Source organism: Hevea brasiliensis, chromosome 1, assembly GCF_030052815.1.
Source record: "Hevea brasiliensis isolate MT/VB/25A 57/8 chromosome 1, ASM3005281v1, whole genome shotgun sequence".
In the NCBI taxonomy this organism is placed as follows: domain Eukaryota; kingdom Viridiplantae; phylum Streptophyta; class Magnoliopsida; order Malpighiales; family Euphorbiaceae; genus Hevea; species Hevea brasiliensis.
The window spans coordinates 109585585-109657673 of record NC_079493.1 but is presented as its reverse complement, the minus strand read 5'-3'; the positions used below and the strand labels follow the sequence as shown (position 1 = coordinate 109657673).

At 34.9% G+C, this 72089-nt stretch overlaps 4 protein-coding genes and 1 non-coding gene across 7 annotated transcripts; 2 read left to right on the top strand and 3 right to left on the bottom strand.

The window, feature by feature from the left end:
* The first annotated feature begins 19166 nt into the window (after window positions 1-19166).
* LOC110649177 (kinesin-like protein KIN-7E) lies at window positions 19167-27316 on the top strand. Its single transcript, XM_021803629.2, has 15 exons — window positions 19167-19402; window positions 19861-20079; window positions 20688-21131; window positions 21880-21969; window positions 22049-22149; window positions 22265-22378; window positions 22460-22541; window positions 22615-22682; window positions 22794-22859; window positions 22957-23081; window positions 23983-24319; window positions 24814-24918; window positions 25008-25901; window positions 26013-26332; window positions 26882-27316. Exons 3-15 carry the CDS (start codon window positions 20912-20914, stop codon window positions 27189-27191), a joined length of 2832 nt encoding a protein of 943 aa, XP_021659321.2. The 5' UTR covers window positions 19167-19402; window positions 19861-20079; window positions 20688-20911; the 3' UTR covers window positions 27192-27316.
* Window positions 27317-30441: 3125 nt separating this feature from the next.
* Window positions 30442-41830, top strand: LOC110649181 (NADH dehydrogenase [ubiquinone] 1 beta subcomplex subunit 9). Of its 3 annotated transcripts, XR_002493714.2 has the most exons (7): window positions 30503-30665; window positions 30772-30813; window positions 30936-31017; window positions 32483-32538; window positions 40676-40749; window positions 40997-41050; window positions 41640-41830. XR_002493714.2 is itself a non-coding variant. In XM_021803641.2 (6 exons), the coding sequence occupies exons 1-5, from the start codon at window positions 30537-30539 to the stop codon at window positions 40715-40717; spliced, it is 351 nt and encodes a 116-aa protein (XP_021659333.2). In that variant the 5' UTR covers window positions 30442-30536; the 3' UTR covers window positions 40718-40749; window positions 41640-41830. The 3 variants fall into 3 exon arrangements, 2 of the variants coding, with proteins under 2 accessions (XP_021659333.2, XP_021659335.2); XM_021803641.2 differs by lacking the exon at window positions 40997-41050 and having other exon boundaries at window positions 30442-30665; XM_021803643.2 differs by lacking the exons at window positions 32483-32538; window positions 40676-40749; window positions 40997-41050; window positions 41640-41830 and adding an exon at window positions 31766-32476 and having other exon boundaries at window positions 30500-30665.
* A 1346-nt stretch (window positions 41831-43176) lies between these two features.
* LOC110649178 (uncharacterized) lies at window positions 43177-57955 on the bottom strand. The gene is made up of 2 exons (XR_002493712.2): window positions 57496-57955; window positions 43177-43787 (listed from the first exon to the last, which is right to left on the bottom strand). It is a non-coding gene; the product is annotated as an uncharacterized LOC110649178 (transcript).
* Window positions 48359-50022, bottom strand: LOC131168710 (30S ribosomal protein S31, mitochondrial-like). Its single transcript, XM_058146923.1, has one exon. It carries the CDS (start codon window positions 48759-48761, stop codon window positions 48501-48503), a length of 261 nt encoding a protein of 86 aa, XP_058002906.1. The 5' UTR covers window positions 48762-50022; the 3' UTR covers window positions 48359-48500.
* A 5528-nt stretch (window positions 57956-63483) lies between the features above and the next one.
* LOC110649176 (arginine decarboxylase) lies at window positions 63484-66406 on the bottom strand. The gene has a single exon (XM_021803628.2). It carries the CDS (start codon window positions 65910-65912, stop codon window positions 63738-63740), a length of 2175 nt encoding a protein of 724 aa, XP_021659320.2. The 5' UTR covers window positions 65913-66406; the 3' UTR covers window positions 63484-63737.
* Window positions 66407-72089: the final 5683 nt, after the last annotated feature.

Below are 72089 nucleotides of genomic sequence, written 5' to 3'. Positions count from 1 at the left end.
CTGAGGTGCGAAGTTTTCTGGGTTTAGCTGGCTACTATAGGCATTTTGTGCAAGATTTTTCCAGGATAGCGGCTCCCTTAACTAAGTTGACTAGGAAGAACGTTCCATTCATTTGGACAGATGACTGTGAGAAGAGTTTTCAGACACTTAAGGAGTGTCTAACCACTGCCCCTGTGTTGACACTACCTATGAGTGGTGAAGGATACACCATGTACTGTGACGCTTCCAGAGTTGGCCTAGGGTGTGTTTTGATGCAGAATGGAAAAGTAGTGGCTTATGCTTCAAGGCAGCTGAAGAGGCATGAGCAGAACTACCCCACCCATGACTTGGAAATGGCGGCTGTAATCTTTGCACTAAAAATCTAGAGACACTACCTGTATGGTGAAGTGTGCGAGATATACACCGATCACAAGAGTTTGAAGTACATCTTCCAACAGAGGGACTTAAACTTGAGACAGAGGAGATGGATGGAGCTTCTGAAAGACTATGATTGCACCATCCAGTACCACCCTGGGAAGGCCAATGTAGTGGCAGATGCTTTGAGCAGAAAATCTTCTGGTAGTTCGGCGCACATCTCAGCAGAGAAGAGACCATTGATTCAAGAAGTACATGAGTTGATGGATCAAGGTTTAATCCTAGATCTTTCAGATGAGGGGGTATTGCTGGCTCATTTTTCAGTGAGGCCAGACTTGAGAGACAGAGTTAGAGTTTCCCAGCACAGAGACCAACAATTGATGAAGATCATAGAAAGAGTACAGTAAGGTGAAGGTGGTGAGTTTGGATTTGCTAATGATGGCGCCCTAGTGCAAGGTTCTAGGATATGTGTGCCCGATGTGAACAACCTCAGGAATGAAATCATACGAGAGGCACACTATACACTGTACAGTATCCACCCAGGTTCCACCAAGATGTACCATGATGTGAAAGATAGCTACTGGTGGAATGGCATGAAGAGAGACATAGCAGACTTTGTGTCCAAGTGCTTGACTTGTCAGAAGGTGAAGTTTGAATACTGAGACCGTGAAGCTACAAGAGCTCCCTATCCCAGAATGGAAGTGGGAAATGATCACTATGGATTTTGTGACTGGGTTGCCTCGTACCATGCGAGGATATGACTCAATATGGGTAATTGTAGACCGTCTAACCAAATCAGCTCACTTCTTGCCTGTAAAGACTACATACTCTGTGGCACAGTATGCCCGGCTCTACATTCGAGAAATAGTCAGATTGCATGGAGTTTCGACTTCCATAATATCTGACAGAGGGCCCCAGTTCACTTCTCGGTTTTGGAGAAAGTTGTAGGAGGCACTTGGCACACAGTTGAACTTCAAGATGCCTTTCCACCCTCGCATGACTGACAAATTGAAGGACAATCCAAACACTGGAAGACATGCTTCGCATGAGTGTTTTGGATTTTGGAGGACAATGGGATGAGCACTAGCTTTGGTGGAGTTTGCCTACACAATAGCTTATCACTCCAAAGATAGGGATGGCACCCTATGAGGCACTATATGGAAGAAAGTGTAGGTCTCCTCTGTGTTGGACGGAAATGGGAGAAGCGAAGGTGCACGATGTAGACCTAGTGCAGTACACTTAGAGGTAGTTCCTTTAATCAGGGAACGACTGAAAACAACTTTCAGTAGGCAGAAGAGTTATGCAGACCCCAGGCGGAGGGATGTGGAGTTTGCAGTGGGTGACTATGTATTCCTGAAGGTTTCTCCAATGAAGGGAGTCATGAGATTTGGAAAGAAGGGCAAGTTGGCACCTCGGTATATCGGACCTTTTGAGGTTACGGATAGAGTTGGAGCAGTTGCCTACCGGTTGGAGCTACCACCCAACCTTTCTCACGTTCATCCCGTATTTCACATCTCCATGCTCAGGAAATACATTCCAGATCCTTCTCATGTACTACAGCCAGATGTAATAGAGCTAAAAGAGAATTTGACATTTGAGGAACAACCTGTAGCCATAGTGGATTACCAAGTGAAACAGCTAAGATCCAAACAGATCCCTATGATTAAGGTTTTGTGGAGGAGTCAGTTGGTGAAAGATTGCACTTGGGAGTCAGAACGGGACATGCGTAGCAAATACCCTTATCTGTTCAATGTATAATCATGTGCTTTATTCTGCCTTGTGTAAAATTCGAGGACGAATTTTCTGTAAGGGGGGAAGAATGTAACACCCCAAAATTTTAGATTTTATTATTTTATGAGTATTTTTGGTATTTTAATTTTATTTAAATTTTAAGAAATTATTTGGAGATTTTTCGGATTTTAAAAATCGGGTTCGATTTTCAGAAAATATAAACTTTGATGATTTTTAAAAATTAATTTAAAGACCACGTGGCAAAACTAAAAATATATTTAGAGTCTATGTATTTTTCTGAGTTTTCTGGAATTTTTTCGGAATTTTTGGAATTCGTTTTCGGTCCCGAGGCATAGTAAAAATTCAAAATTTTGTATCTTGAATCGGACTGGCCGAATCGAACCGGACCGGATCGGACCGATCGAATCGAGCCGTCCTTTTCCTTTTTCTTCTTTCCTTCCCCGTGCGCGTCGACCTCTCTTCCTTCTCTCTCTCTTTTCTCTCTACTCGCCCCGCCGCCACGCCACCACCTCGCCACCCAGTTGACCGGCGCGCCTCGGCCACGCCGCTCCAAACGGAAAAGCGCGCGAACTCCCTCCTCACAAGCGTTTCGACTTCCCCGGCCAAAATTCGACCGATCCGACCATCAATCGGATCGGGTCTTGTGTCTAAAATCATCTACTCGACGAGAGCTTTCCATAGACACCAAGAACACCGAAATCCATTGAGCGATTTGTCCAATTTTTTCCCGGGAAGTTTTAGCCCATTTTGACTTTCGGGCTAGATTTCTCACAAACCGTGAATCCCACGAGAAAACCGAGAGTACCAGAGCGCTCCACTCGTCGAGAGCTTCGCGGCGACATAAATTTCAAAATTTTTCGACACCGTTTTTTAGTGGGTCCCACGGAACTTCGCAGTGTCTTTTCGAGCATTAAATGAGCTTAGAAAATTCTGAAAAATTTATGTACTAACCCCCATGTTGTGGGCTTCGTGTAGGTATCCTCAATTCGCGGAAATTCGGCGCTTGACCGTTCGCAAATTTCGGGCGATGCACTGCTAGGAAAAGTCTCCGAATTGGACCAAGGTTTTGGCTACCCCCCCATTGTCAGACGTCCCGAGCGCGTTCCCGAAGTCAGAATCGGCAAAGGTAAATCCGAACCTTGTTTTTTCGTAATTTTCTAGTGCTTAACTAGGATTAAAAATCCATAAAATATTCGTGATAGCTCAGAAAATTATGATTCTTTTTGCAATAGCCTAGTAATATTGCTAAGGACCGCGGGGCAAAGTTTTAGAATTTTTAGAGCTTGTTTGGGCAGTTTTTGCAAAAATGATTAATTGTAAGTACTAAATTGAAATTTTACATATTGTGATGGATGACTGATTTGATGGGCCCAGGAGGGGCTGTGTGATATGATTGAGCTGTGGATATATGGATTGTGAATATAGAAGTGCGTTTTGAGCCATTTTGCAGGTTGGGTAGGTCCTAGGTATAGAGGAGACTCACTGGATTTTCTGCACGACTTAGACGATTGGTCTTTTCCTTGTTGTATGGAGTCAAATTTATTAAATGATTGTAATAAAATTGTCAGTGAGCCGATGCCTTTCTTCTTCCGCCTACCTCAGTGACCACCGTCAAGTCTGTGAGTAAAATATTAATTTTAATTGTAATTTCACTATTATTATATGTTCAAGCATGCCCATGCATCACTTATATGCATATATCTATGTAGATAAACTTTAGGCACGATTTATGTTGCATTCATAACTGTTAAAGTGCCATGGATGTTGTTGTGGTAATTTGAGCAGCAGGCGCGGCCGTGGCGTATGTGGTGATGTGGTGTGGACTATGGATAGGACGGGTAGACACGCTTGAGATCTTCGGGACCCGGTCCTTCGGTAGACACGCTTGAGTTCTTCATTGGGACCCCGATTTGGTTATTAAGTGGAAGTCCGAAATGAGTTCTTCACGCACGCTTGGAATTAAGAGAGTCAGATAGGATCAGCTCCCATATATATATGATTGATATTGCTGGGTGCGTGAGTGCCCCAAATTACCTTTTTACTGTTATGATGTGAAAATGTTGTCGATGTTGCATTTCACTCTACAGGGTGCATTAGTTTTAGATAGTTATAGAGATTATGGTTAAAATTGATATTTTACTCTCTGAGTCGAACGCTCACTCCTGTTCAATATTTTTTTTCAAGCTACAGGAGGATTTTATTGTGGTTAACCTGCTTTTCTTCTTCGCAGGTTGTTATTCAATATTTGTGTAAGTTTATTTACTCCTAGATTTTTCGCATGTGTTAAAAATATTTAAATGATTCGGGTCTGTAATATAATTGTTATGTGGACCTGTAAAAATATTCTATGCATGATTGATGGATTGGATGAGAGAGCTGAGCTCCCATTTATTTTTATGATGATGAGTATGTGGAGGGTGAGCTGAGCTCCCCAATTGATGTTATATTTTATTTACAGGTCGGGTGAGTCAAAAACTCCCCGTTGAAAGGTCCACTTTATGGCCGGACTCCGTCCGGTTGATTTCTTGAAATTGGGCCCAAATGGACCTTAGAGTTGGGTTAAGTGAATAGTTAGGCTTACTACGGGCCTCGGGGGCTTTAGGCTGGCCCAGGTCCTAGTGCTGGTCCGGCCCATAGGTTGGGCCGTGACAGGTCACCGGAATAGTGAAATATACCAGCCTATACAAATAAGGGTGTTACACTTCGGGGGTAGTCACGGCTTGAGTTCTTCGCTGGGAACCCGATTTGGTTTATTAAGCGAAAGTCCGACTTGAGTTCTTCGCTGGCACATGTTGGATTTAAGAGAGCTGTATAAGGGATTAGCTCTCATATATTATGATTGATATTACTGGGTGTGTGAGTGCTCCAAATTACCTTTTTACTGTTATGATGTGAAAATATTACTGATGTTGCATTTCACTCTACATGGTGCATTAGCTTTAGATAGTTATAGAGATTATGGTTAAAATTGATATTTTACTCTCTGAGTCAAACGCTTACTCCTGTTCAATATTTTTCCAGGCCACAGGAGGATATTTTTGAGGTTAACCTGCTTTTCTCCCTCGCAAGTCATTTATTAATGTTTGTATAAACCTGTTAACTCTTAGAATTTCTGAATGTGTTAGAAGTATTTATTTGATTTGAGTCTGTAATATAAATTGTCAATTTGGACCTATAAACTTATTATTTTATGCATGTGTGTTGGGCTGGATGAGGGAGCTGAGCTCCCATTTATTTTATGTTGTTATGAATATGTGGAGGGTGAGCTGAGCTCCCCAATTGATATATATTGTGTTTACAGGTCGGGTGAGTCAAAAACTCCCCGTTGAAAAGTCCATTTTATGATCGGACTATGTCTAGTTAAATTCTTGAAATTGGGCCCAAATGGGTCTTAGAGTTAGGTTAAGGAATAGTTAGGCTTACTACGGGCCTCGGAGGCTTTAGGCTTACCCAGGTCCTAGTGCCGGTCCGACCCATAGGTTGGATCGTGACAAATAAGGCTTTAATGGGCTAGCTTTATTCACGTGATCTTCTGATTCAGCCTCTCTTGAAAGCTTGGAACTCCTTTTCTTTTTTTTTTTTTAATGGCATATTAATTTTTTTTGGGCCATTCTCCGTCCATTCTCAGTAGTTCTTAAATCATAATCATAATTTGCATAAGCTTATATTTCATTTTGTAAAAGAAAAGCTGAAGAAAGCTTTTTCAAAATAATTTTATGGCAAAAATTTTGAAAACAAATAATTTGCTGAAAATAGTTTGTTACGTTCTCTCATATTATTTTGAGATAAAATATTTGACATATATATAAGATTTGAATAATTTTTTTTAATTAATTTTTAAAGCGTAATTAGATTGAATTCATTTTCTCTGCATGATTATCATAATTTATCTAAATTGATTTGCAATAATAAATCTCTCAAATTTAATATATATGAAGTTATCGTTGAGTTATACACACTATTAGGTGATGATATATTATTTTTTTTGTATTATTTACAATTTGTTAAATAAAAAATTTTAATTAAATAATATAAAAATATTTTTAAAATTATGAGATTTTAACTTTAAATATTAATTAAAATTAAATAAAAAAATAAATTAACATGAGAGGATAGAATTAAAAAACTTTTATAATAATAAAAATAAAATAATAATAACAATAATAGTCTAATTAAAAATATTTTAGCTCTTATACTTTCTTTGGGTGAATGGTATTGGACCATAATGGCAAGGCATAAGTGGTGCTATGGTTTAGAAATTGAAGAATATGCAACTGATCTGAAGGTTTCTTAGCATTGGTATAAAAATAAAAATAAATAAAAATTCGAATAGTTTAAAAAAATTTTTAAATTAAAAAAAATTGAATTCTTTTATTTTAAATATAAAAATTAATCAAAAAAATTAATTATATTAAATTTTTACAAAATTCTATATTCCAAATTAATGGAGAAATCCTCCCTCTTTTGAAAGGAATGGAATTCTCATTCCCATGGAAAATAAAATAAAATTTAATCAAAGATAAAAAAAAAATTGATGCATGGCATAAAATTTTAAAATAAATAATTTTTTAGTGTACATTGCACGTTGTTTATTTTTATTATATGTACTCATTGTAACACCCCAAAAATTTTAAATTTATTATTTTATGAGTGATATTGATATTTTAATTTTATTTAAATTTTAAGAAATTATTTGAGAATTTTTGAATTTAAAAAATCGGGTTCAATTTTCCGAAAATATAAACTTTGATGATTTTAAAAAATTAATTTAAAGACCACGTGGCAAAACTAAAAATATATTTGGAGTCTACCAATTTTTTTGAGTTTTCTGGAATTTTTTCAAAATTTTTGGACCTCATTTTCGGTCCCAAGGCAGAGTAAAAATTCAAAATTTTGTATTCTGAATCGAACCGAACCGAATCGGACCTATCGAATCGGACCGGCCTTTCTTCTTCCTTTTTCTTCCTCTCCCGCGCGCGTTTTTCTTCTTCTTCTTCTTCTCTCCCGTTTTCTCTCTCCTCCCTCCTCCCGTCGCCATGCCGCCACCTCCCCTGCCACCCCAGCCCACCGGCGCCTGTCCCCAATCGCCCCAGCTCGACGGCGGCCGCCTGGAACGCCGGAAAAAGGCGCCCGAAGTGACGCGACGTGCGCCCGCGACCCTTTGACTTCCCGGTCGAAATCCAGCCGGTCCGGCCACCAATCGGACCGGATCTTATGTCTAAATCCATCTACTCGTCGAGAGCTTTCCATAAACATCAAGAACACCGAAATCCAAAATGCGATTTGTCCAATTTTTGGCCGGGAAGTTTTAGCCCATTTTGATTTTTGGGCTAGATTTTTCGCAAACCGTGAACCCCACGAGAAAACCGAGAGTACCAGAGCGCTCCACTCATCGAGAGCTTCGTGGCGATATAAATTTCAAATTTTTTCGACACCGTTTTTCGGTGGGTCCCACGGAACTTCGTAGTGTTTTTCCTAGCATTAAATGAGCTTAGAAAATTCCGTAAAATTTATGTACTAACCCCCATGTTGTGGGCTTCGTGTAGGTATCCTCAATTCGCGGAAATTCGACAGTTGACCGGGTCTGCAAATTTTGGGCCAGACAGACCCGTTACCGGAAAAGTCTCCAAATTAGACCAAGGTTTTGGCTACCCCCCCATTGTCAGACGTCCCGAGCACGTTCCCGAAGTCGGAATCGGCAAAGGTAAACCCGAATCTTGTTTTTTCGTAATTTTCTAGTGCTTAACTAGGATTAAAAATCCATAAAATATTCGTGGTAGCTCAGAAAATTATGATTCTTTTTGCAATAGCCTAGTAATATTGCTAAGGACCGCGGGGCAAAGTTTTAGAATTTTTAGAGCTTATTTGGGCAGTTTTTGCAAAAATGATTAATTGTAAGGACTAAATTGAAATTTTACATATTGTGATGGATGACTGATTTGATGGGCCTAGGAGGGGCTGTGTGATGTGATTGAGTTGTGGATATATGGATTGTGAATATAGAAGTGTGTTTTGAGCCCTTTTTGCAGGTTGGATAGGTCCTAGGTATAGGGGAGACTCTGCCGGATTTTCGACACGACTTATGACGTATTTGGTCTTTTCATGATTTGTATTGAGTCAATTGTGTTAAAAAAATTGTAATGTAATTGTCAGGTGAGTCGGGACAGCCTTCTTCCTCCGCCCAGCCGCCACAGTGATCGCTGTCAAGTCTATGAGTAAAATATTAATTTTAATTGTAATTTCGATATTATTATATGTTTAAGCATGCCCATGCATCACTTATATGTATATAATATGTAGTTAAACTCTAGGAGCGTTTTATGTTGCATTCACAACTGTTAAAGTGCCATGGATATTGTTGTGGTAATTTGGAGCAGTGTGCGTGCGTTGGCGTGCGTGTGATGTGTGTGTGGACTATGGATAGGATAGGTAGACACTGCTTGAGATCTTCGCTGGGACCCGGTCCTTCGGGGTAGACACGGCTTGAGTTCTTCACTGGGACCCCGATTTGGTTATTAAGTGGAAGTCCGAGCTGAGTTCTTCGCTGGCACAGGTTGAATTTAAGAGAGCTGTATAGGGGATCAGCTCCCATATATTATGATTAATATTACTGGGTGCGTGAGTGCTCCAGATTACCTTTTTGCTGTTATTATGTGAATTTATTACTGATGTTGCATTTCACTTTACAGGATGCATTAGTTTTAGATAGTTATAGAGATTATGGTTAAAATTGATATTTTACTCTCTGAGTCGAACGCTCACTCCTGTTCAATATTTTTTCAGGCTACAGGAGGATTTTATTGTGGTTAACCTGCTTTTCTCCTTCGCAGGTTGTCTATTAATATTTGTGTAATTTTATTAACTCCTAGAATTTCCGCATGTGTTAGAAGTATTTATTGAATTGGGTCTGTAATATAATTGTTATTTTGGACCTGTAAACTTATTATTTATTCATGTTGATGGACTGGATGAGGGAGCTGAGCTCCCATTTATTTTTATGTTGATGTGAGTATGTGGAGGGTGAGCTGAGCTCCCCAATTGATTATTTATGGTGTTTACAGGTTGGGTGAGTTAAAAACTCTCTGTTGAAAGGTCCATTTTATAGCTGGACTCTGTCCGGTTGATTTCTTGAAATTGGGCCCAAATGGGCCTTAGAGTTGGGTTAAGGAATAGTTAGGCTTACTACGGGCCTCGGGGGCTTCAGGCTGGCCAAGGTCCTAGTGCCGGTCCGGCCCATAGGTTGGGTCGTGACAATTGTGGTATCAGACTTTAGGCTCCAGATTCATAAGGAAAATTTGTCTAAGTGTTGGGAAGAGTCTAGTAGGAGTCACATACGGAAAATAGGGTCCACATTCGTCTTGAATTGTCATCTTTGCTTCTAGTTTCTGCTTTATATATTGTGTGTAAACATGAGTCCATAGAGCTATGTAATGTGCAGTTTTGAATTTTGTGGGCTAATGCTACTGAATTTCAGGAAAATGCATAGAAGCAAGAGAGCTGCCACTGCACCAGAACCAGATGTGCCTAACGAGGTGTCAGCACAGGATGAGGTGCCTGCCCCGAGGAGGCGGGGTAGGAGGCCTAGAGCTGCTCAAGTAGAAGAGCAGCTGCCACCAGTTCAGGATCAGTCGTTTATGGCACAGGGTCCCATGGACCCCATGGCAGCTACTCTAGCTGGGTTGCAGAGAACCATTGACATGATGGCGCAGTATATAGTCCACCCTCTACAGCAGCAGTAGTCCACCGCACCAAGAGGGAAACCTTACAAACAGATAATAAATTTCAAGAAATTGGTGCCCGGTACTTATGATGTGTCAAATGATGTATATCGGTTTTTGGATTCCTGTAGACAGGCAGGAATAGAGCTGCAGTTGACTGACATAAGACTTATAGAGTGTATGCAGCATGTCATGGGGCCTATGCCTAGACAATGGATGAATGACTACATATTACCTCGGATGGAGGGTTTATCGTGGACTCAGTTTATAGAACTGTTCATCAACCGGTTTGTACCAGAAAGTTTCAGAGACTAAAAGTAGTGGGCCTTTGAGGCCTTAAGATAGAATGGCAGGTCTATAAATGAGTATGCTACAGAATTTATGGAATTGAGCAGGTATGCCCCTACAGCAGTAGCTACAGAAACTATGAAGGTGAAGAGGTTCTTAAAGGGGCTTAACAGGAGGTATACAAACCTGGCCATAATGTCTGATCAGTCTTTTGACGTGATAGTTGATCGAGCCAGACAGATAGAGATTAGTTATGCTGTGGATGATAGCGGAAGGGCAAAGAAAAACAGAGCAGAGGGTTCTTCAGGTGTTCCCCACATAGCTACTACAGATAGTGGTGGCCAAACTAATTACAGAGGAAGAAGCAGAAATAAGAGGAGTGGTTTTAGACACAAATCCCGAGGGTTCAGACCAGGGTACAGATCCAGGCGGTGGTCACGGTTCGAGTCTGGCGGCTGGTGCAGTTCAGGATCCTCCTTGGCACGTTGTGCACAGTGTGGAAGAGGACATTCAGGACCTTGTATGATGGGTTCAGGAGTATGCTTCAGGTGTGGCCAACCAGGTCACTTTGCTAGGGAATGCCCCGTGTTCAGCGAGCCACAGATGGGGTCACAAGGTTCTGTTGCAAATGTTCCTCGACAGTTGTATCCTGGTGCTTCCAGCATGGCAGGCAGTCAGTTCAGTGGCCAATAGGGCCGAGGACAATAGGGATGTGGATTTGGAGGCAGATCAGGAGGTAGAAGTCAGTATTAGGGTTCTACCAATCAGGGTAGGGGTCAAGCTCGGGTTTTCACCCTGACCCACTAGGATGCTCAGGCTTCCAATGCAGTTGTGGCAGGTATTCTTCTAGTCTGTTCCTATGAGGCTCATGTTCTGATAGATCCGAGTGCTACGCACTCATTTATCTCCCCTGTGTATGCCATGAGGTTGGGTAGAAATCCTACAACTTTAGAATATCCTTTGTCTGTAGCTACCCCACTTAGTGACAACATAGATGTAGATATGGTTTTTCCGAGTAGCCCAGTAGTAGTGGATGGAAAGATCCTCCCAGCAGACTTGGTTCCTCTACCAGTAATAGATTTTGATGTAATCTTGGGGATGGATTAGTTGGCAACTCATTATGCCACTTTAGACTGCAGGAACAAAAAGTTATATTTCCACATACCTGGTGTGGAAGAGTTTAGCTTTGACGGTGACAGGAGCGTGGCTCCATATAATTTGGTGTCAGCAATTAGTGCTAGCAAAATGTTGAGGTGTGGATGTCAAGGGTATTTGGCATTGGTGAGAGATACATCTGTAGAAGGTGTCAGCATGGAAAATGTTCCTGTTGTCAGAGAATTTATGGATGTCTTCCCTAAGGAGCTTCCAGGGTTGCCACCAGAAAGGGAAATAGAGTTCTGCATTGATGTTGTTCAGGGTACAAATCCCATATCCATGCCACCTTACAGGATGGCACCAGCAGAATTGAAAGAGCTAAAGGAGCAACTACAGGAGCTTTTGGACAAGGGTTTTATACGTCTGAGCACTTCACCTTGGGGCGCTCCTGTTCTATTCATGAGAAAGAAAGATGGGTCATTGAGGTTGTGTATTGACTACAGACAGCTGAACAAGGTGACTGTGAAGAACAAGTATCCACTTCCTCGGATCGATGATTTGTTTGATCAGCTCCAAGGGGCTAGATCTTTTCCAAGATAGACCTGCGATCAGGCTACCATCAGTTGAGAATCAGGAATGAGGACGTGTCCAAAACGGCATTCAGGACAAGATATGGTCATTATGAGTTCTTGGTGATGTTTTTTAGACTCACTAATGCACCAGCAGCCTTCATGGACTTGATGATAGGGTGTTCAAGCCGTTTTTGGATCGTTTTGTCATCGTATTCATAGATGACATTTTGGTATACTCTCGGACCGAGGAGGAACACGTGTGGCACTTGAGGATGGTGTTGCAGACTTTGAGGGAGCACCAGCTGTATGCCAAATTTTCAAAATGTGAATTTTGGCTAGAAGGCTTCTCATTCTTGGGACACGTGGTTTCTAGTGAAGGTATTCAAGTGGATCCTAGAAACTTGAAGCTGTAACTGATTGGCTTAGGCCTACAACAGTCACTGAGGTGCGAAGTTTTCTGGGTCTGGCTGGCTACTATAGGCGATTTGTGTAAGATTTTTCCAGGATAGCGGCTCCCCTAACTAAGTTAACACGGAAGAATGTTTCATTCATTTGGACAGATGACTGTGAGAAGATTTTCCAGACACTTAAGGAGTGTCTAACCACCGCCCCTATGTTGACACTACCAATGAGTGGTGAAGGATACACCGTGTATTGTGACGCCTCCAGAGTTGGCTTAGGTTGTGTTTTGATGCAGAATGGAAAGGTAGTGGCTTATGCTTCAAGGCAGCTGAAGAGGCATGAGCATAACTACTCCACCTATGACTTGGAAATGGCGGCTGTAATCTTTGCACTAAAAATCTGGAGACACTTTCTGTATGGTGAAGTGTACGAGATATACACCGACCACAAGAGTTTGAAGTACATCTTCCAACAGAGGGATTTAAACTTGAGACAGAGGAGATGGATGGAGCTTCTAAAGGACTATGATTGCACCATCCAATACCACCCTGGGAAGGCCAATGTAGCAGCAGATGCTTTGAGCAGAAAATCTTCTAGCAGTTTGGCACACATTTCAGTAGAGAAAAGACCGTTGATTCAGGAAGTACATGAGTTGATGAATCAAGGTTTAATCCTAGATCTTTCAGATGAGGGGGTATTGTTGGCACATTTTTCAGTGAGGCTAGACTTGCGAGATAGGGTTAGAGTTTCCCAGCATAGAGACCAATAATTGATGAAGATCATAGAAAGAGTACAACAGGGTGAAGGTGGTGAGTTTGGATTTACCAATGATGGCACCCTTATGCAAGGTTCTAGAATATGTGTGCCCGATGTAGACAACCTCAGAAATGAAATCACGCAAGAGGCACACTATACCCTGTACAGTGTCTACCCAGGTTCCACCAAGATGTACCATGATGTGAAAGATAGCTATTGGTGGAATGGCATGAAGAGAGACATAGCAGATTTTGTGTCCAAGTGCTTGACTTGTCAGAAGGTGAAGTTTGAACACCAGAGACCGTCAGGGAAGCTGCAAGAGCTCCCTATCCCATAATGGAAGTGGGAAATGATTACTATGGATTTTGTGACTGGGTTGCCTCGTACCACGCAAGGATATGATTCGATATGGGTAATTATGGACCGCCTAACCAAATCAGCTCACTTCTTGCCTGTGAAGACTACATATTCTGTTGCACAGTACGCCCGACTCTATATTCGAGAAATCATCAGATTGCATGGAGTTCCGGCTTCCATAATATCTGACAGAGGGCCCCAGTTCACTTCTCGGTTTTGAAGGAAGTTGCAGGAGGCACTTGACACACAGTTGAACTTTAGTACTGCTTTCCACCCTCAGACAGACGGACAGTCCGAAAGGACAATCCAAACACTGGAAGACATGCTTCACATGAGTGTTTTGGATTTTGGAGGTCAATGGGATGATCAGCTAGCTTTTGTGGAGTTTGCCTACAACAACAGTTACCATTCCAGCATAGGGATGGCACCCTATGAGGCACTATATGGAAGAAAGTGTAGGTCTCCTCTGTGTTGGATGGAAATGGGAGAAGCGAAGGTGCATGACGTAGACCTAGTGCAGTACACTTCAGAGGTAGTTCCTTTAATCAGGGAACGATTGAAAACAGCTTTCAGTAGGCAGAAGAGTTATGCAGACCCCAGACGGAGGGATGTGGAGTTTGTAATAGGCGACTATGTATTCCTGAAGGTTTCTCCAATGAAGGGAGTCATGAGATTTGGAAAAAAAGGGCAAGTTGGCACCTCGGTATATGGACCTTTTGAGGTTACTGATAGAGTTGGAGCAGTTGCCTACCGGTTGGAGCTACCACCCAACCTTTCTCATGTTCATCCTGTGTTTCACATCTCCATGCTCAGGAAATACATTCCAGATCCTTCTCATGTACTACAGTCGGATGTAATAGAGCTAAAAGAGAACTTGACATTTGAGGAGCAACCTGTAGCCATAGTGGACTACCAATTGAGACAGCTAAGATCAAAACAGATTCCTATGGTTAAGGTTTTATGGAAGAGTCAGTCAGTGGAAGAGTGCACCTGGGAGTCAGAACGGGACATGCGTAGCAAGTACCCTTATCTGTTCAATGTGTAATCATGTACTTTATTCTGCTTTGTGTAAAATTCGAGGACGAATTTTCTGTAAGGGGGGAAGAATGTAACACCCCAAAAATTTTAAATTTATTATTTTATGAGTGATATTGATATTTTAATTTTATTTAAATTTTAGGAAATTATTTGAGATTTTTTGGATTTTAAAAATTGGGTTCGATTTTTCAAAAATATAAACTTTGATGATTTTAAAAAATTAATTTAAAGACCACGTGGCAAAACTAAAAATATATTTGGAGTCTACGAATTTTTCTAAGTTTTCTGAAATTTTTTCAGAATTTTTGGACCTCGTTTTTGGTCTCAAGGCAGAGTAAAAATTCAAAATTTTATATTCTGAATCGGACCGATGGAATCGAACCGGACTGGATCGGACCGGTCGAATCGGACCGACCTTTCTTCTTCCTTTTTCTTCCTCTCCCGCTTGCGTTTTTCTTCTTCTCCTTCTCTCCCGTTTTCTCTCTCCTCCTTCCTCCCATTCTTTGCCACCTCCCCTGCCACCCGGCCACGGCGCCATCCCAGCCCCGGCGCCGACCGCCACCTGGAATGCCTAAAAAAGGTGCTCGAAGTGAAGCGACGGGCGCGCAACCCTTCGACTTCTTAGCCGAAATCCAGCCGATCCGACCACCAATCGGACCGGGTCTTGTATCTAAATCCATCTACTCGTCGAGAGCTTTCTATAGACACCAAGAACAACGAAATTCATCTAGCGGTTTGTCCAATTTTTGCCCGAGAAGTTTTAGCCCATTTTAACTTTTGGGCTAGATTTCTCGCAAACCGTGAACCCCATGAGAAAACCGAGAGTACCAGAGCACTCCACTCATCGAGAGCTTCGCGGCGATATAAATTTCAAATTTTTCCGACATCATTTTTCGGTGGGTCTCACGGAACTTCGTAGTGTTTTTCCGAGCATAAAATGAGCTTAGAAAATTCCATAAAATTTATGTACTAACCCCCGTGTTGTGGGCTTCGTGTAGGTATCCTCAATTCAAGGAAATTCGACAGTTATCTGGGTCTGTGAATTTCCGACCAGACAGACCCGCTACCGGAAAAGTCTCCGAATTGGATCGAGGTTTTGGCTACCCCACCATTGTCAGACATCCCGAGCACGTTCCCGAAGTCAAAATCGGCAAAGGTAAACCCGAACCTTATTTTTTCGTAATTTTCTAGTGCTTAAATAGGATTAAAAAATTCATAAAATATTCGTGGTAGCTCAGAAAATTATGATTCTTTTTGCAATAGCCTAGTAATATTGCTAAGGACCGCGGGGCAAAGTTTTAGAATTTTTAGAGCTCATTTGGGCAGTTTTTGCAAAAATGATCAATTATAATGACTAAATTGAAATTTTACATATTGTGATGGATGACTGATTTGATGGGCCCAGGAGGGGCTGTGTGATGTGATTGAGTTGTGGATATATGGATTGTGAATATAGAAGTGTGTTTTGAGCCTTTTTCGCAGGTGGGTTAGGTCCTAGGTATAGGGGAGACTCTGCCGGATTTTCAGCACGACTTAGGACGTATTTGATCTTTTCATGATTTGTATTGAGTCAATTGTGTTAAAAAAATTGTAATGTAATTGTCAGGTGAGCCGGGACAGCCTTCTTCCTCTGCCCAGCCGCCACAGTGATCGCTGTCAAGTCTGTGAGTAAAATATTAATTTTAATTGTAATTTCGATATTATTATATGTTCAAGCATGCCCATGCATCACTTATATGTATATAATTATGTAGTTAAACTCTAGGTACGTTTTATGTTGCATTCACAACTGTTAAAGTGCCATGGATGTTGTTGTGGTAATTTGAAGCAGTGTGCGTGCGTTGGCGTGCGTGTGATGTGGTGTGGACTATGGATAGGACGGGTAGACACGGCTTGAGATCTTCGCTGGGACCCGGTCCTTTGGGGTAGACACGGCTTGAGTTCTTCACTGGGACCCCGATTTGGTTATTAAGTGGAAGTCTGATCTGAGTTCTTCGCTGGCACATGTTGGATTTAAGAGAGCTGTATAGGAGATCAGCTCCCATATATTATGACTGATATTACTGGGTGCGTGAGTGCTCCAGATTACCTTTTTGCTGTTATGATGTGAATTTATTGCTGATGTTGCATTTCACTTTACAGGATGCATTAGTTTTAGATAGTTATAGAGATTATGGTTAAAATTGATATTTTACTCTCTGAGTCGAACGCTCACTCCTGTTCAATATTTTTTCAGGCTACAGGAGGATTTTATTGTGGTTAACCTGCTTTTCTCCTTCGCAGGTTGTCTATTAATATTTGTGTAATTTTATTAACTCATAGAATTTCCGCATGTGTTAGAAGTATTTATTGAATTGGGTCTGTAATATAAATTGTTTATTTTGGACCTGTAAACTTATTATTTATGCATGTTGATGGACTAGATGAGGGAGCTAAGCTCCCATTTATTTTTATGTTGATGTGAGTATGTGGAGGGTGAGCTGAGCTCCCCAATTGATTATTTATGGTGTTTACAGGTCGGGTGAGTCAAAAACTTCCCGTTGAAAGGTCCATTTTATGGCCGGACTCTGTCCGGTTAATTTCTTGAAATTGGGCCCAAATGGGCCTTAGAGTTGGGTTAAGGAATAGTTAGGCTTACTACGGGCCTCGGGGGTTTTAGGCTGGCCCATGTCCTAGTGCCGGTCCGGCCCATAGGTTGGGTCGTGACACTCATAATTTATTTTTTTATATGTAATTTTTTATTAATTTTTCATACATAATATAGTGTTATGATAATGTATTAATTTTCAGAAACTAATTAAATTTAGTATTTTATTATCATAATAACTTTAAAATTAATTTAAATAATAAGAAATATAATTATAAATGATTTAAATTATTAAGGATAGTTTTGACAATCTTATTATTCTTCCATTTTCACTTGTGTATATAGAGAAAAACAAGCGGGAAGCCCGCACTTGCGCTGCAGTTTTATTTTATTTTATTTATTTTATTTTTTATGTTAAGATAGTTAATGAAAATTTCATTAAAAATTTATTTAACTATATTTTTTAATAATGTAAAATATTATATTTATATCTTATAAATAAAATTTTTATCTATCAATAATTATTAAAATTATTTAATTAATTTAAATGAAATAAAATTTTAATTTTTAACTATATTGTTTTTGAATATATAGTTTTAGATAAAATAAATAATAGTAATATTAGTTAAAAAGGTAAATTAATTAATCCATCTAAAGTAAAGCATAATACTGTTCTTAAACTTTCCCGTTCTAATTCAGAAAATTCAATTAATTAGAAAAATATAATAATATATTAAAAATTGCAAAATATATCATGTGAAAATTAAAAAAATAAAAAAATAAAATAAAAAATAAAAAAAAACTTATTTTTAAAAATAAAATAAAAGTTTTTTTAAAAAAATAAAGACATTAAAAATAAGAATCTTAATTGGCAGATGATCACAATATTATTATTAGAACAATAAATTATATTTTATTATAAATAAAATTATTTTAATAAAATAAAGGGGAGCATACAGAGAAAAAAAAAAGAGAAAGTGAAAGAAGCAAATTAGAGGGGCAAGAGGGTCCTTTTACTGTGCTTAGTAATAGTACTGAGTAATATAATAATATTCTTTACTATCTTATATTTTTGCTACTTTTAACTATTAAAAACTTTATTGCTGTCGATACTATAAAAATAAAGGACTAATAGCGTTAAGTATCACTGATACAGTATATTGACATCAGCAGAACGTGACATATTTCGGGGAGTATTCGATTTAAATCGAATCGAATTGAATCAAATTAAATTATAAAAATTAAATTATATATTTTAGTAATTGAATCGAATTAAAATAAATAAAAAATTGAATCAAATAAATTTTTTTTATTTTGATTCTGTTTAGTTCAAACTGATCAGTTTTGATTTTTAATTAATTTTTAAATTTAAATTTGATTTTTAAGTTATTTGATTTAATTTTAATTTTGATTTGAACTCAATAAATATTAATCAATGAAATTAAATAATTTATATATATATGATTAAATATAATTTATAAATTTTTCATAAAAATAAATCAATTCAAAAATAGATTCGATTCAATTTGATTTAATTTGAATATATAAAATTACTATTCAATTCGGTTCAATTTAATCGATTTTTTTTTTAAAATCGAAACGAATCGAAATAACTAAAATTTTTATAATATAAAATCAATCGAATCAATTAAATTTTAAAATCAAACTGATTAAACTGAATTAACTCGATTCGATACAATATTTTTATTCAAACTAAAATCTGCTCACCAACATATCAATATGATATTCACATAATCTGTTGATGTTAGTAAGAATTAACTATAAAAAATAAAATAAAATAAAATATTTTCAAAAAATTTTAAAATTCATCGAAGTAATAAAAAACAATACTCTTTATGAAAATAAAAATCAACTAATTTCATAATTTAAGATGTAAATTTCATATACTTGAGGGAGTATAAATATCGGATATAACAATAAGTCTCAATATTTTGTTCAGTGTACACATACCAATTAATTGGAAGGATGAGTACCCCACCGAATTTAATAATCCAATCATAACCGTTCATCTGAAGCTCAAAAGATCAACAGTGGGTCCACCCAATCAAAGCACTAATCATCTTCCGCACCCAATCACAGCTCCCACGTGGCGCGACGAAAGCAAACTGTACCTCTAATGCACGTGACTTCCCTTCCACCTGTCCCAGCCAAAAGGAAAGGAAGGGCAAAACCGTAAATACTGAAAGAAAAAAAAAAAAAGAAGAGAAACTTCGTCAACGTTGACGCTGCATCAGATTTGCTCACCACTACACTACGCTCCTCCTAGAGAGAGAAAAAAAAAAAAAAGAGCGAGAGAGAGAGAGACAAACACAGGGAGGACGAAAGAAAAGAACAGCTCGGTTAGAACTAGACGCTCCTCTCTCTCTCTCTCTCTCTCTCTCTCTCTCTCTCTCTCTCTCTGTCTGTTTCACTTTGAATTTAGTTTCTTATGAAGTCTGGTAGGGAGAGAGAGATAGATCGTGGTGGGTGAAATCTCGCCGGTTTTTACTGTTCCATCGGTTTTTCTTTCTTTTTATTTTATTTTTCCGGTTGTTACCTTTTGCCTTTACTCACATTATCTTCTTTGTATAATTTTCTGAGTTTTATTCGGCGCGTAAAGTAATATTTTTCTCTCCATTTCTCTTCAAAGCCACATTTACAGTTCAGCTTCATTTCAAGCTTTCTCCGCTTAGTTTTAATTTTTTTTTCTTTTTCCCAAGGAAAACAAATTTAAAGTGATTCGGAGAAATAGTTTATTTTAGAATTAATTATTAAAAAAAGTTACTGAATAAACTAGCAGTTGATTTATTTATTTTTTTCCCAAAAATGTAGCAACGGCTAAATGCATGGAATTCGGGATTTAACCGACGAACATTATTATTCAATGCTATTTTTAGTAATAATTATTATTTTTTAATTTTGGCTTTTTAATGAGTTGCAGAGCTCGAGATTTGAGGAAGAAAGAGTGTGGTTGAGGTATATATCCCTTTCAGGCGCTTTCAGTTCAGATCAGAGTGAAACTTCAGAGAGAAAACTGAAAAACGACAGCGTTTTAATCGGAGGAAGGAAAATACTGTCTGTAGTATCTTATCTCAGGTGTATTGCTCAACTGTGCTCACTAACTGTCTCGTGAGTCGTGACACTGACCCCGTATTTGGAGGTATTTTTCTATCAGTTATACATGAGTACGTATGCGTTTATGTTTTGAGAGAGACAGAGAGAGGGAGGTGGGTAGAATGGGACACATGTCCTAGCGAAGTCACAAGCTTCATGTGTCCAACGGAAAGCTTAAATGGGATTTTTCTTGCTTGGTTTTCAAGCATGGTAGTAGGTCGCCACCACAACCAGAAGTTTTCTGTTATGACATTGCAATTGATAATTGTTGAAGGAAGAAGAAGAAATGTGATATGGGGTTTGATTTAATAAAGCTCGGACAAAAGATTAACAGAGGACTTTCCAATCATAACTACCCATGATTAAACATATTTTTTGTTGGTGCCTATTTTTGGGTTATAAGGAATTTTGGATTGTAATTTATTACCCACAATTTGTGTCTCTCTCCGTTGCAGTTTCGAGTCTATATCTTAATAACTGTCACTGGCTTTCCTTTTATTTATTTCGTTTTTGGGGAAGAATTATTTTTGGGTGTTGGTTAACAATGATGATGAGCTTGTTGTTGTTGTTGATATGACCCATAATTAGCATGTCCATTGGCTACTTATCTTTTGTGTTAGTTGGATGATACCCTTGATTAACTTCTTGTTGCAGATACTGTCGGAGTAGCGAATTAGCGATGGACCTACTATCTTTAAGCCAAATTCAACAACCTTGCTTATAACATCTAACCTGTCTTATATTTTAGGAAAGCAAGAGGAAGTGCGAATATTTTGACTTCCGCATTTTGATTTTCCTTTCTCAGAATTTGAAATTATGACCTTATTTTTCGTTTAATTGTTGGTGGGGTTGAAAAGTCCAAACGTGGAGTGTGAGAAATGGGGTCGATTGGAGGGGCTGAGCTACCAAAGATCGAGAAGATGCAAACAGCAAGTGCCCGTGAAGAGAAGATTCTTGTTTTGGTGAGGTTGAGGCCCTTGAATGAGAAGGAGATTGTGGCAAATGAAGTTGCTGACTGGGAATGCATCAATGATACCACCATCTTGTACCGGAATACCCTTCGCGAAGGCTCTACATTTCCATCTGCCTATACTTTTGGTAAGGACGTGCTTCTTGAATCTTGTTTAGTGTAAAAGTTGAAATCATGCTGCCAATGAGGATTGGGTCTTAACTTGGTGAAATTATCTAGCAAAATACCCCAAGCAATTCTCTATATGTGGTGAAAATGTGCTAGGTTCGTATTGGTTGATTGAACTTTTATGTGGCTTTTGAATGTCATTGTGACCATCATATGTAGTTATTTTAACTATCATGCATTCTGGATGCAATATGCCTGGTTTGCTGTTCTGATTCGTATATTTCTATAATACTTTGCTTATACAAACCTAGGATGCTCAGAGAAGGGAAATCCAATTTATGTGTGATTTGTACGCATAGTCAATGAACAAAATGGCAACTGGTGGCCCATTTGCTACTCTGCAACTTTAGTTAATGTGTTACGTTTTGAATATATTCATGCTTTCCCTAATTTAACCCAGAGTAACTCACAAATAGTTGCCAACTGTTTGCTTCCTGCCACTTTAGGACAAACAGATGCAGTCTGCTGTCGGATGCCACAGCACCATGAACCAACAGGACCACTTGCATTTACCTTGTGCAAATAGCATCATTTCTTACAAGTTTGATCTCTTATGTATGCATTAAAATATAGCTCTAGCTACTGGCTTAACTTTCAAACTTTGGAATAAGTCACTGGACTGAGAAATCATAACCAGCTTTTCAAATGCTTTTTTTTTTTTTCCGATAAATTACTTCCTCCTTTTCTTTGCTCATGTTCTGGGAATAGATAGAGTATTTCGGGGTGACTGCTCCACAAGGCAAGTGTATGAGGAAGGAGCCCAGGAAGTTGCTCTTTCAGTTGTTAGTGGTATTAACTGTAAGTATAACATGAGTGTCATGTTGTCTGTCACACTAATTACCAAGAATGTATATTCACCTCCTTTTCTTTTTTCCAGCAAGTATTTTTGCGTATGGGCAGACAAGCAGTGGAAAGACATACACCATGATGGGGATAACTGAGTATACAGTGGCAGATATATTTGACTATATACATAGGGTAACATAAGTTTCTAATTTAGTTTGTTTTTATTCCCTGCTCAGTTTTCCAATCATAAGTCTTGTTTGTAAATATAGGTAATGCTGAAATTCTTGCCATAATGTTACTTTTGCAGCATAAAGAGAGAGCATTTGTTTTGAAGTTCTCAGCAATTGAGATATACAATGAAGCTATTAGAGATCTCCTTAGTACAGATTCTACTCCACTTAGATTGCTAGATGATCCAGAGGTGAATGTCTTTCTCCCCCTCTCCTCTTCTTTTTTTTAGCAAATAAGTTGACAAATTTGTCTATTTTTCTTGTTTTATTAGAAAGGGACAGTTGTTGAGAAAGTTACAGAGGAAACACTAAAGAACTGGAGCCATCTAAAGGAGCTCCTTTCTGTTTGTGAAGGTAAAACGTTGTGCAAAGTTCTGCCATTATTGGATGATATTGTGTATGTAATTATTTTGTTGCATTCTTGCAGCTCAAAGACAGATTGGGGAGACCGTCCTGAATGAGAAAAGCTCCAGATCTCATCAAATTCTTAGATTGGTATGCCAGCCCCTCTCCACTTCTGTTGTAGCATTTACTTGCTTGCCGGTATGTAAATTGCTTGATTGGGTGGAGTTGTTGATGGTAGCCCTTCTCTTGATTATTCTTCAGACAATTGAAAGTTCTGCTCGTGAATTCATAGGCAAAGAAAATTCTACCACTCTTTCAGCAACTGTGGTATGGATCATGTCTTGGCTGATTATCATTTACAAAATTAATAGAGAATGATATTTTGATAAAAGTAGGGAATTCATTGATTTTTTTTTTTGTGCAGAATTTTGTTGATTTGGCGGGAAGTGAGCGCGCATCTCAGTCATTATCCTCTGGGGCAAGATTGAAAGAAGGATGCCACATAAACCGAAGTTTGTTGACTCTGGGAACTGTTATTCGCAAGCTAAGGTTGACTGTTTCTTCCTTCCTTTTGGTGTAGCTTTTTAAATTGCACTTGGTCCCTGCCATTTTTATAATCTATGATGTGTAGTATGATGTGGTAGTTTACTTGGCTTTGCTGCATTTAGATTTTTCAATCACAGCTGATACTTTCTCAGGATCAGAAGGCAGTTGCTCCCAGTATTGTATTGAATATTTTATTTCGTTGAAATTGAACAACTTAGAATTTCATTAAATGCCTAATATTGGGCCTGAAAGTTTTTTGGGTTAGTTGGGCATGGTCTGTTATAAATAGTATAAAGTCAACATAAGTTAGAAAATTGTGCGGGGAAAATTGTGCAAAGTTAGGTGCAAGGAAAGGGTTACCTGTGAATGAGGACAAGTTGGAACCATTTGAGGCACCAGCAAACCACAATACCCAGAACCCGGTTCTAGCTTAGCAATTGTACCTATCATAGCACAACAATATTAGCACATCATTAGCTTGTGATTATGATATTGAAATTTTATGTTCGAGAGAATGTGGCATCTCACATCCATGGGATATCTATATGGGCAAGTTGACCAGGATGTTTCACAACTTGATTGCATATCACTTATTACAATGCAAAATTTTGCAGTGTGATGCATATCATCAACACAATTGTGCACGCACACACAGGCACACTCTACCAAGTTGATATTTGTTAGAACTATTCTGCCAAGTTATAGAAAAGGGCAGTGCTTAAAACAATTTATTTACTACTTCCTACGCTGACAAATGAAGAGGAGCAGCTTTCCTCTATCACCTCCCTGCATATTTCTTTGCTGCTGTCTATTTTCTCTCTCTAGTTAGTGGATAATTGAAACATTATCAAATATGAGGATTGCATTATTTTCTCTCATCAACTTGGTGTTATAATGGATGCAGCAAGGGGAGACATGGGCACATCAATTATAGAGATTCTAAGCTTACAAGGTTACTGCAGCCTGCTTTGGGTGGCAATGCTAGAACAGCCATTATCTGCACACTAAGCCCTGCACGTAGTCATGTTGAACAAACTAGAAACACTCTTTTGTTTGCTTGTTGTGCAAAAGAAGTTACTACCAAAGCACAGGTCAATGTAGTCATGTCAGATAAGGCGCTGGTTAAGCAGTTGCAAAGAGAGTTGGCTAGATTGGAGAGTGAGTTGAAAAGTCCTGCCCCTGCTTCATCAACCAGTGATTATGCAGCATTGCTTAGAAAGAAAGATACTCAAATACAAAAGGTAACAATTTGCCTTTGAAACTCGTGCAAATACTTGTACTCATGTTGGTACTTTATTTATGGAGCTTATGGATGGGTTTGTATCCAAAGTAGGTGTTCCTAGCACATTTGTAGTTATGTCATGTCTACCGACATATGTACTTGCACTTCTAGATAAACCCAACCATGGAGCTAACATTGTACAGCCTGACTATAACTAATTAAATTGGCAACATCAATCATGGATTTTCAGTGAAGAGTGGGGAAACCTACAGTTTTCATAGACATGTATGATGTTTTTTCTTCCATCTATCCTGTAATTTGCTGAGCGTATGAATCACTAGCCTTTTCATCATTTCTTATCCTGCTGTGTGATTTAAGCTTTTGGCTTGCTGGAAATGCCTAATGATATAATAAGATGTGTGCGTGTGTATGTGTGTTCTTTTTCCCATAAAAAAAAAAAAAAGCAAATATAATGGATTGGCTTAATTGATTACATGAGTTTCTATCATGCAGATGGATAAACAGATTCGAGAGTTGACAAAGCAACGGGATCTTGCTGAATCCCGGGTTGAGGATTTGCTGCAAATGATCGAACAGGATCAAAATTCAAGAAATGGGGTACAGTTACCGCCTAGAAATTTTAGAGTCTGATTAATGTTGATAATGCTGGTTCAACTGTTAACTCTTGCTTTATTTTGGCAATTCAGGCTGTGGTTGGTCCTCATCCTAATCAGCAAGCAGGGCATTCATGGGAAGATGAATATGAAGACAGTGGGAGCAACATGGCGGAGCCCTACCACCTTCAGGACAACACTGATGACCATTCTGTGTCTGATGGCACTTCTTCATTGATGTCAATTGGAAAGAATATTGTTAGATCCAATTCATGTCAGAGTCTGGAGGATACTGCTGTTGGACCTGCAGAAGATTTTGATGACTACTGCAAGGAAGTTCAATGTATTGAAATGGATGAGACAGCAAGAGAGAACAAGTTTGAACCTCATTCCATATCAACTGGTGAAAATGAAGCAACATTAGCTTTGACAATGTTTGGGGCATCAGGGCTGCAAATATCAACTCCAACAAGTGGACATAGAGAAGTGAGTCGCATGCAAAATGGTTTCACTTATGATATGTTGGAGCAGAGACTGCATCATGTACAAAGGACCATAGATGCTCTTGTCAGTCATGAACCTGATGGGACATCTCCACCAACCTTGGCAACTGATATGTCAAGTTCTAGAAGCATGAAGTTAACAAGGAGCTGGAGTTGTAGAGAGAATCTTATGACTGGCTCTTCTCCCTACCTTGGGAAGGCAGAACAAATTGAGAGCACCCCACCAAATGGTTTTGACAAAAGCTTTTCTGGGAGGCCGGACAGTATTCAGAGGAAGTTTCCTCCACTAAATTATGGTGCTGATGCTGCAAGGTTATCAAGAAATGATTCTCAGTCTTCTCTTGATAGTGCCTACACAGATGACTTCAGGTCACAAAGCATCAAAACTTCTGCAGATGGGGATATACCTAGCATCCAAACTTTTGTTGAAGGACTGCAGGAGATGGCCAAGCAGGAGTATGAGAAGCACCTAGTTGATGGTCAGGTGAGAGTTTTTATTTGCTTTCCCTCCTATTTCCTTGTAAGAAGTTGCATCATTTTGGGTCAATCAAACTAAATATTTCTTTCCTGGCATCACTGGATTTCCACACGCTAGGTACAGGGGACAGACCGAACTGCTCATAAATTTGAAAAGAACGCAAAAGATGTTGGATTGGATCCCATATGTGAAGCACTAGAAACTTCTAATGATTGGCCACTGGAATTTGAGAGGAACCGGAGAGAGATATTTGAACTTTGGCATACTTGCAATGTTTCCTTGGTTCATAGAACTTACTTTTTCCTGCTCTTTAAAGGTGATCCAACAGATTCCATATACATTGAGGTGGAGCTTAGGAGACTTTCCTTCCTCAAGGAAACACTTTCTCGAGGAAATCATTCTGTGGGAGCTGGTTGGACATTAACATTAGCAACAAGGTTCTCCTCTCTCTCTCTTCTGTAAATGCATGTTCTTTTCATTTATCTTGCAGACTCTGAAAACCTGTTTTCGTATAATGCATTCATCCATGTAAATCTCCTACATTGTCTGCTGACAAGCCTAGATGACCAACAAGGAGGGGGAAAAAGTAAGAGAGCAAAAAGGGGGAAAAGAAGAGGCAAAATTCACTTCTGTCATTTATGAAGCTGAATTCAAATATGTCTTCATTGGATTATTTATTTTTCTTTTTAGTTCTTCCATGTTTGCTGCTTTTTTTTTCCCTATGCCACAGTTACAAATGACCTGAATAATTTGTTGTTAGTTTCAATATTTGGTTACAAGAGGCTGAGCTGTGATACGAGTAACATTGGAAGGGTTACTGTCAAGATTTCAAATGGTTTCAAAAATCATTTACTGGACCCAATTGAAAAGCTTTCAAGTTGCTTAGTAGATTAAATCCCTTTTTTGCTACATAGATTTGTTGAGCAAGCATATTTTCTTCTAAGTTTGTGTCCAATTAATCTTCACTCACCTAGTATCTTAATCAGGGGAGACAGCATCAAGGCCCTTCACAAGGAGAGAGGAATGCTAAGCAAGCTGATGCAGAAGAGGTTATCAGAAGTAGAGAGAAAGAGAATCTACCAGAAGTGGGGTATAGGGTTGAACTCGAAACGTAGGAGGCTACAGTTGGCGAACCGCTTGTGGAGCAACACAAAGGATATTAACCACATCATGGAGAGTGCTGCAATAGTTGCAAGGCTCGTAAGATTTGTAGAACAGGGGCAAGCTCTCAAGGAGATGTTTGGGCTTAGCTTCACACCCCCAAACACGAGGAGGAGGTCCTTGGGGTGGACATAGTACAGCAAATCAACTCTTTTATGCAACCAGAGCAGTGATTTGTTGAAATCGATAGGCCATATGGCATTCTTACACGTTAGCTTGTGCCACGTATAAAGTTGAACTCGGTTTTGCCATTTTCTCTATGTATTGCTCTTGATTTGTTTTGTTCTTATATTTTTTTTTTTTAATTTTTAATAAAAATCATCAACATGTGTCATTTTTTGAGCTTCAATAGCTTCAGTTAAATTCTAACAACCTAAGAATCATATATTATACTCAATTTACACAAAACTACTACTACTACAGAAAGTTAATTTTATAATTCTAAGAATGTTTTTCAGGGAGTTTTTACTATAGTTTTATTTTTAACAAAATAAAAATTACTTTGTTAGTAACTATCATTGTTAGTAATTTTGTTAGTACAACTCAACTCAACTCAACTCAACTAAGCCTTTATCCCAAAAATTTGGGGTCGGCTATATGGATTCGCTTTTTCCACTCTGAACGATTTTGGGTTAAATCCTCAGAAATGTGTAATGCTTCTAAGTCATGCTGTACTACTCTCCTCCAAGTCAATTTAGATCTACCCCTTTTTTTCTTTCTATCCTCTAGCCTAATGTGCTCTACTTGTCTAACTGGAGCCTCCTTATGTCTACGCTTCACATGACCAAACCACCTCAATCTCCCTTCTCTCAACTTATCTTCAATTGGCACCACTCCTACCTTTTCTCTAATACTTTCATTACGGACTTTATCTAGTCTAGTATGGCCACTCATCCACCTTAACATTCTCATCTGTGCATCTCTTATCTTAAATGCATACGACTCTTTGCCCAACACTCACTACCATATAGCATTAAAATTTTCCTTTAATTTATTGGGAATCTTACGATCACATAAAACTCCGTGCACGTCTCCACTTCAACCATCCCGCTTTAATCCTATGACTAACATCCTCCTCACATCCCCATCTACTTGAAGGATGAGCCTAGATATTTAAAGTGATTACTTTGGGACAGTGCCACTCCATTCAAACTAACTCTTTCCCTATCACCGCTTTGGCCTTCATTGAACTTGCAATGCATGTATTCTGTCTTCGTTCTACTTAACTTAAAACCCTTTGACTCTAGAGTACTTCTCCAAAGTTCTAGCTTCCTATTGACTCCTTCTCGTGTCTCATCTATCGTAACAATATCATCCGCAAACATCATGCACCAAGGAATACTCTCTTGTATATGTTTAGTCAGTTCATCTAAAACTAATGTAAAAAGGTAAGGGCTTATGGTGATCCTTGGTGTAATCCAATTGAGATCGGAAAATCTCTTGTGTCCCCTCCCAATGCGCACAATAGTAGTTGCTCCTTCATACATATCTTTCAATACTTGTATATACCTAATAGATACCCTCTTTTGTTCTAACGCATTCCATAAGACCTCTCTTGGAACACTATCATAAGCCTTCTCCAAATCAATAAAACCATGTGTAGATCTTTCTTCCCATCTCTATATTTCTCCATCAAGCTTCTAATGAGAAAGATCGCTCCATAGTTGAACGACTGGGCATGAAACCAAATTGATTGAGAGAGATAGAAGTATCATGACGTAGTCGATGCTCCACAACTCTCTCCCACAACTTCATAGTATGGCTCATGAGTTTAATTCCTATAGTTTGAGCAACTCTGTATGTCTCCCTTATTTTTAAAAATAGGTACTAAAATACTCTTCCTCCATTCATCGTGCATTTTCTTTGAGTTTAGAATCTTATTAAATAATTTAGTTAACCATGCCACTCCCATATCTCCCAAATACTTCCACACTTCAATTGGTATTTCATCTGTCCACAGCTTTACCTACTTTCATTCTCTTAAGTGCTTCCTTTACTTCTAAAGATCTAATCCTTCTAGTATAATTTACATTCTTTTCTATTGTTCTATTATCTATATTCACGCTATTTCCATTTTGACTATTATTAAAGAGATCATTAAAATAATTTCTCCATCTTTCTTTAATGTCCTCATCTTTCACCAACACTTTTCCTTCTTTATCCTTAATGCACCTAACTTGATTGAGATCTTGACATTTCCTTTCTCTACTCCTTGCTAATCTATAAATATCTTTCTCCCCTTCTTTAGTTCCAAGTTTCTCATATAACTTTTCAAAGGCTCTTGCTTGGCTAATCGCTTTTTGCCTCTTTTCTTTGCTATCTTTTCATATGCCTCATTATTATCACATTTAGGTAATTTCTTATACCATTCCCTTTTTCTCTTCACTGCCTTTTGTACTTCCTCATTCCACCACCATCTCTCTTTTGAGGGTGGTCCATGTCCTTTAGACTCCCCAAGTACTATAGTTTTAGTAGCTTGTATCATGTACAAAGTTGAACTTGGTTTTGCCATTTTCTTTATATACGTTGCTCCTGGTTTGTTTTATTCTTGTATTTTCATTTTCTTTATTTTTAATGAAGATCATCAACATGTACTATTTTATGAGTTTCAATAGTTTTAGTTGAATTCAAATGACCTAGAAATCATGTATTATATCCAGTTTACACAAAACTATTCTATAAAGTTAATTTTACATTTCTAAAAACATATTTCAGAGAGATTTTACTATAGTTTTATTTTTAACAAAATAAAAATTACTTTTTTAGTAACTATCATTGTTAGTATCTTTGTTAGTAATAAAATAAAAATTATTATAGTTTTAGTAGCTTGTATCATGTACAAAGTTGAACTTGGTTTTGCCATTTTCTTCATGTACAAAGTTGCTCCTGGTTTATTTTGTTCTTGTATTTTCATTTTCTTTATTTTTAATAAAGATTGTCAATAAGTATTATTTTCTAAATTTCAACGACCTATGAATTATATATTATACCCAATTTACACAAAACTACTCCAGAAAATTAATTTTACAATTCTAAAAACGTTTTTTCAGGAAGTTTTTACTATAGTTTTATTTTTAACAAGATAAAAAATTTTTTGTAAGTAACTATCATTGCATGAATTGATAAGGTCTAATTTAATGATAAATAAATAAAAAACCAAATTACAAACAAAGTAAATTAAAAATAACATAATCATAGGAGTCGCCCACTGAGTTATTGCACACGTGTGTATCAGATAAAGTCGATAGGAAGGGAAAAGTTTCTTTTATTAGAAAGTGGCTGTAGAAATGGTAACGTTTTGGTCAAAAGATGCAGAGTGCACTTTTTCAACTGAGAACGACATCGTTCGTCTCCACTGATAAAATAATTAATCGACTTAAACGACGCCGCTTCTGCTTTGCTCCCACTGTGCGGTTGCATTTCCTTTTCTCAAAGAAAGCAGCGAGAAGAGTCTGGGGAGAGAGAGAGGGAGAGAGAGAGATGAGCGTGTCAACAGCGGCGTACTTTGCGAGGAGAGCAGCACAGAAGGAGAGAGTTCAGATCCTCTACCGCCGAGCCCTCAGAGACACTCTCAATTGGGCCGTCCACCGTCACCTCTTCTATCAGGATGTACATTTCCCTAATCTCAACATCTCCTTCCAATCAGATCTCACTCTAGTTTAGTTCACACTTGCTGTAATTAACCCTAACTCTTTCGTTATCTTATCTCCTCCAGGCCTCCAACCTCCGCGAGAAGTTCGACGCCAACAACCATGTGGTTCGTTCTCTTTATTTCTGTAAACTTATTGTTTTTATTCATCGGAGGCAGTTTCGGTAAGAATATGCAGTGATTATCTGCTTTTTTTTTTTTTTTTTTTTTTTTTTTGTGGAGGGGTTCAGGAGGATCTGGACGCAATTGATAGAATGATTGCAGAAGGTGAGGCACGGTATAATAAGTGGCGGCACCCTGATCCTTACATCGGTAAGTAATTTAATGGTCGAATTGTGCTTTTGGTTCTTTTTCTGGACTGCATTTTGATTCTTGGTTTTATTGGTGATATTTGCAATTATTTGTAGGTCAGTTGTTTATAAATTCTAATTACGTGTAGCTAAAGATTGTTTTGGTAGACGATGATTGCCTCTTGGATCCTTTTTATAAAGTTAAAATGTGAAAGAAATAAGAATTTAAGAGCGGAATGCCACAAGATGATGATGGTTGAATACATTTTAAGCTTGCTTCTCAGCACAATTTATTTGGTTTCATGAAGCCTGTCTTTCTGCACAAATTTATTTATATATATCTCACCCGTTCATTGAGGATTTGTTTTATGCGCATTCAGCTTTCTCTTAGAAAAGCTTATTTTATCTTTGGAAAGGTCTTGGAATGAGAGAATTGCTTTGCATGCTATAGCTTATTGTGAAGAAGTTGAGAATGCTTTGCTTCAGGTAGATAGTGGATATTTGTCCCCCAATTGGATGATAGCTCAATTGACTGCAGCACCATTCTTTTATGGGGTTTCTTCTTCTAATTATGTTTACAGTTTGATTCTTTTCTGATGAAAGAATGGTTTCGTAGATTAGCAAAGCTTTATATCTTGTATTTTTATGGTCTTGAGTAAATATTGAACTGTTGAAGCCATGAAGATATCCCAAAAATAGCATAATGGGAAAGCAGGTTATGCTAGGGTACTTCCTTGACTTTGTTGCTTCTATTTTGGATGGTTTTCTAGGATTCAGTTGGAGTTTGGCCAGTTTTCTTTCCCATTGCCCCTTGCCATTATCAGGTTTTCAAGCAAGCAAGAATCAGATAAGTTGAAGAAAATTATTCTGTGTCTTCCCTAATAACTTTTCAAGTTTTTCCTCCCTATCAGTGTTGGCAACTGGGCATGGGGAGGTGTTTTCTGGAATGACATTAATTGACTCTTTTTGGTACTACACGTCTACACCAAAATAATAAGGACAGCATCACGGATTACCCAAATATGTCTTTGTTTCTCTATGCTCATTGTTAAAAATTGTTTCAGTTTAGCCATATTGCTCTTAGCAAGGGTCATTGTCTGGTTAAATTGTAAGATCTTTTATGAGGTTGTTGGTGTGAGGCCTCAAAGCAGTCACTTCTTGGAGCAAAATTTTGAAAGGTTCTTTTCAGAAAATTAACCATGTAGCAAACTTACGTTAAAATAAGATGCACAGAGAGAGAGAAACAAGACACTTGGATTTACATGGTTTGGCATTGTGCACTAAAGGGCGCCAAGGAGTTCAAACTGTGTACAAAGAGGAATTATTTGCATGAAAGGGAATCAACAAAATTTATATATTTTTTTCTTCTTATTGTAGTGCACATAATTGGCCTGTATGTTTCAGAGAATATGCAGCTTTATTGTGGCAATTTCCCAGTTTTATAGCTTTTAATGAGTTGTCTAACTGCTGATCTCATTTTTGTACAGTTCCTTGGGCTCCTGGCGGTAGCAAGTTTACTCGAAACCCTACTCCACCTGCCGGGGTAATTGATTAAAATTCACTGATCTTCTGTACACAGTCATAATATTATTTCCATTTCACTTGTTCATTCTCTTCTCTTTCTGCATCTCTTAGGATGATGTTGCGCCGTTGTAATCAATCCCTTTTACATGCGTGTGTGTTTATGGAAGTTAAATTTGTAGACTGACTATTGCTTTTGCAACTTTGCCTAATTAGTTTGTACTTAGCCGATCTCAAGTCCGGAGAAAAGGAGGGTTGCAGTAGGTGACAACAAATGTAAAAATTTTGTTATACCTCATGATATGGATTCTTATGATATAAATGTTGGAGTGTCCTCTACTTACGACGCGCTACATCGGAGTCTGGGTGTATTGAGAAATATGTAAGGATGTAGGACGTTCACCTAAAGCGACGCTCTATGCTAGCGCCCTGGTGTGGTATTAAATAAGTAATGGTTCTCACATCATGGACGGGTGTGGGTAAAGAAGTTAGTCCATAGAACAGATAGTGGAACAGAACACAAGATAGGCATAGAGAACAATAGAAGATGTCATAATAGGAGATCAATTAGGAAGGAACAGGATATGAGGAGAATCAGGGTTAGTACTCGAAATGTTGGATCACTTACAGGAAAATTAATGGAGCTTGTGGATACCTTGGAAAGGAGAAGAGTGAATATTGCTTGCATTTAGGAGACTAAATGGGTAGGAGAGAAAAGCAATGGAGTGGGTAATTTAGGATACAAACTGTGATTTACGGGAAAGGAGAGAAATAAGAATGGAGTGGGCATGATCATAGACAGGACATTGGAAGATGTCGTAATAGTTATGAAAAGAGTAGGAGGTAAAATTATACTAGTAAAGCTAGTACTAGAAGGAGAAACAATAAAAGTAGTTGGTGCTTATGCCCCCACAAATAGGACTAGATAGTAAGAGTAAACAAAAGTTTTGGGAAGATATGGATGATCTAATGCAAAGCATACCGAATGAAGAGAATGTTCTCATTGGTGGAGATTTGAACGGATATGTAGGAAGTGATAGGCAATGTTATAAGAATGTTCATGGAGTTTTTTGTTTTGATTTTGGTAGCCGAAATGAGGGGAAAAGCATCATGGATTTTGCCATGATGTACGACCTAAAACTAGCAAATACCTACTTTATAAAAAGAGAGTCACATTTAGTGACTTTCAAAGTGGACAACATAGAAGCCAAATTGACTTTCTCTTAACCAGAAAGACAAATAGTGCTTTATGCAAGGATTGCAAGGTTATTTCAGGAGAGGCTTTAACAATTTGACATCGGTTAGTGGTCTTGGATGTCAAGTTTAGGAATAATTCAAGTAAGGATAGAAGAAATATTGTAGCTCGAACAAAGTGGTGGGAGTTCAAAGGAGTGAAGCAAGTGAAGTTCGAAAATGAGCTTTCTCGAGTCCGAAGCATGGAAGCTGGATGTGGAGGCCAATGGTATGTGAATAAAGATGGCATCAAAGATTAGAGAAGTAGCTAGAACAGTACTTGGAGAGTCTAGAGGACATGAACCACCCTCAAAAGAGAGATGTAGTGAAATGAGGAAATACAAAAGGCAGTGAAGAGAAAGAGGGAATGATATAAGAATTTACCTAAGTGTGATAATAATGAGGCTTATGAACAGCACAAGATAGCAAAGAAAGAGGTAAAAAAGGTTGTTAGTTAAGCAAGAGCGCAAGTCTTTGAAAAGTTATATGAGAAATTTAGAACTAAAGAATGAGAGAAATATATTTATAGATTAGCAAGAAGGAGAGAAAAGAAATGCCAAGATCTCAATTAAGTTAGGTACATTAAGGATAAAGATGGAAAAGTGTTGGTGAAAGATGAGGATATTAAAGAAAAAATGGAGAAATTATTTTGATGATTTCTTTAATAATAGTCAAAGTGGTAATAGCGTGAATATAGACTACAGAGTAATAGAAAGTATGTGAAGTACATTAGAAAGATTAGATCTTCAGAAGTAAATGAAACACTTAAGAGAATGAAAATGGGTAAAGCCTGTGAACCCGATGGAATACCAATTAAAGTATGTAAGTGTTTAGGAGATGTGGAGTGGCATCGTTAACTAAATTGTTTAATAAAATTCTAAACTCAAAGAAAATGCCTGATGAATGGAGGAATATTTTAGTACCTATTTTTAAAAATAAGGGAGACATACAGAGTTGCTTAAACTATAGGGGAATTAAACTCATGAGTCATACTATAAAGTTGTGGGAGAGAGTTGTGGAACATTGACTACGTCATGACACTTCTATCTCTCCCAATCAATTTGCCTTCATGCCCGATCGCTCAACTATGGAAGTGGTCTTTCTCATTATAAGCTTGACGGAGAAATATAGAGATGTGAAGAAAGGTCTACATTTGATTTTTATCGATTTGGAGAAGGCTTATGATAGTGTTCCAAAAGATGTCTTATGGAGAGTGTTAGAACAAAAGAGGGTATCTATTAGGTTTATACAAGTATTGAAAGATATGTATGAAGGAGCAATTACTATTGTGCGCATAGTAGGAGGGGACACGAGATTTTCCTATCTCAATTTGATTACACTAAGGTTTAGCTGTGAGCCCTTATTTTTTTACGTTAGTTTTAGATGATTTGACGAAACATATACAAGAGAGTATTCCTTGATGCTTGATGTTTGCGAATGATATAGTTCTGATAGATGAGATGTGAGAAGGAGTCAATAGAAAGCTAAAGTTTTAGAGATGAACTCTAGAGTCAAAGAACTTTAAGTTAAGTAGAACGAAGACAGAATACATGTATTACAAGTTCAGTGAAGACCGAACAGGTGATAAAGAAGGAGTTAGTTTGGATGGAGTGATATTGATCCAAAGTAATCACTTTAAATATCTCGGCTCAATCCTTTAAGTAAATGGGGGATGTGAGGAGGATGTTAGTTATAGGATTAAAGCCAGATGGTTGAAGTGGAGACGTGCCACGGGAGTTTTATGTGATCGCTAAATTCCCAATAAGTTGAAAGGAAAATTTTATTGTACGGCCATACGACCGGCTATGTTATATGGTAGTAAGTGTTGGGCAATGAAGTAGCTGTATGTGTCTAAGATGAGAGCTACAGAGGTGAGAATGTTAAGGTGTATGAGTAGCCATCATAGTTATCAAAGGCTCAAGGCGCACCGAGGCGCCAAGGTGTCTTGGAGCCTAAAAAATAAAAAATATATATTAAAAATAAAAAAAATTATAATTATGCTATCACACCTCAAGTAACATAAAACTATATAATAATAACTAACAAATATGCAAGTAATAATTAGTTTATAATCCAAAAGAGATAAAAATAAACTACTAAAAATTAAAGTTTAATAAACTAGTAAACTACTAAATGTTCAATCCCCATCAATAGAAATATCAAAATCCTCTTCATCTTCTTCATCTTCTTCATCATCTTCATTATCCTCCTCATACTCATCTTCCAAATTAACATCTTCATCATCATCATTTTCTTCCTCGTCTTCAAGAAGTGAAGAAGTAGTGGATGATACTTTTCTTTTGTGATGTAGATGCAACATTTTTCCCTTTGCTTAATCTAGTGTCGTAGGCATTCTCTAACCATAGTCCATGTCAAATCATCATCTTCAAAAACAAGTTCATCTCTATCAATCTCTTCCTCCATTTGACCCATCAACCATTCATTACTATCATCAATGTCTTTCAATGAGATGGGGTCAATGCGGTCACGTGCATCATATCTACGCTTTAATGACCGATTGTACTTGACAAACACCAAATCATTCAAGCGATTTTGAGCTAGTCTATTTCTTTTGTGAATCGCAAAATATAACAATTTTAATAAGTATAATTTTTGAAAGAACAAATGAAAGGTATAATTCTAAAGGGAGATGTTTTGTCACTTACATGCTCAAAGATGCTCCAATTACGCTCACAACCAGATGCACTACAAGTGAGGCTAAGCACTTTAACAGCAAAATTTCTCAAATTTGGAGTTGTTGCTCCATAAGTTAGCCACCATGTAGCTAATGAAAAAATAATGCATATTAATTATTATTCAAAAATATTGCAATATGAGATTACATGCTTATGGATTAAATTATATTAGGAGATACTTTCTTTCGATTCCTAATTGCCATATCCATCTCAAAGATACCTTCACATTTTGATAAAAGGCAATTGTGCCATTATTTTGTCTTGCTCTTCTTTGCTTGGAATCAACCTTGCTACAACTTGGAATAAACGGTAACAACCTCAACATCTTCATTAATTTTCTCATTTGAATAAAAAATTCAGGATTCAAATAATATCTGCAAAGGTCGATGGAGTTGGCTTTCCCATCGTTTATCAATAATCTCAAAAATTGTCTTGTATTTTTCTTCATTTTCATCAAATGACTTTGCAATTGCTTCTTTAGCCCTATCCATCGCCTCATAAATATATCCCATTGCAGGCATTTTCTCACCATCAACTAATCTAAGCACACGAACTAATGGACCAAATATCTTTAAGATATAAACAATATTAGTCCAAAAAGTAGGCATCATGACAATACTGTATACTTTTTTCTTTTGCCCACTTACTTTTGGTCCTTTCCTCTGAGGTAAACATCTTTCTCAAATTCGCCTTGTTCTTACGTTATCGTTGAAGGGTGAAAATCTTGTGACAGCTGGCCTAATTAGCTCTCTTTCACAACATGTTCACCACAAATGTAAATATATCCATTCAATGTCTTTTAATTGTGTTATGAATTTTGGGAATTTTTCCAATATCTTCTAGCATCAAATCTAGGCAATGAGCAGCACAAGGAGTCCAATACAAATGAGGGCACTTTATTTCTAACAACTTCCCTAAAAACAAAACAAATATGGTAGCAATTAGCATAAATATTAAATACATTATTTACTTACAATTAAATTAAACTATCTAATAATAGTAAGAATAAAAACTCTTAATTACCTGCAAGCACACAATTGCTAGCATTATCTGTCACAACTTGAACTACATTAGCCTCTCCAACACGCTCTACAAATCTATTAATCATACATCTTATCACCGCTTTTTGAGTACTCTGAAGCATCAACAGATTCCATGAAAACAGTTCCCTTTGGAGAATTCACCAAGAAATTAATCAAAGTCCTTTGTTTCTTATCAGTCCAACCATCTGCCATTATAGAACAACCATACTTTGCCCATTCTTCTTCATAGGACTTCAATGAATTCTTCACCTCAGCAACTTCTTCATTCAATAAGGGAACCCGCACCTCATGAAAACTAGGTGCTTTCATACCAATCCCAAATTGTCCAATAGACTCCACCATAACTTGAAAACTTGGATAATTGACAGCATTAAAAGGAATTGCCGCATCATACATCCATCGAGCTATATCCTTACATGCTTTTTTTCTCAATTCCTTTTTACATGCCTCATTAATAGTGGTTTGCTTCAGCTTTGAATTTTTTCTATCCTGTACCGCCTTTGCAGCACTTTTGGCAAAATATAAATCTATTGGACCCTTTGTCCTTGCCTTCTTTTGAACCTTACTATTTCCTTTTGAGCCTCTAAGAATTGTCCCAACATCATCTTCATCTTCGTCATCTCCAAGAATTTCAACATCCTCATAATCAGGCAATTTATCTAAGGTCTTTGCTGAAGCCTTTTGCTGCATATACTCTTGTAGCTCTTCACGCACATGTGTTGGACACTTCTTACACATTGTAGCATTTCGAAATCCTCCAACTAAATGCTGTTTAGCTCGAAATATCCCTCCTTTTGTAACTTTGCTACAAAAGTTACAAGCAACATCATTTCTATTGTTTGGATTCACCAAGTGGACATATTTCCATGCAGGATCTTTGTTGCTATTGTCAGTTTTAGCAGCGGTAGATGCCTCCGATTCCATCTTTGCAAAAATAAAATAAAAAGATAAGAAAATTAATAATTTAACAAGTAACAACAAGCCAACAATAATATACATACATACCAATTTATAGTACCATAATCCAATTATAATAATAGAAATTAACAATTTATGATAACACAAACTCAATTACAATATTTCTAATAATTTCTAAGAAGACCTAATAACAATTAGCAAAAAGAAAATAAAGTCATAATTCATAAAACATTTTTAATCCAATAATAAAACTAAAAGCTAATAAAAGTCATTGAATTAGCATATTATTAGCATCTCAAGTTGTCAAGTCTCAAGTCTCAACATATTTTCACATATTCACAATAAATAATATGTCAAAATCACAAATTTATAGTAAAAAGAAAAGGAAAAGAAAAATATTGCAGGGTAAGGATTGGCAGCCAAAAAAAAAAAAAGATGCAGAAGAAGAATGTAGTGCAGAAACAGTGCAGGAAAGAGAGAGAGAGAGCATGGCAGCCAAAAAAAAAATGCAGAAAAGCAGAAACAATGCACTGATGCAGGAGGGAGAGAGAGAGCATGGCAGTCCAAAAAAAAAAAAAAAAGAGAAGAAGTGCAGTGCAGAAACACTACAGCAGGGAGAGAGAGAGAGAGAGAGAGAGAGAGAGAGAGAGAGAGCATGGCAGTCCAAAAAAAAAAAAAAGAGAGCAGAAACAGAAAGTGCAATGCAGAAGAGAGAGCATGGCAGTCCAAAAAAAAAAAAAAGGAAACAGAAAGTGCAGTGCAGAAGAGAGAGCATGGCAGTCCAAAAAAAAAAAAAAGGAAGCAGAAAGTGTAGTGCAGAAACACTACAGGGAGAGAGAGGGCTGGCAGTCCAAAAAAAAAAAAAAAAAGGAGCAGAAAAAGAATACCCAGCAGGGCCAGCACAGGAGAGAGAGAGAGAGAGAGAGAGAGAGAGAGAGAGAGAAGAAGAAGAATAAGAAGAGAAGAAGAAAAAATACATACTAGGTTTGTTTGAGATCTCTCCCTTCACTCCTCTTCTTCTTCTTCCTCTTCTTCTTTTTGTTCTTCTTCTTCTTCTTCTTCTTCTTCTTCTTCTTTTTTTCTTTTTGCTGGCTGTTGCTGCTGGACAAGTTAAAAAAAAAAAAACCCTAGCAGCCCACTTTTATAGTGTGCCTGTAGCCATACTAGACTAGATAAAGTCCGTAATGAGAGTATTAGAGAAAAGGTAAAAATGGTGCCAATTGAGCATAAGTTGAGAGAAGGGAGATTAAGGTGGTTTGGTCAGGTGAAGCGTAGACATACGGAGGTTCTAATTAGACAAGTAGAGCACATTGGGTTAGAGGATAGAAAGAAAAGAAAGGGTAGACCTAAACTAACTTGGGGGAGAGTAGTACAACATGACTTAAAAGCATTACACATTTTCAACGATTTAACTCAAAATCGTTTAGAGTGGAGAAAGAGAATCCATGTAGCCGATCCCAATAAATTTTTGGGATAAAGACTTAATTCAGTTAAATTGAGTTGAGTATTGCTTTTGCATTCTTAATTCGTAGCTGAAATGTATATGTGGGAATATACATTCCTTAGATGTTGTTACTTAGCATGAGCCTAATGTAGGTTCATGGGGTATGTTGCGTATTGCATGCCTCTGAACTTTTATGGAGACGTACTTGTGGTTTTCCCTGCTAAAAGTGAGTGCTATGGGATTCATCAAATGATTCATACAACTCAACTCAACTAAGCCTTTATTCCAAAACGATTTTGGGTTAAATCCTCAGAAATTTGTAATGTTTCTAGGTCATGTTGCACTACTCTCCTCCAAGTCAATTTAGGTCTACCTTTTTTTTTTTTTTCTTTTAATATGAATCATCATCAGATGATTCATATTAAAAAAAAAAAAAAAATTGGATGACTTCCATTCTTTAGATGAATCTGAGATTCCTTTTATTTTGTGGTAAGAATGCCATTGTTATTGTAGTAATTGTTACAAAAACTAGAGACATACTCTCAAAACCAGTGGGGAGAAAGGAGGGAGCAATCTTAATTTGGTGATAGGTCCCACCTGCTGTTTTTTTCCCCTTTGTGCTATTTCCATTAATGTTAAGGCTTGGTTGTGTTGTGTGTTATGTATTTCCATTAATGTCAATTATTGCCTCATAGAATGTGAAATGCAATGGCAGCACCAAGCAGTATTTGATATTTGGGTGTAACTGTTATATTGAAGTATTTTGTTTCCTGATTTGTTCCTTTTTTTTCCTTGTGTAATTCTGATATTTTGTTGGCACTGCAGATTGAGATATTGTATGACTATGGTCGAGAAGATAATGATTAAATCTCCATCTTTTTCAATAGCGACAAATAAAGGTTAGCACTATAATCAGTTGCTTGGCATATTGTGCTATTGGCTGCATTTCTTTGGCAATAAATTTAGGTGTGAACTTGTACATTGAATGATTTGCTTCTGGTTGCTGCAATATGATAATTTCTTTGTCCTTATTTCATTTTGATTAAAGAAAAAGATTCTCAGATTGAATCACTGTTTTTCCCCCTCTCCTCTAAGTAAGTTTTCAAATAAGAATTTTGGTGCTAATTCTGAAGTCAATCTCTGCAGCATAGTGGTCTGAAAACAAGTCCAACAAAGCAGACAGGGTCTCTCTGTCTAGGGGTGAGCATTCAGTTTGAATCGAATCGAACCGAATTAAATTATAAAAATCGAATTACATATTTTAGAAACTGAACCGAACCAAAATGGATGAAATTTGCATTGAATTGAATCGCTTTATTTCGATTCGGTTCAGTTCAAATCGCTCGGTTTTGATTTTTGTTTGATTTTGTAATTTAGATTTGATTTTAGTTTGAACTTAATAACTATTAATCAATAAAATTAAACAATTTATATATAAAAAAATTAAATATAATTCATAAATTTTTCATAAAAATAAATCAATTCAAAAATCAATTTGGTTCGACTTGGTTCGATTTGAATATATAAAATTATTGTTCGTTTCGGTTTGGTTTAACTAATTTTTTTCCTTCAAAATCAAACCGAATCAAAATAATCAAAATTTTTATAATATAAAATTGAGCCAAAGCGATTGAATTTTAAAACCGAACCGAGTGAACCGAATTGATTCAGTTAGATTCGGTTTGTTGGTTTGAACCGAAATCTGCTCGCCCCTAGACTCTGTCCACTATTCTTTGTATGATCTTCAAGCACTGATGTCCTCGCTGAAGCTTCTTTATTGCTTTTGCAGATTGAGATGATCCATGACTGCTGCAGAAGATAACGAGCAGAGTCCAGCATCTTGTTTGTGTTTATTGAAACAAGATAAATGGTAGACAGTATGAGATCTTTCATTGCTATGCATTTGATTTTTCTCTGAAGAAGGATTTTATGTTGCAGACTTGAGCAAAACTGAAATGGAATGATTTGGAATTCTTTAAATTCTTTAAATAACTTCTAATTTGCCACATATTTCAAAAAATTGCCACATCTTTATTTCGTTGGTTGGAATACTTAAAAAGACATTAGGATTGGCTGTGCTCTCCATTGTGAAAGTAGCATAAACTTTGTGAGAAGTCATTTTCATGCACAGATTTTAGAAGCTTCTAGTTTCTACATCAACGTAGAAGCATTAGCCCATTTTGAAGAAGTCGGGAATGCTTTGCCTTGGGCATTAGTGGAAAGAGGCTGCGTTTCACTTTCTGCATATCTAGTTATAACAATATTCTCATTAGCAGCGTAAAGGTACCTGGAGCTTTATTTTAATGCTTCAGGTCATAATTTGGAAACTTCATGGAGTTAAATTTTAATATAATGTTATTATTATTATTATTATTATTATTATTATTATTATTATTACAAAATGTGCGCAGAAGTGAATGATAGTAAGGATGTTGCCGTGTTGGTACTTGCATTTTGAGACAAAACTGCTGGCTTAATGAAAAATAAAATTTATAATTATTCACAGATTTAAAATTAACATATTAATGTAAAATATTTCTCTCAGGAATCAAAGTGGATTCACTATAAATATGTTGCATGCAAAGCAAGAATAAGGTTGTGAAACATTAATCTTGAGCTTGTGATACATACTTTTATTAATGGACAATGGATCATATAATATATTTTTTAATTATTTTTAAATTATATGATTTATAACTTTTTTATTGAATATAATTAAAAATTATGCATATAATATAATTATATTATCATATCATATAATATACCTTTTAATAATTTATTAATTATGTAATTTTAGACTATAAAATACAAATATAATTATGAATTAAACAAGAATTATAAGTTAATATCTTTATAAGTAAAATTATTAATAATAAAGAAATAAAATATAATATTACATTATATTTAGTCTATAATTATATAAAAGGTAATATTCAAAATTTGGTCCATATGACTTTGGTTAGATTCTTAATCAATAATCAAAATCGAATTAAAATTTTAAAATAAATTTAATTCAATATAATTCTTATTAATTTAATATATTTCTTCGATTAATTTAATATATTTCTTCGATTTGGTTCAAAATTATAACTATACACAGCCTAATTAACCTCCTTAAGAGTCTACAAATATAAAATACTTCATACAATGAGTCACCCTTATATCAATTTATTACATAGAAAAAAAAAAAAGAATATTTGAAATCTGGAAAACAATGAAATAATGTATACCGTAAATACAGATGATGAGTGACCACAATTATAAAACTGGCTAAATTAATATTTATTTTATTAATTGAGAGAAGGGAACCCTCCAAATTTATTAAAAAAAAAAAAAAAAAACCAACCCTCCAATCTGTTGAGTCACACTCGGCACAACCGACTGACCCACGCGCTCATGATGACTGAATCGAGAAGATAGAGAGAGGCTTACCAATTCAGGATTTGCATAGCGTCCGTTTCGCATCCTAAAGCTGAAGTTTAGAACGATCCATCCCCTCATCATTAACGTGACCATTCTCCAATCAACACCTTCTCATTTCAAAAATCACTATAACAAATCCAAATCAATTATACACACAGACAACATGTCACCCACCAATCCAATCCCATTGCCAAAGAAACAAAACACTACATAAATGTAAACCTGCCTTGGCTTGGAGCTTGTCTACTTGTCTAGCCACACCACACCGTCAAGCTTAAGCCATTTTCCTCCACATTAATACATATCAGACACTACATGATCCGATCACCGTACCCACAAACAAACACTTCCACTCATCTCATTTCTAACATAGTTAGGTTGCTCCTCAATCATCAACATCCCTTATTCACTTTCATTTCATTCCCTTGGTTCGAATATCTAGCGAACATGGACGATGAGGCAGCAGCAGCAGCCAATGCCAAGGCGAGGAAGACGAACCATCGTAGAGCTGCCACTGTACATGCAATAATATTGAGAATTACTGTGTCTCTGGTTACTATGGTGATGCTGTTATGGTCAATTCATAGTGGGCTCAAACTTGCCATAAATTCAAGCAGATACACAGTATATACTGACTTGGCTTTTCACATTGGTGTTCTAACTATGCTCCTTGGTTTCTTGTTTCTGATACTTGGGATTCCTATACTAGCTGACTTATTTCTAAATTTGTCAGAGCAATTGCAGGAGGAGGAAGCTGGAGTTCATAAAGGTAGCAATATAGATACTATCAGTCTTGTTTAGCCAGGTTCTTTTGGGATAATTTTGATGGATTTTATTTGAATTTGATTGCTTTTCCTTTAGCTCTAGTTCTATAGTTTTCTACTTTTCCTTTTAATTCTGGTAGGATGAAACTACTGGTCTCTAGGATTTTCCATTCAATAACTCTAATTCACAAAATGGGATGAAGTACGAATAAAATAGTAATTCAATAGGCTATGAAATGACTATTTTTCACTTATGTTTTTTAAATATCATACTATTCCATGTTATTGCATAAACCAAACAAAGCATAAATGTTAAGTGAAAATTACTATTTAGTCTCTTTATTTTAATGAAACTAACTACTTAGTCATTCTATTTTAAAAAATATATAATTTAGTCTCTATAATTTTATTCTGTTCACTTTTTTAGGGAGACTAAGTTCAAGGCCTAGAAAATAGATGTATTTTATAGTTGTGACTAAGAGCAAACGGAATAAAAATACAATAACAAAGACCAAGTAATTAGTTTCATTAAAAAAGAGGGACTAAATAGAGTAGCTTCTAATGGAAAGAAATCTAGCATCTGAACTGATTACCAAGGAGAAATGTAGCTTATATAAATTAACAATGGATGTTATAATGCAAAAATGAAATGAAATATTTTGAATACAGAAAGTATTCTCTCCATAGTAATGAAATAGCGAACTGATGAAGCAGAGAATTTCTGTTTTAAATTCTACAGCTTGTCAGTGATTTTTCATTATCAGCACACTCATCTCTGCTCATAGTATCATAAATTTCCAAACTTACACAATCTCACTAGAATGGCTGACTTGGCAGCATGGGAGGCAAAAACAATTTCTGAAGTTATTGTTGGAATCTTCATGACTCTGATCATAATGATCGTGCTCTGGTGGGCCATTTACACAGGATTTAGGCTTGCAACTGAGCATAAAAGAGAGGGCAAATTTCATCTCTTGACATCTTCAATTGGAGTGGTCACTATTATCTTTGGTTTAGTTTATTTCATCATTGGACTTGGCATAATTGAAGAGCTAGTGGTGGATTTGTTTGATCATTTGCAGCAGAAAGAGAAAAAAGGGAACAGGCATCACTCAAGGTTGAAGTAATGATGAGAATTGTTTTCTTCACAATTGCACATTCCTAGTTTCATAACATATCTTGAGTTCTTGATGTCATAAGTTGTAGTTTTACTACGATAATCCATCTCCCTTATACACAAATTTACACCTTCTGATTGCAAAGAATAATCTCAGGTTTTAACAATTCAAAGATATTGTTGCTATCACCAAATTTTCACAAACTATCTTAAAGACATTCTGCCTTGAATTTTAGCAACAACCCTTTACTAAAGGGCAATGAAGGGTGGCAACCCAAATACAACACAAGAAGATCACTAGACCAGGATTTTACAAAGTTTAAAATGCAGTCAGGATCAGTAAAAAAGGCATCCAATACTCAAAATATAATGTGTTCTTGAAATTTCCAGTGTTTAATACCTTAACTTTCACCCTCCCTCCTGTAAGAACCCTATATTCTCTAATGCTAAATTCTTTCTATCATAGCTTGTCAGTCAACTACTCTGCATCCTCATTTTAGTAATATTTCCTTTGATTAAATGACAAGCATCATCCCAGAACACAGATCCTAGCATTTATTAATTGCTTTGCTATGATATAAGAACCCATACAAATTTTATTTTCTTTTGAAAATGTTGTGCACCACGGAAGCGTATAAACTGCAAAGAAATAAAACAAACACACAAAACATCAATATTTACGTGGTTCATCCTCTCAACATAGGGTTACGTCTACAAACATGCCATCTTCCACTATTAACAAATAATAAATCATCAATTACAAGATCAAAACTATACTACCCATAAACCTAATTACACCCAAGAGAACCCATACTGCATCAAACTGTTTATAATAAATACATTAGTTAGTCCCTCTCAATCTCCTATAGACATAACCCAATATATTTACTATTACAACACAACATTATAAAAGGTATTTTCAACTATATGGGCAAGAGTCCTCTAACTAATGGACAGGAATCCCTTCCTCTTGAATTCTATGTCCTTTCTCCACCTTAGGTCAAAGTCTCTCTCCACTGCAATGGACAAAAACCTCTCATTAATGGGCAGAGCCAAATCCGCAGCAATTGGCAAGGCCCCTCTTTACAATGGGTGACAGTCTCACTCCATGAGCTGAAAGCCAAGTAACCTTTTCCACCATTCTTCTATTTATAATGTTAATTCCCTCAATTCTAATATGATTAGAAGTCTTACTCAATTTAGGAATAACACTAAAACAAGAATTCTACTCTATATAGAAAATATTCATTTATCCTATTGAGAAATATTTCTCCTACTCAAATTAGGAAAATGTCTCTTCAAATCTTACTAGAATTTTGAGTCATAATTCTGGCAGCAAATTTAATCAATTTTCCCCATTTTGAGACGATCAAGTTGTCTCAGAGAGACTATATTCTCCCTTGCAATTTACTTCCCTCATCACTGTTACAGGATGTGGGCAATATTTTCCATGATACTATGTCTCTGTCATTGTCTATTAGTTTTAATCAATTGTATTGTCGTTATACAATTTTTTTAAAAAATTCTGCAAAGTTCATGGAATTAATATATATTTTAAGATAAAGTAAAACTAAGATGCACAACTAAATAATAAGTATAAATACATCAAATAATGAATATTAAATCCATAATTATTAGATATTAATATTAATCAATTTAAACTAAATTAACTACGTATATAGTAAAGAGCTAACCTCATAACTATGTGGATCGGTAAATTAATGCTTCATACCATAAATTTAATAAAAAAATGTAGCATCAATCATAATTTTCTTCAATCAATAAGTAAAAAATGGCAAAAACAATAATAAATAAATCACCTTCTATGAGAAATAAATGTGCAGAATTAGAAAGATGGTTGATAATCTTAACTTAAGAGAGAAGAAGTGCACGATTTATAGAAAGATAGAAAAGTTTAAATGGAAATTTGAGAGAGAAAGTGAGAGACAATAGCTAACAACACACCCAAAAAAAAAAATTGAGAAATAGTTGCTGCCTCATTCTGGTTTAAAACAATAAATGAGGTAACATATTGTTACCGTTAATTATGGAATATAATAGTTGTACCATTAAGTAGCGAGCATAACGGCTATTATAGGAATAATTTTTTTTATGTCTTTAAATAATAGGTGTCACAATAACAAGAGTGCAAAAAACCTATAAATAACGGCTCTTACATAATGTAAGGGCGTTTATTTAAAACCATGGTTCAAACCCTTACTCCACCAAAAGAAAAGTTCCTATGATAGTGGCTCCACAGATGGTACAAGCCAACATATTCTGGTTAATTTACCAGTCCAAAGACCATTTATCACGTTAACATATTCTACAAAATAATATGAGTCAATTAAAGCTGGCAGAACTATTTGAGATACAAATGTTAATGTTGCAACGGTTTGGATGCCCAGGCCAAATCCCAAGCCAAAGCAAAAGCATGAACTACAGTCTGTTTTTAGTATCATATATCGCCTGCCTGCCAAGCACTATCAAGCTGAACTACAGACTCTTTTCTGTTTCAGGCACTTGACCATAACACATTTTTTTATAGTGTAGCAATCTGTAGCTCCTCTCCTCTCCTCAACACCCTAATTTCTCTTCTTCCTAGTTTTCACCTTCAGCATGACTCTATATGTAGTAGTCCTTCCAATATCCATCCTAGTTTGTCCATCCACCATTCTACTTCTTCGCAACACAAACATAAAAAAAGTGACATAATGCACGAAGCATACACACTTATGGGTTGTTGGGAGGTTAATTACCTACTTTGGGGAGAGAGGTTGTTTCTATGATTTGAAATCGCAACCTACAGGTCACAAATGGAGTAACTTTTTTTTCTTTGGTCATCAAGAGGGGGTGTATACCAGCTGGTAGTCAACCAGACTAATCACCCTGCAATAGCCTGGAACAGTAGGAGCCGGGTAGCCAGCTGTAAGACCCCGGCCGAACGGTAAACTTACAGCTCTCAGGCCCGAACCTGGGATCTCTCCGCCCAGCTGGAGTAACTTCTTCACAACATAAAAATAGCAAAGACAATATTGCAGCAAGGCTAAATCTCATTAAATCAGAAATGGGCACAATTTAAGGTTTTTCTCACTTAAACCCAGATAAAGTTATATCATTTTCAAAGTTGTTATCATGGGAAAGTTACGAACGAAAAATCTATTAAAAAGAAAAACAAAATTTCAACCATGAATGTGCAAAGCATACCAAAAGCACTGAAAGTTAACAGTTCATTAAGCAAACTAGAAGATTTCAAGGACATGTACATACATTTCCGATGGAAGTGATACGAAGCCTAAGCTCAACACTAACAAGAAAAGATACATATGACTGGAGACACTGAAAATTAGATAAGCTTGAAGGGGAGAGGCCAAGGGGTGGACCTGGGGACCTCAACCTTGTCTTTGATTCGCTCAATCTTCTTGTCCTTCTTGGGCCTCGCGTTTCCGTACGATCCCTTGAATCTCTTCCCTCTCTTTGTCCTCTTATCCCCTCTCCCGCATAGGATCGGCGCCGTTCCCACCCCAACTCTGGTTGCCGTTGATGACGGCTGAGCTGCCATCACCCACCTCACCACAGCGCCACACCATTGCGTCATCGTCGCCATTACTGTTTTTCACACAGAAGCTGACACAAAACCGAGGCGGAGGAGGGAGGAGGCTATGGCTATAGCAGTGAGTTCCTACATCATGGGCCGCGTCGGGTAAGACGATGGATGCAATTATGGGCTTATAGAAGGCCCAAATATCAGGCAGAATTTGCTGTGATTGGACATGGTGGAGTGGAGTTTTCGCTGGTGTGGCTCCTTATCAAACACGATGGTAATTGATCAACGAAAGGATTCTGTTTTCTTCTTCTCTAATGTCTGTATTTCTGCAAACTCCAGAGACGGAGTGATTAGTTGAAATTACAAAGGCAAAGTTTTGGCAGCTAAAGTAATGGATGTGCGGAGCCACTGCTTTAACATCGACTCACTCCATATCTCCTCCTTCCCTTCACATTCCTCTAGCCTTCTCTGTGGGTATCATCACTCTCCCCAGTCCTTTTTTCTGTGAGTTCTACTTTTGGGTTTTGGAGCATTTAGATTCTTCTTTGCTTATGCAATGTATAATCTTGTTTTGAGTTGTAGAAGCTTGATAATTGGAGATGAATTGTGGGTCGTGCCTCTGATCATATCCAAAAGGTGTGCTCTCCAAACTCTGTCACCCTTTTCTTGGAATGTGGATATGTTAATATTAAGTTATGAGTTCCATAATTGATGTCTCTTGTGTTCTTTCTTTGCATATTGGTTTTGGCAACTGAAATCATTAAAGTTTGATCAATGTATTTTTCAGAGTTCTTAACAATTATAATTTGATCAATGCATTTTTTATCGAGTGCATTTACATCAAAACATTATGTGACTGTGAATTGAACTTTTGTGCTTTGGCAACTGAAATTGATAACGTTTGTATATCAGCATTGCTAGCTTGTCAAAGTTTGCCACTGGTCTTTATTTTTCTTCTTGGATTTCAAAGTTAAACATTTTTTTTTTCTTTTGGTGCTAAATTTGCTTCATGTTGTTTGAATTTGAACAATTCATGAGAATGAGTAGCACACCTTACTTAGATCCAAGATCTGAAAATCCATCATTTGTAATTGGTATGACTTTTAATAACTCAATCCAATTTAAAGAAGCTAGCACAAGGGAGTGTCAATCAAATTTAAACCTAACGAGAAGGAAAGAGTATGGACAGAGTGTATTAAGGGTGTCCTTGAGTGTTACACGCAAGAATGGATTCTGATATTGGTAGTTTTAGAATTAAAACATGTAATCATAAACATAGGTGTTAGATAGCACAAAAAAGATTGGTAAGCACCAATCGGCTGGCCTCTCCCTTTAGAAGTATAATAATGACATCAAAATTAGAGAGATAAAAAGACTTTGCAAGGATAATTTAAAAGTTTATGTGGGGATAAGTAAGTGTAGGAAGACTAAGATGATGGTTTTAAAGGAGATTCAGGGTTGTTATAAAGAAGAGTATGCTTTGTTAGAGGATTATGTTGAGTTAGGGAAGATTAATCCAAGGCCCACAGTGGCATGCATCTCAAAACAAAATAAAGAGGATGGGAAAACATATTTCTAGAAATTCTGTATCTATTTTGATGCATGCAAGAATGGTTGGCTAGCTGGTTATGGGCCTAGATAGATGTTTTCTAAAAGGGCTTGCTTCTGTGTGTAATGGGGAGGGATGAAAACAATCAAATCATAGCATAGTTACTAGTAGATGTGGAGAATTGTGTTAATTGGAACTGGCTTTTGAGTGTTTCGAAGGATGAATTTGAGTCAAGATATGGTGAAGGCTTAAATATAATAATAAACGTGCAAAAGGTAAATAAATATTTGCTATTCATTAATTCTTTGTTGATATTGCTAATTATGTTTAACACTTTTTTCTATGTACTGTAAGTTTTGATAAATGCAGTACAGCATGTTTTCTCGAATGCTGAGCATAAGATGTGTGCAAGGTGGTGCAAAAACTGGAGAGGTATTGAATTGAAAAAATAGTTTTGGGGGAAAACTAGATCAATTTTCTTGAAGATTTTGATGAACAATTGCTATGGGATGATATAGGTAAACGACAGGTGAAAGACTTGCCCATTACAATGATTGTACCTAGTGCAAGGCTTTCTTTAGGTTCAGCCCTATGTGTGACGTAGTCAATAATAACCTTCCAGAGACCTTTAATGGATGGACACCGGATGCTAGGTGTAAAGCTATAATTTCTATGGTTGAGGAGATTAGGATTATGATTATGAATAGGATGCATAGGAAAAGATTATTTGCCAAAACATGGATTATAGATGTTGCGCCTAGACCCATGGGAAGCTAGAAGGAAAAAAAAAAAAAAAAAATTCTTGGCATGTTGAATTTGATTATGACTCTGGGTATGAGATTGGTAAGGGTGAAAATAGGCATATAGGGGATTTGGCTAGAAGATGTTCCTTCCACCTGCAAAGGTTGGGAATTGATAAACATGCCATGTGAGCAAGCCATTTGTACTTCTGATTAGGTCACTTGGGTTAGGGAAGGGAAGAGACTAGTAAGGATTTCACCTGCACTACTTAAGATGGAAGAGACTATGGCCATGCTTGATGAAATCTTAAATGTCAAGATGTTTGAGATAGAAGAGAAAATTGTGATCAACTTTGGAAAGAGGACACGAGGTAGGCCAATTAAGTAACATTAAAGTTATTGAGGTTCAATTTGTGTCTTGCACCCCAAGGAGATTTTCCTAATTCAACCAACCCTTATCCACAGTTTTCAAGCATCTCAAAGCTCAAGACCTCCTACAGCTCTTGGCACTCAGATCACCACCAAATCCACTCCCACCTAGCTATGATTTCAACTAATATTGTCAGTTTCACCAAACCCATGGTCATGACACCGACTGATATTTCTAATGGTTGACTTTATCCAACCCACCCAAATGCCCAAGGAACCTCAGTCTATAATGGTTGTTGACATTTATGATAATTCTAGCTATGATGAGGGTCCTTTGGATGTCTGGACCGATTCTGATGAGAAGGTAGTTGCATTGTAACTAGACGGTTCAATTCCACTAGTGGCTAGTCTTCAAGTTGCTAAAATCTATGAAAACTAGATGATCCAAAAGTGGCTACTGTGAAGAAAGGGATGAAGTTTTTTCCTAGCATAGGCTTAGGAAAAAGGTATAGATAGCATGGTGACTTTTCTCGAGATGAAGGGGCAGATCACGAGGTATGGTTTAGGCTATAAGCTAACTGAAGAGGAAGAAGAGCCAAAACCTCCTAAGATCTTAAGGGGGCAATTTCCTAGACATATGGTTAGGGTTTACCACATGTGAAAGAGCTAAAGCAGAACATCAGCACCATTGATCTAAGGACTGCATGGAAAGCCAAGCACCTAAAGCTACACTCCTAAGTTTGAGTTTGTCTTTTATAATGCTCACAGTAGTGATACTGATGTTTCTAATTCTGATATACTTGATGAAGATTTTGAGGCAAAGATCAATAACATGACCAGTCCTTTTGCTTACTTGTTTAATGTTTATTCTAATGGGCATATGCATGGCTTTCATAATCATTTAGAATCTATTTCTGTTAATCCATTAAATCGATCTCTATTAATTTGGGTACACCAAATAATCCTAAAGATATTAAGTTAGCCAAAGATTTAACCCAAGAAGAAAGAGATAAATTTATAACCTTATTAACAAAGTACCAAGGAGCATTTGCCTGCCTTATAAAGATATGTCAGGAATTGACTGAGACATAGTACAATACAAGATCCCTATAAATCTGAATATAAGGCCTGCATCCATGGCCTAGAAGCATTGATAATTGTTAAGGCTAAAAAAGTAGAGGTAATTGGAGACTCGATGTTAGTGGTTTCTTATATTAAAGTTGAATGGGGATTGAAAGAAGGAAAATGGAGGCCATACTTGGAATATATAAAGGAACTATTAGCTAATTTTGATAAGATAACCATGAAACACATGCCTCAAATTAGATGGCCAACTATCGGAAAAGGGTTCAAAAGTTGATTTAGTTAGTTATCCTAATGAGGAATAGAATTTCGTGCTATAAAGGATTAGTAGTAGGACATGTGAACCTAGAGGATGAAGGAAAATGGTATGTAGACATAAGAAGGCATTTGGAAATGAGGGAATACCCACAATCAGATGACAAAAGAGATAAAGTAACAATTCATAGATTAACCGCTTAGTTCACTTTAGCTGGGGGGCAACTCTACAAAATGTTCTTTAAAGAACTCTTGCTCTTTTGTGTGACAGAGAAATAGGCTGAGCTGATAATAGAAGAAGTACATGCGCGAATGTGTGGTCCCCATATGAATGGAAAGGTTTTGGCCTGAGAAGTTCTAAGGTTGAGTTACTATTGGTTTACTATGGAGACTGATTATGCCAAGTTTGTCAAGAAATGCCATGAATGTTAGATTTATGTAAACTTGAACCATATACCACTAAGTGAGCTCTACAGAATGACTCACCATGGTCATTCTCAATTTGGGGCATATACATTATTGGGAAGATTTCTCCCACGGCTTCTAATGGCGATAGATTTATCATTGTGGCAATTGACTATTTCACCAAATGGGTTGAAGCTGAATCTTATAAAGTAGTGGGGGCCAAGCAGATAAGTAAGTTTGTGTGAAAGAACTTGATTTGTAGGTTTGGGGCACCGCATGAGATAATATCAAATAACAGCACCCAGTTCAAAGGCGATTTCTTAGAATTAATTGCCAAATTCAAGATTAAACATCACAAGTCCTCACTATACAGGCTACATACTAATAGAGTAGTTGAAGCAGCAAATAAGAATGTGAAAACCATTATGAGAAAAATGGTTGAAACCTATAAGGATTGGCCTAAAAAACTCCCTTATGCTCTTTGAGGTTATCGCACTACTGCAAGAACATCCACGGGGGCTACCCCATTCTCTTTAGTGTATGAGACTGAAGCAGTGCTACCCATTGAGTTAGAGGTCAAATCCTTGATAGTGATACTAGAAGCTAAGATCCCAAAAAATGAGTGGGCCCAGAAAAGATATGAAGAACTAACTTTGATTGATGAAAAGATGATGCAAGCCTTGTATCATATGCAGGTTAATCAGAGGAAGATAGCCACGGCCTTTAATAAGAAGGTGAACCCAACAAAGATTAAAGAGGGAGAAATGGTTTTAAAACAAGCTTGGCCCATCTCTTTTGATCCAAGAGGAAAGTTTAAGCCAAACTGGGATGGTCCATACATAGTCAAAAAGATCTTGCCAGGAGGTGCTGTAAGAATATCAAACCTGGATGGGAATGAATTTCAAGAACCAGTCAACTTAAACAAACTCAAATGGTACTTTGTGTGAGATAGGCCGGCTAGGCTGAAAACCTGCAAATGACGGTCTAGACAAAAGTAAAGGTAAAAAAAAAAAATGCTAGATTGAAAACCTGCAAAAGGCTATCTAGGAGAGATGAGAGAAAATCTAAATGGAAAACCTAAAAAGCCCATTCGGCAGGTTATAAAGTTTATTTTTAACTTTGAAAGGTTGAAAATTTGACAAGACTAAATGTAAGAGAGAGTAATGGTGTACCTGAGTAAATAAAGAAGTTTTTAATTGCATTAATTAGGAATAGGTTTTATTTAATTATGATTGTTAAAGTTTGTGTCTTAAGGGATACATCAAATGGTTAAGTAATTGAACTGCATTGTTTTGATTTAATCTATGTCTTGTGAGCATGACAGAATAGATGCTTGATATGAATGCTCTGGTAATTGTCTAATTTCAAAAAAAAAATAAAGGAGCTCGCTAGGTGGAAAACCCGAAAGGGCCGCCTAGACAAAATTTAGAGCAAACCCGCTCAGATGAAAACTCGAAAGGGCATTTCAGGCGAAAGTTAAAGCACAGAGAATGGAGTTCATGAAAGAGAAATGAGTCAAGGCAAAACAAGATTTTCAAATAGCTTTAGAATAATGAGCCATGGGGAGAAAAAAAATAAAAAGAAAAATCAAAGAGAAATTGTATTGTGACCTTAAGGAAGTCATTTTGGTGAAAAGTTTTCCTCAAAAATTTTAAAGTTATCAGAAAGTTTTTGCAAAAAAGGTCCCTCAGAGAACTAAGGTTTTTTTAGAATCTCCAGTAAAATTAGCATGCTCATGATAGGAAGCAGCATATAGGAAGCACTAAAATCACAGAGAGAGTTTTGGAGATCCAGTCATCTTAATTTTTTTTCAAATCATGAATTATATATTTTTTGGTAAGTCCTTAGATATTTTTTAGGACACACGACATAGTTGTGTAAGGCATAAAAGAACATGCATCAATATGTCATCTGTAGTTGTGTAAGGCGTAGAAGAACATGCATCACCATAATTTCAAGTGTCGAACTACGAGGGGATCTGATTCTTCCTTGGGTTCTAATTGGTATTTGAACTATTTTTTTGTGTTCTTTTAATTTAAAAGGTGTTATGAAGTGTTTGGATCATGTTAGAAGACTTAGAGCATTAGTTAGTTGTAATTGATTAGGAATTTTAACCCCTTTAGGATACTAGAGTTAGAATCTAATGTGAATTGTTATTAGTATTTTCTTATTTTCTTTATTTTCTTTTTTTCTTTATTTTCTTTATTTTTTTTATTACAAACAAAATTGGTAAGTAGCCCTAAAGTAATTATCAAAAAGGGCATTTGCGTGGAGTTTACATGGAGCTAAACGGGAGTAAGCTAGGGTATCATTGTCATACTAGAAGAGAATGCTCTTTTTTAATGATAGCTTGCCCCAATGACAATTGCAATTACTAACAAGTAAGTAATCCTAAGTTCCTAGAATAACCATTGGCATAAAATTGTAGTAATAATAGGATTTTATTTGATAAATTAAAATTAACTTTATTTTTAATTTAACTGACTTTTGCATGTAATTAATTTAAATAAATACTTTGTAAATTAAACTAATTTTGGCATGTAAAATAAATTTAATTTAATACTTGGTAATTATAAAATAAATTTGCATGTTAGAAATCTTTATTAAGTTGTGATTGTTTGGGCCTTATATGATATTAGAATAAATTACAAATGTACATAATTAATTTAGTTTAATTATCCTTAGGGTAACTTGGTGAAAAATTAATTAATTAGGTTAAATAAAAACTTAGGGTTATTTAAAATTGAATTTGTTTGTAAATTAAATTCTCAATAATAAATTAATTTTATTCATCTGTTAAATATCATTTAAATAATTAGCAACCCCATAGATATGAATTACTTGTGCATGAAAATTATTTGTAAACAAGAACCCTTTTGTGAATTACTTGCTTGTATAGGATTAGAATTGCATTTTTAGGATAAAGTTTAATAAATGAATAATAAACAAGACTTCTAAAAACATTAGTAGAGGACTGGCACTTGAATTAACGAGATTAAATCAGGTGTAAGGGTTGTCTAACACCTTTTTCCTTACGTACCCACTATCCCGAACCTAGACTTTGGGCTATGGTAATGACGGTTGTAGAAACCCTACAAGGAGTAAGTTGCCATCAATGACCCTTGGAAAAAACACTGAATATGTCCCGGTTATTACCTGGGTGGCGACTCCTGTCTATCTATGCCTTCATAGCATAAATCTTTAGTAACGTGATAGTGTTATGGGAAGACGGTACTTACCAGTGGTTTAATTCTATTAGGATTGTATGAAGTGCATGTCTAGGAAATGTTGTCTAAGGATGTGGTATTTAAGTGAAACCGTTGTGACTTTACCATCTTTCCTGGGCATTACTTGGTGCATTTTATATAATTCTAATGGATAATAGTTCGTCTCTTGCTCCCTTTTACAATTTTGAAAAATTAATTATTTAGTCCTTGAGCTTTGCACTATATTACGCTTTAGTCTATAATTTTTTGAAAATTAATTATTAAGTCATTGGATTATGCACTATATCACACTTTAATCCCTGTAATTTTAATATATAGAGCAATTTAGTCATTCTGTCAATAGGTGAAATTATTATAAATATTAAAATTACAAAGATTAAATTATTCTATGTATTAAAATTAAAAAAACTAAATAATTGATTTCAGGATTAAAGTATAATATAATGCAAAACTCAGGAGTTAAATAATTAATTTTTCAAAATCTAAGGACTAGGTTTAATATAGGGTAAAACTCATTGATCAAATTGTAAATTCCCTTTTGTGGAATGCAGGATTTGTCTAGTTGGCTTTGCAAGTCCCCATATTATGTTTTCATTGCAATGTCTGTTGGTTGTGGGTTAGGACAATGTTTTAAGACTTGAAAGGGCTTATGCAGGTGGACAATGTATGCCTCGTGCACTTGACATAACTAAAACATGTATTTTAATTATGGGAAATCTATAATTTGATATCTAGGTTTTGCCCTATATTATACTTTACTCTCTAGATTTTAGAAAATTAATTATCTAGTTCCTAAATTTTACATTATATTATATTTTAGTAATTGAATTTTGAAAAATGAATAATTTAGTCCTTATAATTTTAATGTTTATAATAATTTTATCTATTATAAAAGGATTAAATTATTCTATATGTATTAAAATTACAAAGGTTAAAGTATGATATAATACAAAATTCAAAAACTAAATAATTAATTTCTAAAATTTCAGGGACTAAGGTGTAATATGATACAGAATCTAGGCTCAAAATTCAAGGGCTAAAATGTAATATAGGGTAAAACTTGACCCAAATTTCCCTTAAATTTTTCAACCGGCATAGCTCTTATTTCTCCTAAATCAATCAAGGAAAAAAAATCACTATTCTAGCAAACAAGCCTTGAATCATACCTGGAAAGACAATGATAGCAAACGGAAGCTAGAGTTGCAGTCGAAACAAGTTTCTTCTATATCGTAACATGGCGTTTGGCTCAGCGTTTTGGGTAGTTGAATGAACAAAGATTAGCTGCTACAGTGAAGATAGGTAACTTCTTCCTCCATGATTTCTTGCTAATTATCATGAAATTCGCGGCCCAAACCAAAGAAGGAAAATCGCAGCGAAAATCACATGCAAGAGGAGAGAGAATTGGGGCTGCTGCTGAATAGTTCTGAGATGGGATATGAAAGAGGAGAAAGAAATTGGGCCTGCTGTTGAATAGTTGTGAGATGGGACAAGCAAAAGCATGAGAAATGGTTTGCTAAATCTTATTAATATCCTTTCAAAGCAGTTGTAATCAACATAAATATCCAAAAATCGAACAAGCAATCACTCACTAATACAGTTTCAGCATCTATCCAACCGAAAATCACAAGTGTGAATTTTCAATGTTAACCACGAATATGCTCTTCAATGGAGAATAAATACCGGATTGAAAAGCAAATTAATTAAGGAAATTATAATTTGATCCTGTATTTTACCTTATATTATATTTTAGTCTCTAAATTTTAAAAAATTAATTATTTGGTCATTAAATTTTACACTATATTATATTTTAGTTTCTAAATTTTTAAAAATTAATTATTTTGTCATTAAATTTTACCCCATATCACAATTTAATCCCTATAATTTTAATAAATAGAATAATTTAGTCATTCTATTAATGGATAAAATTATTAAAAAAATTAAAATTACAGAGATTAAATTGTTTTATATAGTAAAATTAAATAGACTAAAAAATTTATTTGTCAAAATCTAAGAACTAAAGTATAATATAGTGTAAAATTAAATGACTAAATAATTAATTTCTCAAAATCTAAGAATTAAAGTGTAATGTCAAGTAAAATGCAGGATCAAATTGTAAATTTCCCAATTAATTATCATCAAGATTGCAATCTACTACAAAATAAAGGCGATAGATAGGCCATCATGCAATATAGTGTCAACTATCATTAACCGTTTAATTAAATCTTCAACAAAGGTTATGCTTCCCCATACATTTGAAAGAGTTGTATTCTTATTTTATCTCAATGTATATTGCATATATTCTTTAATAAATGTGATCATTTATAATCTTATTTATTATTATATTTATTATTTTATTATAAGATATCTACCTTAATATTAGCAATTATCTAAGCTTAAATACCTAATATTTATATATAACAGAGTTGATTAAATTAATCACTATTTATCAGATAAAAAAAATTAATCACTATTTTATAAAATTTACCATTTACTTTATTAAAAATCTTACCATTTACTTTATGCATGCTTAGTGAGAGAGGAATCTATGCACACACCATTAAAAATATATATAAGAAAATAAAATTTTACAAGAATTTTTTAAAAAAAATTTTAATCAATTTTCATATTTTAAATAAAAAAATTTAATTTTTTTAACTAAAAAATCTTTATTTTAATAAATAAAAATTCTATTTAATGCAAATAATTTTTTTTTTATAAATGATTTCTTCTGAAGAAAACCATAAAATTGACATCTAAAATCAAGATTTTTAAATTCAGCAAAAATCGATGAAAATATAAAATTAAAAGTTTAAGATTGAATAGATTGCTAAAAATTTAATTGATATATTATTAAATTATATTATAAAATTAATAATAATATTTTATTATAATTAGCATTTTTATTTTTTTCATAAATAACTATTAAAATAAATTTAATTAAATTTTAATATGTAAATATTTTTAAAAGTAATTTAAATTTTATTCAAAATTTTAAATAATAATATTCAATTATTTATAATAAAAGATAATTACAATTATAATTTTATAATAATAAATTATTTCATATCAATAAAAAATAAAATATTAATACATCAAAATGATAGAATACAATAAATGGAGGAAATTTTTATATAGTTTTTACTTCATAAAAGATAATAAATTAAAAAAATAATTTAATAATTTAAATTAATATACTAATAAAATAAATTATTAACACCATATATATATATATATTAATTTTTTAAAATTAGACCAAATGATATTTCAGTTTTCAATTAAATCGACTGATCAATCCAATTCGGGGTTCAATAAGCATGCACAGAAGAGTAAAGCTAGAGGGTTATTTTATGACCATGCAAATAGAAGAAAAGTCGTCCTCAATTTCTTGAAGAAAATGTTAATATAGCAGACAAACAAACAACAGCCAATAAAACAAGCATAAGTAAAGCTCATCTTTCTTGGCCGTTAAAAAAAAAAAAAAAAAATTCTATCACTTTTCTTTTCTTTTTGTTAGTGCCAAGTTCAGGGGCACAACAGCATAAGATATTATATAATATCCCACTCTTTTTAAGACCTATCGTCTGAAATTAACAACTCAGCTCAAAATAAGAGACTGAGGGCATTTTTCCAATGTAAAAGAGAGAGAGAGAGAGAGTTGTTATAAATAGCATTCAGTAAATAAAAATTAAAAAATATATATATAATTATTAAAAAAATAGTTATTATTTAGATTTGTATTTAATTATTAGATACTGTTTTAAAAAGCATTTAATTATTTTTTAATTTTTAAAAATATGTATTAATTATTTTAAAATTTTTTTAATTATAAAATAATTCATATATTTTATTAAATAATCTTAAATATTATAACTATTTATAAATAAGTCCTTATATTTTTATAATTAATAAATAGATTAACTTGTAAAATTAATAATTAATATTTATTGTATATAAAAAATTTAAAAATATTTATAAAAATATAAATAACTTTTAAAAATTTAAAAATGCAATATTTATATAAAAAATATTTATATAAAAAATTTAAAAATGCAAATATTTATATAAAAAATTTAAAAATTTACATAAAATTAATAACTATATAATATAAAAAATTTAAAAATGCAAATATTATTTATATGTAAAAGAGCATTGATAATTATTTAGCAAATTAATAAAATTAGTATAATGAGTGAATTATATTAAATATTTTATAAATATTTGAAAATTGATATTATTTAGTATTTATTAATTAAATAAATTATTAAATTATGATAAATATCATGAATATGGATTAATAAAAAAGATATGAATAAATAATTGTTGAAATAAATTAATTCAAAATTAATAAAATAATACAAGTAATATATATATATATATATATATATATATATTATTTCTTTAATTTATAATTTATCAAGTCTGAATAATATCATAATCTTATGGAGAATTTAAATTATATAACATTTAGAATTTACATTAAAATTTTGAGATCAGGGGTAGCTCAATGAAGTCTCACAATTACAAAAGATTGAATTATCTTATAACTTTTAATATATATAAATTTGATAAAATCTGATTTAAAAAAAAAAAATTCTTAATCGAATTTCAGGTGAATTTTTATAAATTTTCAGGTTTTACTCTAAAAGGTGGCAACTTAGGAAAAAAATAATATAAATAATATATAAATATTTTAGTAAAAATCTATTTAATTAGTAAAAATATAAATGATAAAATAAATAAAATAAATTTAAAAAATATAATCAAGTGCCATAACTTGATTGTTTTTTTTCATGTTATAATATGCAAAAACATCATGCCACCTACTGTACTAGTAATATTCTCTATGATATTATAGGTTTGTTCAAATTATTTGTCTAACTTTTTATATTTTTATTTAATTTTTTCAATAAATAATTTCTTATGTTAATTGTGTCCCTTTATTTATTTATTCAAAAAATAACTAAATCTTAATATATATTAAGATAATTAATGCAAATATTTATTTATTTTATTATCTAATTATCAAGTTTTTCTTTCCATATAATTCGATTGATTAATAATTATTAAAACTATTTATTATATACGTTATTAAATATTGAAACTATATTTAAAATATTTATATATTACTTTTATTATTTTATTTATTTTGATTTTTTAATTTCATATTTCACAAATATTAATTTAATATTTATAAGTTATTTTATTTATCTTTAAATAATTTATTTCAAAAATTATTTATTCATAGTTTTTATTAATTCATATTAATAATATTTATCATAATTTAATATTTTGTTAAATTAATAAATACTAAATAATACCAATTTTTAAATATTTATAAAATATTTAATATAATTCATTTACTATACCAATTTTATTAATTTGCTAAATAAATATTAATGCTCTTTCACATATAAATAATATTTGTATTTTAAAATTTTTTATATTATATAGTTATTAATTTTATGTACAATTTTTAAATTTTTTATATACAAGAAATATTAATTTTTAATTTTACAAATTAATATGTTTATTAAGTATAAAAATATAAGGGCTTATTTGTAAATATTTATAATATTTAGAGTTATTTTATAAAATATATGGATGATTTTATAATTAAAAATAAATTAGGGGCCTTAAAGTAATTAATACATATTTTTAAGGATTAAAAAGTAGTTGGATGTTTTTTAAAGTAGTGTCTAATAGCCAGATATAATTTTAAGTAGTGTTTAGCTACTTTTTCAACAATTGTATTTTTTAAAAAAAAAATTTATTTGCTGAACGCTGCCTATACTAGCGATCAGCTCTCTCTCTCCTTCATATCAGTTAAAATAACTCATTTTAATAAATAATTTTGAAATCACTCCCTTTTGATAAATTTTTTTTCTAGTCGTCACCCTTTAGAAAATTGCCGGAGAACTGAGCAATGAGAGAAGAAAAATGAATGGAACTAGAAGGGGAAGCTAATATTAAATTTTATTGAATTCAATGTAGAGTTCAATGATGCATTTTTAATCCATAGGCATCAAGTTTTTTTCCAGCACAATAACTGCGAATAAAATCAAATGTGCATATTTAACCTCTGCTGTCCTGCATTCGATTAATTTTCCTTTAACTCAGCCTGATATATGTGCTCATTCCACAAGATCTTATATAATGCATTAAACCAAAGTAGCAAGTCCAATGTGAATTATAGGAAGCATATACCCTCTTATTGAATTGTATTCATACACACATAATTTTAAGTCTTTGTTTCGTGGAAGGTATCACAAGTTATAGAAAGATTGACCTTAATGTTCATTTGCCCTATTTTACAAATTGCAAATCAAATGCAATTACAATGGCATTATTTGTGTATCACATGCAACCGCTAGCATATTCCACACAACTAACACCACACCACATCCAAATTTAGACCACAAGATGCCATGAGGCTAAGCTAGAAGCCAAAAAAATTGTGGTCAACAAAACACGACTAAATGAGAGAAGCCCCTCGAAGAAAGCATACACTACGTGAAGAAAACTCTAGCGCTACAAAATTACATCATTTCTTTTAATGGGTCATGCTTACCAAGTATGAACCGATAAATACGAGTAATTATTGACTGATTCAAGCGATTGATAGGTCAAATTGCAACGCCCTTTAGTTGAAGGTAAGTCCAATCGTCGTGCCAAACGCTGTTAACCTCCCCGAGACAAAAGCCCTGTTTAACATTAAATTTTAAAGTCTAAAATTATTTTTTTAAATAAAAATATTTTTTAAAATTTTTATCAAAAAAAATAATTAAAAAAATTATTTTATTATTTTAATATTTTTATAATTAAAATTAATTAAATTTAATTTTTAATTATTTTTTAATATTATTTAATTAATATATTTAAAAAAATATTTTTTTTAACAATAATTTTAACAATAATAACAAATAGATCAAAAAACAGTAAGACAAAAAGACCCACAAAAACATGATTTCAGAATCTGGTTATCTAGCTTTTTCCACCGAAGACAAACCCATCTCACATTAAAAATTATAAAATACTACAATCTAACCACTAAATAGAGAGAGGGCCTACACAAGATCAGAAGTCGGGAAAAAAATTATAAAAAAAAGGCCACCAGTAGAACATCGACTTCGCAATCTCAAAAACTGAAAAGAATATACGCATGGAACAAAGGCACCAATTGAACTAAAAACTCGAAAAATCTACAATAAAAGAAGAGGGAACAACCGAATTTACAAACGGGTAGGGTGAATTATTCGGTTTCCCACAATCCCTCTTTCTGCTCAAAAAGGCCAAAGAAAAGATAGTCCAGCATCAAAATGGGAATCAACAAAAAGTAAAAAATTACCACTCTAGCACAAAACCAACCATACACGGTAAATATAAGTGATGTAGCTAATTAATTAAAAACTCAAGCACAGCAATAGGAGGACCACTGCTCTTCATCACCACCAGCAACATCAGCAGCGTCCTCGTTGCCATAGTATAAACCACCATTATTCAAAGCAGTCAGTGAACATGATCCCACAAGGTAAGGCATGTTGTGGAAGGAGCGAGCAAGGCTGCTAGCTAATGCAGCATTGCCCATACCATGATCACTCTCGCAGCCATCGTCACTGTCTTCGTCATGGAGGCAAAGTTCTTCGGCACGGTGCTTGAGGGTCTCGAACATGAGCTCAGGCTCGTGCTGCATAACCCGGAGGACATCACCACAAGACGGGCCAGGCACGGCTGCAGTCACCGCAAAGCTGTGCGGTCCATCACTCTGCAAAACCCGCACAACACTGGGCCCACCGAACAGGTTGTGAACTCCACCGACCGCCTCCTCGTAAGCCCCGCCCAAAAACATCCCCAAGTAGTACCGCCCACCGCCTTCAATTTCATGCAGCGGCAAACTTGACTCGCCGCCAATGAATTTGTCAATCTTCCCATCACTGTCACATGTTAAATCAGACAAAATCCCTCTCACCGCAGGCCTGTGATCTAGTCGATGAATTGGAACGATAGGAAACAATTGGCCAATCCCCCAAAAATCCGGAATTGAGGTGAAAACTGACAGATTGACATGGTAAGTGCGAATTGGCTCCGATAACCCAATTACTTTACCCACCAGTTCACAAAACCCATCAACAGCAGCTAATTGCTCCATACCAATATTTCCTTCTTTGAACTGATCAACACATTTTTGTTTCAATTGCTCAGCATAGAGCAAGCAGGTGTCATACTCGCCTCTCACCACTGCGGCTGATAAATTTCTGTAATCCGAAAGGGCATCCCCTGTAAGCCCCTCTATAAAATATTGTAACCCAGTGGGAGTCATTGATGCAGCAGTAGATACGCTTGCAGATACAGCCTCAAATATCAAGATGGAGTGATGAGAAACAATAGCGCGGCCACTCTCGCTACAAAGCACAGGGTGCTTAATGTTCCTACGGTCACAAACAAGCTTAACAGCTTGCACAACAGCCAGAGAATACTCTTCGAGTCCATAAGCCACAGATAGATCCGAACTACCAGATTTGGATCCGTCGTAGTCGATGCCCAACCCACCTCCAATGTCGAGGACTTTCATGTGGGCACCGAGACGGACTAATTCGCAGTAGATCTGTGCAGCCTCACCTACACCATCAGCGAGTAAGGCAGTAGAAGGAATTTGAGATCCAATATGGAAATGCAGCAACTGGAGACAATCAAGCATTCCTGCTTCGTCAAGCTTCTTCACAACCCGTAAAATCTGGGTCGTGGTTAACCCAAATTTCCCTTTCTCGCCCGAGGTGGACCCGAAATGGCCCGAATGTTTGGTTCTCAGCTTGGCTCGCACTGCAATCACGGGCCTGACAGACATTTGCTTGCTCAATCCCAGAACCAAATCAAGCTCTTCTTCTTGCTCAAGCACAATCACTGTGTTAAAAGCCAGTTTTCTAGCGAGTAATGCCAGTGAAATGTACTCTCCATCTTTGAATCCATTACAAACAAGGAGAGCTTCTGGATTTCCCTTGCACAAGCAGCTCATAGCCAAAAGGAGTTCCGGTTTCGACCCGGCCTCCAATCCGAACCGGAATGGAGATCCAAATCTCACGATATCCTCAACAACGAAACGGTCCTGGTTACATTTAACAGGATAAACGCCTTGGTAATGAGCCTCGTAGCACTGAGACTGGATTGCAAAATTGAAAGCTGATTGCAGAGACTCGAGGCGGTTTTTGAGCACATCAGGCAAGCGAACAATAAGGGGCAGCTGCAAGCCAAGACCGCCCATGGATTTCTGATCTGAAACTTTTCTCACGATCTTCAAGAGATCAATTTCTTGATGAGGCAGGGTGTCAGCCCCATAAGGACGAACGGCTATGTTGCCGGAGGAGTTGACAGAAAAGTAAGGAGCTCCCCAAGCGTCGATCTTGTAGAGTGCAGAGGAGAGGGAAGGTGACCAATGGGAAGGAGAGTTTTCGATGCAGCCAGTGGGGTTGGTTGGTGCCGGAGTTATGTCGGAAAAAGGGACCGGCGACGGAAGGGAGCCACCCCCGGCATCGAAAGCGTAGCCGGGAGGCGCAACGGCAGCATCTACGCAGCAAGCCAGGGCCGGCATCCTCTTCCGCAACGATCTGTATTTGTTAAAAAGTTAGGGTTAGGATTATGATTTTCTTCTTTTCAGTTTGTGAAGGTGGGGGCTTTAAAACCCGCCGAGGCCGAGGCCCCGGCTACCCCCTCAAAAGAAGCAGTAGAAGATCTATTGAGACTGGACCCAACCCTCTCTCTTTAATCTACTCTTCTCTCTAATCCCCACTCCGATCCCCCAGAAGAATTTTTCCCAAAACGACAACTCTTAATCCAATCCTAGAAAATTGAAATCAAGCAGATTCTATGCACCGAAATAACCCCACACCATGCAGATCTAAGGAACGAAAGGTACACAAGAGAAAGAGAGAGAAAGATATGAGAATTTTCCGGGAAAAAGAAGGATAATGAGGGAAAGTAACGGAAAGAAGAATGGATAGAGATTAAAGATCGAAAGAACTAGGGTTTGGTGTTTTCTTCAAAGAAGACGTCTCACAAAGGTAAAACTTGGCGAGAATTGCATGAATGGCGAAGGTGCTTTATATAGGTGAAGATGAGGAAGCCTGGTTGGGCGTGTGGGCCCTTTTTCGGTCTCCATAAATATCTTTTTCAATTTCTCGTGTTTTTCTCTTCAAATTTTCATAGATTCCCTGGATAAAAATTAATCAGCGTCGAGTTGCCGCGTGGCTCTGGAGTCTTCAGGATCGGAAATTATACAATACTTCTACAATTGTATACAAGTTTTTTTACTAATAAATTTATATATATATATATATATATATATATATATATATATATATATATATATATATATGAGTGAGTTTTAAAATATTATAATTATCAAGTTTTTTTAATTAATAATTATTTTTATATTTAATTTTTGTTATTACTAATTTACCAAACCTTTACTGTACGCGGTTTGAGTATTTCTCTCCCGAGGCTTCCTCGCTCCAGTTGCAGCCTGGAAGCAGCGAGAAAATGAGGTTAGGTTTAAATATCGGCATGAATATATCGTGTGATATTTTAAAAGGAAAGTGGCAGGAAGCTTCATGGTGATGATGTGGCTTCCCATCAACGGACGCGATTTTGCCTCGTAGAAAATTTGTTCGTTGCGCTCCCTACTCGTCTTTCACGGAAGATTCTGCCGTGCTATTGGAGAAATTATATAAAATATAATTTCCTAGAATCAAAATAATAATTTAATTTTATTAAGATATTTAATTAATATTAGATTTAAAATTTATTTTTCAATTTATAAATAAATTAATTTCATTTTTCTCTCAAAGATAATTATTTTTTTCTAAATTTAATTGATTTTATTTATTTTTATAAATTGAAAATTTATTATATAGAATTACGATTTTATAATTTAATTTATACGGTAGGCGTTTAATATGAAAAGTGAAAACAAAGCGACTTAAAATTTTATATTTTTATTCCACGTGGCTGTCACGTGCCCTCCCTCTATCTCATTGGTTCGTCCTTGGTCAAAAACATTGCACTGCATTTGGTCTTCCACTCTTCTTTCCACGTGTTGACACGTGCCTACTCCTCCCAAGTTGAGTGTAAAACTACAATTGACAATCATTAATCAGAGATTAGAATCCAAAACATTTTATCTATTAATAAAAATATATTTTAAACAACGGCATGAAATTTGATGAATTTATAATTTAAATATTCAGTCTGCTATATATTTAATTTTTTTTTATGAAATATAGTGAAAACGATATTATATTTGCTTTTAAATCACATGATTTTTTTTATTTTTTATTTAAATTAATTAATTAATTAAAAATTTTAGTTTATATATTTTAATTTTTAAATTAAATAAAGTTTAAATTAAAATTTTTTAAATTAATTTAAATATATCAAATTTATGACTCAAAATATTAATTGATAATCTTTTTCTAATTTCAGTAAGGGAAATATATATATCTTATAAATAGAGCAGAGTTTTTATTTTATTATTATTCCTCAATTAAGTAAAATTTTTAATAAGATTAAGAAAATTAGTACTACAAATAAAAGAATGATAAAAAAATTATTTAACTTTACTCATAGAGAGAGGTTTAGGCCATGAAAAGTGGTTTCGCCCATGAGAATGAGTTGTCACCCATTATAGAGAGAGAATTACTAATTACTGAAGATTTACCTCTATCTATTAATGATGAACTCTTATCTATTGCAGTCTCATGAAAAGGAAGCTTTAATTTAAAGTGGAGAAAGTGTATAAATCAAGAAGAAAAGATTATTTTTTATTATAATTGAAGATATTATAATAAATTTATTGATTTATATCTAATAGAGAGATGATTAATTATTATATTTATTATAAATAATTTTTTTGTGGGTTTGTATTTTACATATTTATCTTATTACTTTATAATTTATATACTTTCACGGCATAAAAAAATAAATTAAATTAAATTAAATATTTTTAAAAATATAAAACGAAATTGACTATCTGCTGTTAAAAAAAATCCTACAGACAGGATTTGTATATATTCTTAAAAATATTGTTTTGAAATACTTATATATTTTTTTTATAATTGTTGAAATAGATATTATGTCGAATAAATGCCTCACAGCTGGAAATCACAAATTTAAATACAGACAATATTAATGATTTATTTGACACCCAAATAGATTTGATTGTGAAAGGTAAAGTCCCTCCTTGTTTGGAAAAAAAAAATCATACAAAAAGTGAAAAAAAATCATACAAAAAGTGAAAAAAAAATTAATTAAATTATATTAATTAATTAAATTTAGCGAGGATTCAATAAAAAAAAAAATTCTTAAATTTCAGTTGTAATTTTTAAAGGAATTGAGACGAGCGAATGAAAATATCACGAGAAAAAGAGAAGTGAAGAGAAGATAGGAGAGGAGAGGTGGATGGAGAACTGATGAGGTGATAGTTAAATCGATGGATCTTATCCCCGAGAGAATCTTCAACTTTGACGCTTCATTTTGTTTTTCTTTTTAAAAAAGGAAAAAATAAAATGACAAGTTAACCCCTCCGACAAGCTCTTGATTTTTGACGCGCGCCCCACACGTAATCAAGTCCAACAACGACTCTGCGTCTGCTGGTACCCATGCAAAATGTCCTAACAGGACTTTCCAATTATTTCCTCTTAAAATTTGACTATAACAACATTATTAAATCTAAATACTCACGAGTAATTTTTATAGTGGTCCCTAAACTTTGACTCCTATTTTATTTTCATTCTTTAATTTTAATTTATCACTAAAAAATTTTCAAATTTTAATTTATTATAATAAATTTTTAAGTTAAATTTTTTTTTTATCTATTTTTCTCTGCTCATCTGTATTTATCATAAAAATACCAATATCATTGCAATAATCTACTTTTTAGAAAAAAAAATAATTTATTCTTTATTGATCTAAAATTGTATTTATAGACGTCAAACTATAGTTTAGAAAAATTCTTTAATATGAAAACCTTTTATTGCATATTAGAGGGATTTTTAATAAAATAAAATTAAAATTTATAAATTTTTTAGTAATAAATTAAAATTAAAAAATAAAAGTAAAATACATAATAAAATTTAAAAGACTATAAAAATTAGTTAAGACTCTATTTATTTCACAAAAAATGACTTGTATATGCAAAATATTTTCTATGAAAAAATTTTATGTAGTTTGCTTGTAATGTTAAATTAATGATATTTATTTATTTCATGTTGTATACATGTGTTCACATTTTAATAGAATTTTTAATATTTAGAAAATAGAAAATGACTTTCTTTCTTAAATGCCCTCAAACACAAAAAAATACGAAAAATATTTTCAGGACAATATTTTTTGTGAAACAAACAGAGTTTAAATATTCGCAAATAAACTTTTTAATTGGATTTTAATGTATTAAAAAAATTAAAAATTTTCAAATACTCTCCCGTCATTTAATGCGTAGACATACGGAGGCTCCAGTTAGACCAGTAGAGCACATTAGAGTAGATGATAGAAAGAAAAGTAGAGGTAGACCTAAACTGACTTAGAGTAGAGTAGTATAACATGACCTAGAAATATTACACATTTTCGAAGATTTAACCTAAAATCGTTTAGAGTGAAAAAAGAGAAACTATATAGCCGACCCCAAATTTTTTGGATAAAAGTTTAGTTGAATTGAGTTGAAACTAAAGGAGGCAATGCCCATTGTAAAGAAGAAACAAAAGAAGAAGACGAGTATGGCGGGTCAACAACTTGACCCGACAGCCCCTTCTCACTTCTCTCTCTCCAATTAGACTTGATTGCATAGCAATAATACATTTAGAAATATATTAAACATAGCGTAAACCCTCGAATAGCTTGGATAATAAAGCAAACAAGGCACCTAGTCATCAATTTATAAAAGAGGAAAATGTGATTGGTTACCGAAAGAAGCATTGATTCAAATTACTAAGCAAGTGTTGTGCTCAGCTTAAGATGCTATCTGGGATAGGTTCATCGAGCGTCGGCAGTAGAAGAAGCGTCAAAAAGTCCTTCCACTGCAACGCCATAGCTTGCGTATTGCTCTTCAGCAAAATTACACATTTCTCCTTTATCCCTTCGCACTTCTAGCTACCGTCCACCAGATTTGGCGCTATTTGGGGGCGCTGCATCTCCAGAAGCAGAAACTTGCTTCATCAGCCATATCCTAATAGACAACAATGACCTTATAATATATAATACCATTTAACCCTCACACGTTATATTCAATTCATTGAACCAAAAAAATTGAATGAAACATAAATTTTCCATGCTTAAATTAAACTATTCTTAATTAAAAATTAAACATAAATTTATTTTAAATATTAAATTAAATTATTCATAAAATTTAATTAAAATTCAAATAAAGTGAATATAAATTCCTAATCAACGTGTCATGCTCATGTACGCAATCCCCTTTGAAAGAATTTAAAAGGAATATTATTAATGTAGCAAAAGAGAAATGATGTTGTGGGGGTGGGGGGTGGTGGGTAAGGGGTGTAAAGGTCAAAGCATATCTTAAATTAGAATAAAACTACTAATAGGAAAGGACAATTCAAATAAATGATGATTTAAAGTGGAAGACTAAGTGGACCTATGTGATTCATGTGCACTGCAAAAGACTAAGTATTGAGAAGACATCATTCATGTTTTACCCGCAACTCATTGTTATTGATTTGTTGACGTGGGATTGAATGTGTCTAACACTTCTCCTCCTTTTCTTCTCATTTCCTCTCTTTTCTCTCATTTTCTCTCTTTAATTTTCTTTTTCAATGACCATTCATCGATATTTTATCGGATACAACTCATTCTCTTCCTTTTACTGTTATTTTATATATATATTTTTTTAATAACTCTTAAATTGTATCTATTTATAACAAACTCTAAATATAACCCATAAGATATGATTTTAAGCGAATAAATGCTCAAATGTCTCTTTATTTTATAGATCTTGAGTGTGTTTTTATTGTATTTTCTTTTTTTAATGAGTTATTATGTATTTTTATTAATAATTTTTTTTTTTAAAGAATTGTGCTCTATAAAGTGTAAAAAATGATTCAGTAAGAGATTAAAAATTTGAATGTTATCTTATTGGATTTGTAGAAAGACAATAAAGTTAAAAAGTAAAGCGCGTAATTCATTTATTGACCAACTCATATGTTCTGTTAACACTATTGAATATTTTTGATATATATATGGTCGGCGAATTTAATCATGTAAGTAGTTTGTACCTATTATTATATTAATATTTAAATTAATTTGACATAGTCATTTATTTAAATTAATTTGAGATAAGGATATATATCCTTATATATTGTAGTATGCTCTAAGCCTTGGAAAAATGTGAATAATTTATTGAATCCCCAACTTGCTAAAAGAAATTTTTTTTTTCCCTAGTATATGCACATGAAAATTGAGACTGTGAAATTGACTCACAATAATTTATTATTTGATTTTAAAATAACATGTTAAAAGATTGCCCTTTGACTTAATTTGATAATAAAAAGTGTCAATTTGATAATAAAAAGTGTCATTAAATTTCAATTTAAAGCTAAAATTTCAGCTGAGTGTAATTTTTTTTTGTTTATTTATTATTTGCCGCTAAAAAAAAAAGTGAATTAGCAACGAGTTTCATTGATGGATTTTAACTTGTGTTGCAATTGGCAACGGATTTAACAACGAACTTTTGTTGTCAATTGTAATTGATTTATAATTTGAT

Coding starts and splice junctions, on each gene's coding strand:
- LOC110649177 (XM_021803629.2), top strand. CDS start 20,912: ATGGGGTCGATTGGAGGGGCTGAGCTACCAAAGATCGAGAAGATGCAA. Junction 22,150..22,264: donor TATTTGACTATATACATAGG/GTAACATAAGTT, acceptor TTACTTTTGCAG/CATAAAGAGAGAGCATTTGT. Junction 26,333..26,881: donor ACATTAACATTAGCAACAAG/GTTCTCCTCTCT, acceptor TATCTTAATCAG/GGGAGACAGCATCAAGGCCC.
- LOC110649181 (XM_021803641.2), top strand. CDS start 30,537: ATGAGCGTGTCAACAGCGGCGTACTTTGCGAGGAGAGCAGCACAGAAG. Junction 30,814..30,935: donor TCGACGCCAACAACCATGTG/GTTCGTTCTCTT, acceptor GGAGGGGTTCAG/GAGGATCTGGACGCAATTGA. Junction 32,539..40,675: donor ACCCTACTCCACCTGCCGGG/GTAATTGATTAA, acceptor TTGGCACTGCAG/ATTGAGATATTGTATGACTA.
- LOC131168710 (XM_058146923.1), bottom strand. CDS start 48,761: ATGGCGACGATGACGCAATGGTGTGGCGCTGTGGTGAGGTGGGTGATG.
- LOC110649176 (XM_021803628.2), bottom strand. CDS start 65,912: ATGCCGGCCCTGGCTTGCTGCGTAGATGCTGCCGTTGCGCCTCCCGGC.